The 61,117-nt window shown below is 45.8% G+C and overlaps 4 protein-coding genes across 4 annotated transcripts; 1 reads left to right on the top strand and 3 right to left on the bottom strand.

Moving 5' to 3' along the window:
• Positions 1–3,105: 3,105 nt before the first annotated feature.
• Positions 3,106–12,184, bottom strand: HSDL1 (hydroxysteroid dehydrogenase like 1). The gene is made up of 5 exons (XM_059824686.1): positions 12,156–12,184; positions 10,897–11,129; positions 7,108–7,553; positions 4,929–5,156; positions 3,106–3,999 (listed from the first exon to the last, which is right to left on the bottom strand). The coding sequence occupies exons 2-5, from the start codon at positions 11,123–11,125 to the stop codon at positions 3,898–3,900; spliced, it is 1,005 nt and encodes a 334-aa protein (XP_059680669.1). The 5' UTR covers positions 11,126–11,129; positions 12,156–12,184; the 3' UTR covers positions 3,106–3,897.
• An 876-nt stretch (positions 12,185–13,060) lies between these two features.
• On the top strand, positions 13,061–25,415 carry DNAAF1 (dynein axonemal assembly factor 1). The gene is made up of 13 exons (XM_059825040.1): positions 13,061–13,196; positions 13,531–13,671; positions 14,150–14,285; positions 15,447–15,538; positions 16,383–16,604; positions 17,359–17,525; positions 17,781–17,902; positions 18,464–18,678; positions 19,685–19,945; positions 20,563–20,672; positions 23,403–23,471; positions 24,652–25,022; positions 25,310–25,415. Exons 1-13 carry the CDS (start codon positions 13,061–13,063, stop codon positions 25,413–25,415), a joined length of 2,148 nt encoding a protein of 715 aa, XP_059681023.1.
• A 4,874-nt stretch (positions 25,416–30,289) lies between these two features.
• Positions 30,290–54,015, bottom strand: HSF4 (heat shock transcription factor 4). The gene is made up of 13 exons (XM_059824873.1): positions 53,873–54,015; positions 49,668–49,776; positions 48,361–48,488; positions 46,886–47,010; positions 44,489–44,564; positions 42,959–43,023; positions 39,954–40,053; positions 39,040–39,164; positions 36,942–37,166; positions 34,802–34,907; positions 33,271–33,336; positions 31,732–31,819; positions 30,290–30,507 (listed from the first exon to the last, which is right to left on the bottom strand). The coding sequence occupies exons 1-13, from the start codon at positions 53,993–53,995 to the stop codon at positions 30,311–30,313; spliced, it is 1,533 nt and encodes a 510-aa protein (XP_059680856.1). The 5' UTR covers positions 53,996–54,015; the 3' UTR covers positions 30,290–30,310.
• A 625-nt stretch (positions 54,016–54,640) lies between these two features.
• On the bottom strand, positions 54,641–60,730 carry FBXL8 (F-box and leucine rich repeat protein 8). The gene is made up of 3 exons (XM_059824919.1): positions 60,717–60,730; positions 57,204–57,434; positions 54,641–56,674 (listed from the first exon to the last, which is right to left on the bottom strand). Exons 2-3 carry the CDS (start codon positions 57,365–57,367, stop codon positions 55,699–55,701), a joined length of 1,140 nt encoding a protein of 379 aa, XP_059680902.1. The 5' UTR covers positions 57,368–57,434; positions 60,717–60,730; the 3' UTR covers positions 54,641–55,698.
• Positions 60,731–61,117: the final 387 nt, after the last annotated feature.

The following is a 61,117-nucleotide window of genomic DNA, read 5'->3' as shown; positions in this document are numbered from 1 at the left end:
GGAATGTGCACTACTGCAACATGGGCACCTGAGAAAATAAGGGCTGAGTTTACAGATGTAATAATGTGAAGTTAAAGGAAAGTGGAAGTGTTTTTCACATGGAGGGGAAGCCGCTTCCCTTTATGTTCCAAGGTGCAGGAAGCATTTGAGAGAAATTGCAATGTTAGTATTTTTTTTTTAATTCCATTTAACCAGCCACTGATAGCTAAAAGGCCATTAAGAGGTAAGAGAAGAGAAACATTTATGTCTGGTCTGTCACACCACCTGGAGAAGCAGAATGGAACTATACATTGCTGCAGTGACCAGGACTGAAAAGTAGGAGCCTTATTAGGGGATTCACACTATTTAGGAGAATGATGGGCTGGCCTCATAGCACAACAACAGAATGAATTGAGTCTGCATGTGACAGCTGTTACTCATTTTTATTTAACTTTATTTAGCATTCTCGAGTATTTCCTTGTAACAGAGACAAAAGTAGAGGGGGATTCTATCTGACTGACAACATCATGACAGACTGTGCACTGCTTGTGATCACGAAGTTTCCTCCTCACCCCTAAACTGGACACAGTAGTGTCTAGCCACTAGCACTGCAGTACACTGACTGCTGATCTCGGCTGAGCTCTGCCTACCTTATCACTTCGTTGGCTTATAACCCCTATAGCAATAAAATAAAAAAAATCAATTACACAAATGAGCAAAATAAACATCCTTAAGGCTGATAACAGACTGCATGTGAGTGCGATGCTGAAACATGATAGAAACTAAGAGCAAAGGGACAGCATGCTCACAACTTTATTCTGTTTAATACCCTTACCGCGTGGAGTTGGATAGGGACTTAAACTTGCCAACTTGCCCATCGCCCAGACCAGCTACGCTTGGAATTACTCCCTGGTTTTTCTGAAGTGAGGGTACCCCAGACGGAGCGATGGGAACTCCGCAGCGCTCGCCGGCGGAGAGAGGCTCAGAGAGCATCGGCGTGGAGGCTGCGGGCAGCCGAGGAGCCGTCCCGTTCAGGGGCCGCGCCCCGAGAGCTCGGCCCCGGCCACGGAAGGGGCCGCCGGCCGGTGCTCCCGCCCCCCGCGCCACAGCCAGCGACCGAGTAAACTCATCCACTCCGTGCCCGCGACCGCGGGTCCGTAGCGCCGCCCCAGCGAGGCGAGAGCTCCGCCGAGAGCAGCCGGGTGCCGTGCGGCGCAGCGCCGGCGCTCCCAACCCGCCCCCCGGCCGGGAGAGGCTGAGGGGGAGCGACAGCCGGCCAAGAGCAGACAGGGCCCCGCGCAGCTGCCTCCCGGAGCGCGGCGGCGGACGAGGCAGCCCCAGAGACGAAGGGGAGCGAGCACCGGGAACGGCGACCGGGTGCTGCAGGCCCGGGTGCTGCCCGCCCCGCCCCGCGCCCCCCAAAGCTTGACGAGACAGCGCTCCCCCCAGCCCGCACACAGCAGCGGCGCGGCGGAAGCGGCAGCAGCGCCACCGTCCCGCTCTCCTCCCCCGCCCGCCGCGCTCACCGTGCCGCCGCCTCCTCCCCGCCTGCCGCCGCCATTTTGTGCACTGTTTATCACACAGCTCTCGCGAGAGCCCCATAGCGGCCTGGGGCGGCGGGCGCATGCGCACGGCGCGGAGGTGCTGTGCTGCGCTGCGCATGCGCCGGTGTGTGGCTACGGCGGCGGGGCTGGACGCGGGCCCGGCGGTAACGGACGTGAGCGTGGGACGCGCTTCCCGCTGGAGCCGGCGAGGACGGCGCGCAGCAGCCGCCTTCGGAAGAAGGTGGTTTGAGAAGCTGAGTATTCAAATGGGGCTGAGTGGGGTCTAACTCTTGCCAGGAAAACGTGAGATGTGGACGTTACCGGCGGGGACGGGCCTGCAGCGCCTGACGGGCGTGAGGGAGAGATGGGAGCGGGAGTGTTCTACAGCTTCGCATTTCTCAAGCTTACTGAAAATAAATGTATTTCTTTAAACCCGCTTTGCAAACAAGCGTAAGCCATTATTCGCAACACGGAATACGTACTTTTATAGTGCAGCATTGAAGCAAACAGCTTGCAGGGCCAGCTGGGGGGGGCGGGGGGCCAGCAGCAGGCGAAACCCCTTAATAGTTCCTCAGATACCCCCCCGCAACTGCTCCCTATCTCCTCCCCCCTGAAAGAACTGAGAATGGGGGGCGGCAGCAACAGAACAGTAACAAAGCGTCAAGGGAGGGAGCCCTTCATTATAAAAATCACAGCCTGAATTTCACTCCAGACAATAAATTCAAGCACCAGTATCTTACTACATCGCCCAGCAAATATACTGGGTACCCCAACAGAGCATTCAGTCATGAAGGCTGGGGGCAGTTGCACTCTATTAAACATCTGGAATTTTTGTTTCAGGCTTTTTTTTTTTTCCTCTCAGAGCTCTAACCAGCATTTCGCGTGATAGAACTTGGAACAACTTAGAATTGAGTTATTTACAAACAGATTTGTACCCGGTCTCTTACTGGATGGTTATGAGTACTAAATTATTCTCTACAAAACCTACTTGTAAAGGCCTCGTGGGGAACAGCACTGTTAGAACTCCAGGTTCTAACGTCACAGGTCTGGAGCTGCTGTGGAGGAACAACAGATAGCTACTTTGTAATCACGACTGCATTATTCAGCAACACAACAGAACTGTTGTATGTCCTCCAGTAGGGATTTCGGGGAGCAAGCGAGTGTAGTGTACTGACCTCCCCTTGTCACCATCAGGAAATACAGCACCCTAACATTCAAGTAACAAATACTAGCACAAATGTGGGGAGGATGCTGCTGGAGTCATGGTGCCATGTGTAAGATACTGCACGGCTATTTCACGGGTTTGGTATTTCAGTATAACATTACAGAAGCAGTACTAACAAGCTCATGATAACATAAAACACAAAAAGATTGAGAACATTCTTCCTAAGTCATGTGCCTCTTCCAGGTAGCAATTATGCATACACAGGAAGGACAGCTTTCCTGAGCTGTAGAGCCTGCAACACCTATGAGCAGTATATGATACCAGATGACTTCTAGTAAGTACCTACGCATAAACATATTTATATTTTTAAAAAGCATCAAAATCGTACAACATCAAAATTTCAATTTTTTTTTTTATTATCTTAGGAAACCAATCAGTATTTTTAAATCAAAACATTGTTTCTTCATTATTTTTCTTTAGCTAATGTGTTTTTACATTCCTTATTCAATTCTCCAGCCACATTTCAGATTGCTGAAGCAATATATAAAGTATTATCAAGATAATTCACACTTGGAATAAGAAAGCATACAAGCTTATCTTCAAATTTACAGCTCTGTAAGGCCTTTTCAGTCATTTTCAACAACCTCCAAGTCAATAGTACCTTGCCATACACCCTAATTTTGAGAAGTTCCTTAAATAACATCATTCAAAAGCAACAACATTTGCACTTAAAACATACAAACATCTGCCATTAGAAGACAGAAAACTTAGCAAAACTATGTATGAAAGAAACAATACAGTTAACTGGTATTGTCTTTGAATAGCATGATTTTTGGGGTCCCATTTCTGACAGATTAGGAGAATTCTCAAATTATGTCAACTTTGCGAGTTGATACCATGTAGCACTACGCAAAAGACAGTCATTTACTGTCAGAATTAAAACTATACCTGCTCCTGCCCAACTACCTTGAAGTGAAAGTGAACAGAGATTAACCTCAACAAAATCAGCTCCTTGTCATGGAGGAAAGCAGCGGAGGAGCTATTTAACACAAGGATACAGAGAGGATCCAGACTTCTTATGTCTAGGTTACACGTAGCTTGTTTAGCAAGGTATGGGTAAGTTACAGTAAGTCCACCAAGGTTCACTAAACATTTTTGCAGCATTCCCATCAGAATATAGTACTTGTTGCACAGGTCATCTGGATGCTCCTATTTCACTTTGCCTGTTAAAGCTTTCTTGCGTACAATTCTGTGAAGATACATTGTAAACCATGCCCAGATCCATTCCGGTAGGCGTTCACCCACCGTGAACTGTGGAGAGGCACAGGGAGACAGGAGAAGAGAAAAAGAAGAAAGGAAGGGACAGATTAAGATGTATTCCATTAAAGTAAAGAAACAGTTTCTCAAATTACCACTAAAGCAAGGCAAAACCTGCTTGAACATAAGCAACTAAGCCTTAAATTCAACCCCCTAGAAGTAAACATATTTAGCCATTTTGGAAGTAGTGCCCACAGCTTAACAGTTAGGTTCTGCAAATAAATCCTGAAGTGGTTTGTTCAAGTTCACAACAGCAATACTGTCCACTTCCTTCAATTGCCATATTTTGCCAGAGTCCTTCCCGTCTCTTTTATTCCTTTTGGACTAATCCCCACTTCTTCAATTCCTTCTACTCAAGCTAATACTAGCCACTAGGCAGGACACAAGATATGACCAATGTTCATAAAATTATTCTGGCGCCCACATTCTGCCCCCCAAAATGAAAACCTAACATACGGAAGACCTGCTTCCATGTAGCTTCGGATAAAAATGTGGGGTTTTTTTTCTGCTATTATTCCATCCTCCCTGCCCACTCTTCCCCAAAGCAGAAATACACTCAATAAATTAAGATTGAAAAAAGCTACTTCTGTTGATAGAAGACAGTGAAATGCTTGCCCAGTCAGCAACACCCCGAGTGAAATGAGATACTCTGTGCTTTTGAATAAAAAGTTGTCTCTTCCCCATTTTTGCTGTGCATTTCAAGTGGGAATTGGATCCATTCTCTCATTCTAAAAATAAGCATGCCTGAGCATAATTTTCTAAAGCAGAATTAGTGAGAAAATATGGCACAATGCCTTTAAGTCCTACAATATATATTGCACTTTTTCAGAATACACGCATAGTTTTCACTCAGATTCCTAAGAAAGTAAACAGCTTGTTTACTTCTGTTGACAAACATGCAAAAGTTTAATGAATTCTGTTACCTGTATTGCATGCTTCCAGTAACCAGTAGTCCTTGTGGATAACCCAAGAGTAGAAATAGCATGACTTGCATATTCTTCAGCAGAAGGAAAAAAGAAGGATCTCTTTGATACAGCGCTGCTGCATGTTGCCATTTTTGTAGCAGTTACAGATGGGATTAAACTCTGAACAAAAATTCCTTTTGAGGCATACTCATAATGTAGCGCTCTACTGAAATAGTCCAAGTAGGTCTAGAAAGACAAAAACAGCAAAGACATGTTTTTTCTTTCTTTTTTTTTTTTTTTTTAAAAAAAAGTCTTAGGGCTCAGTTTTATTTAAATGACAGAAAAGTTGTAGCATATTTTACACATCAGCTAAAAAAAACCCACCTTGAATAAATAGTATAAAAATACACATTTCTAAAGCATTACCAACACTTCTGTTTGTTGTTTGTTTGCTAAAAACCTGCAACAGTACAGTAACTTGCAGGACAAAGCAACTGCTTAACTCTCTGATGTGAATTTAACAAACAATCTGACAACTTCTGCTTAAAAACAATACATAAACATTTATTTCATCCAAAACAAACACCTTGTTTACTTTGGGGGCATTGCAAGGGACACTCCAAAGCTAACCATACATACTACTGTCAAAAGGACAAAATTAAGTCCCATTTTTTAATACATTTACAGGTGAATTTCATACTCCACTGATCTTCCCTGGAAGCTAGGTTAATTACTTCCTGCAACTCCCTTGTGCAAAATAAACATGCATTTCTTTATGCATATCTGTATTATCTCCTTTAGTTCATTTTACTTTTACAGCATAACATAAAAAAAGCACAAGCCTGATAACTGGGACTGCTAGAATCAAACAGATGTGAAAATGAGCATGGCTCAGTCTTCTCAAGCCAGCAACACTGATGCCAGCTGAAGCTACTGCTGTGCCGCACAGCCAGTTACCCCCGAGAAAGAGCATTTTAGACTCAACTTGTGAGTGAACAGGTTTCTGCTACCAAACAGCCTTGCAAAAGCTCTGATCCCAGCAAACTGTTGGGACAGCGTCTTCTACAAATGCTCTTACGCCTGCTTTAGGAAAACAAAAACCAAACCAACCACTTCAAACATGATACACTGTTAATGCACCAAGAGGCTTAGGATGCTAGAGCAGCTTGTTCCCACTTCTGTGCCAATGTAACTGTACAGAGGCCAGGCTTTAAACTGGATTGCTGATCTTGGATTTGGATGAATGATGCCAGCTACAGGAATAAACTTTGGTACATTTGGGTTTGTTCTGTTCTTTTTCATTCAGGTCTTTTAATTGTTTTAGTTCAGAGAGCAGTTCTACATACACTTAGCATAACCAAGGGGGGAGATGCTCTGCAACAGAAACAGGAATCTTAAGCCAGTCTCTACACTGAAGAAAATCTGCATGGGGTTTTATACCTTGGGGTAATAAGAGCTGGTTTTGCTCCAGGCAAAAGGAAGTACTCGCAAGAGCTATCCCAGGAGCAAGGCTGCACAGGGCTTAGGCTACAGCAGAGGGCAGCCACCGACAGCTGGGAGCAACAACTACTTATGTTTAGATACCAGATCAAGACGAGATCCTTCTACAATCTTGGTTCCTTTTGTGGATTCAGCAGCAAGTCATCCAGTGTAAATCCGCATCCCTATGTGCATTCATACTTCCAGCATCACCCAGCTGCCCCATCCTATTCATTATTGACTGGATCTCCTCAGGAAGAATAATTATGGGGAGGAAAGTTCTTTTCACACCATTGTCTGTACCATATTTGGGGAGAAGCAAGAAGCCTTCTACCAAATACAAGCGTGTAAGTAGCTTGAGGTATGTCTGCAGAGTTCAGCTGAAGAAGAGAGAGATGAAATTCTTGACCCTTTCAATGGGTCAGAACTGCCACTTTGCTTTGCGCATCATTCCTCTGAGGAAGGTAACATTTTTCCTAGAACTACTGTTACGCTACAGTTCACACATAATCCAAAAAGCACTGACTGGTTCAAAGCCCAGTATTGGTGAGGAAAAAGAATTTCCTGCACGTTACATGCAACATTCACCTCTGATATTTGAACAAATCCCTAGAAAACTTTCAAGTATATTTTGATATTCTTGCTGAATGTGTTTACAACCAACCTATAATGCATCCACTTTTTAGTGCAAACCATTAGACATTACACCACAACTTACTTTAGAGGCTCCATAAATTGTCATCATTGGTGTCGGTTGACAACTGGCTGTAGAAGAAACATTCACAATTGCCCCTTTCTTCTTCTCTACCATGCCCGGCAGCACAATATGCACCATCATGTTAGCAGAAGCAATATTTACGTGGATCATGTCCCACAGCACATCCTCAGACAGGTTGGTAAAATAGTCTGGGTGGGAAGAAAACACTCCTACATTATTCACCAAAATACCAATTTCTCTGTCTTTCAGAGCCTCCTTAATGGCTGGGTAAGGCTCACGCCCCTTGCTGAAGTCAGCTACTATGAAATCTGTTTCCACTTTATAGGTTTCAGTTATGCTTTTAGATACAGCCTCCAGCTTCTCTTTGTTTCGGCTGATTAAGATGATGTTGACACCACGCTTTGCCAGTTCTTCAGCATATGCCTTCCCGATACCATCTGTGCTACCTATAAAAGAAAATAAAAAACAAGGTGAAAAATCAGAGCAGCCCCAGCCTTCTCTTTTGCCAGTTCTTTCAATTATAGCTTTATTCCCATCTCTGACAATTATGTGGCACTGAATATAGCGATCTCAAAACCACAACAAAAAGACAAAGTTGTCATAGAATCATAGAATTGTTTAGATTGGAAAAGACCTTTAAGATCATAAAGTCCAACCATTAACCTAGCACTGCCAAGTCCACCACTAAACCATGTCCCTAAGCGCCTCAGCCACATGTCTTTTAAATACCTCCGGGGATGGCAACTCAACCACCTCCCTGGGCAGCCTGTTCCAGTGTCTGACCACTCTCTCAGTAAAGAAATTTTTCCTAATATCCAATCTAAACCTGCCCCGGCGCAACTTGAGGCCATTTCCTCTCATCCTATCACTTGTGACTTGGGAGAAGAGACCAACACCCACCTCGCTACAACCTCCTTTCAAGGCAGTTGTAGAGAGCGATGAGGTCTCCCCTCAGCCTCCTCTTCTCCAGACTGAACAACCCCAGCCCCCTCAGCCGCTCCTCATCAGACTTGTGCTCCAGACCCCTCACCAGCTCCGTCGCCCTTCTCTGGACACGCTCCAGCACCTCAATGTCCTTCTTGTAGTGAGGGGCCCAAAACTGAACACAGCATTCGAGGTGCGGCCTCACCAGCGCCGAGTACAGGGGCACGATCACCTCCCCACTCCTGCTGGCCACGCTATTTCTGATACAGGCCAAGATGCCATTGGCTTCATTGGCCACCTGGGCACACTGCTGGCTCATATTCAGTCGGCTGTTGACCACCACCCCCAGGTCCTTTTCCACCAGGCAGCTTTCCAGACACTCGTCCCCAAGCCTGTAGCGTCGCATGGGGTTGTTGTGACCCAAGTGCAGGACCCGGCACTTGGCCTTGTTGAACCTCATACAATTGGCCACAGCCCATCGATCCAGCCTGTCCAGATCCCTCTGCAGAGCCTTCCTACCCTCCAGCAGATCAACACTCCTGCCCAACTTGGTGTCACTGCAAACTTACTGAGTGTGCACTCGATCCCCTTGTCCAGGTCATTGATAAAGACACTAACCAGAACTCACCGCAATACTGAGCCTTGGGGAAACACCACTTGTGACCAGCTGCCAACTGCATTTAACTCCATTCAGCACAACTATTTGGGCCCGGCCATCCAGCCAGTTTTTTTACCCAGTGAAGAGTGCACCTGTCCAAGCCATGAGCTGTCAGTTTGTCCAGGAGAATGCTGTGGGAAATGGTGTCAAAGGCTTTACTAAGGTCCAGGTAAACAACATCCACAGCCTTTCCCTCATCCACTAGGCGGGTCACCGTGTCATAGAAGTAGATCAGATTAGTCAAGCAGGACCTGCCTTTTATCAACCCATTCTGACTGGGCCTGATCACCTGGTTGTCCCATACGTGCCGCATGATGGCACTCAACACGATCTGCTCCATAACCTTCCCTGGCACTGAGGTCAGGCTGACAGGCCTGTAGTTCCCCAGATCCTCCTTCCGGCACTTCTTGTAGATGGGCATCACATTTTGCTAACCTCCACTCAAGCAGGACCCCCTCTGGTTAGCCAGGACTGCTGATAAATAATGGAAAGTGGCTTGGTGAGCACTTCGCCAGCTCCCTCAGTACCATTGGGTGGATCCCATCCGTCCCCAGAGACTTGTGTGTGTCTAAATGGTGTACATTTCCCCTTGGATTATAGGGACTTCATTCCGCTCCCCATCCTTGTCTTCCAGCTCAGGGGGCTGGGTACCTGGAGAACACCTGGTCTTACTATTAAAGACTGAGGCAAATAAGGCATTAAGTACCTCAGCCTTTTCCTCATCCTTTATCACTATGTTTCCCCCCGCATCCAATAAAGGATGAAGATTCTCCTTAGCCCTCCTTTTGTTGCTGATGTATTTATAGAAACATTTTTTAACGTCTTTTACGACAGTAGCCAGATTAAGTTCCATTTGGGATTTGGCCCTTCTAATTTTCTCCCTGCAAAACCTCACAGCATCCTTGTAGTCCTCCTGAGTTGCCTGCCCCTTCTTCCAAAGTTCGTAACTCTCCTTTTTTTCCTGAGTTCCAGCCAAAGCTCTCTGTTCAGCCAGGACAGTCTTCTTCCCCACTGGCTCATCTTTCAGCACATGGGGACGACCTGCTCCTGCACCTTTCAGATTTCCTTCTTGAAGAATGTCCAGCCTTCCCGGACTCCTTTGCCCTTCAGGACTGTCTCCCAAGAGATTCTGTCAACGAGTCTCCTAAACAGGCCAAGGTCTGCCCTCCAGAAGTCCAAGGGAGCCGTTCTGATAGCCCCACTCCTTACTTCCCTGAGAATTGAAAACTATCATTTTGTGATCGCTATGCCCAAAATGGCCTCCAACCATCACATCAGCCACAAGTCCTTCTCTGTTCGCAAACAACGCAGGGCACCTTCCCTAGTTGGCTCCCTCATCAGCTGTGGCAGGAAGGTCTCTTCCACACACCCCAGGAACCTCCAAGACTGTTTCCTCTCTGCTCTATTGTATTTCCAGCAGACATCTGGTAAGTTGAAGTCCCCCACGAGAAAAAGGACTAGTGATTGTGAGACTTTTCCCAGCTGGTTACAGAGTATTTCGTCTGCCTCTTCATCCTGGTTGGGTGGTCTACAACAGACTCCCACCATGGTATCTGCCTCGTTGGCCTTCCCCCTGATTCTTACCCATCTTACTCAACCTTATTGTCACCATCATTAAGCTCTAGACAATCAAAACACTCCCTAACATACACGGCTACCCCATCACCTCTCCCTCCTTGCCTATCCCTTCTGGAGAGTTTATAGCCATCCATTACAGCACTCCAGTTGTGTGAGTCATCCCACCGTGTTTCCACAATCCCACCCCATACAAGTTTTATATTTTCTATGACAACAACAGAGAGCTTAGAGTAGAACCTTAATGAAAGGCGAGGATGTCAGAGGCACATGACATGAACCTTGTTGAAGAACTTGGTAAAAAGCCCACAGCAAAACAAGGATCTTGTCTGCATCTCTGTCTACGCTTGTATGCATTTGGGGTGTACCTTGCAATTTTTGGGAAAAAATGCTCTGTGATTCTTTCCCAGCACTCAGTCAACATATTAAGCTTGCCCGTCTCCTGAAGAATTGAATTTAGTAAGGCACTGAACAACTGTCACTGCTCAAGCAGATTAACTTGCAACCTGAGATAATGCAGGCCCCAGCTTGTGACACAAACCTCACCCAGCAATATCAGCTAGCAAGTTTTACAGTACTGGCACAGTATGTTATATAAACATAAGCATATATATACTGCTTCAGTCTCTTACCAGTGACCACGGCCCATTTTCCATACCGCTTGACAAGATCAATCTCGCCACCCAGCTTTGGAATTACATGCAACCTAAGCATGCTGTAAGTGTTAAACGCAAGAGAGACACACTTCCTGACTGTGTACCAAGCTCCAACTATAGCCAGGGCCTCCACGTAAAAATTGCAGGAACGACTGATCTCTCTATACAAGAGGTAGAAACGATCCACTGCAGCCATGGTGATCATAAGCCTGGAAAAAAATAAAAGAGACACAGGCAGTTACAATCGCCTCTCGGGCCACGTAAATTTTTCAGACTGAATGAATAACCTTTGAGATTCAGCACGTTACATTCTGAGCACCGTTTTGACACAGAAAAGCCACAAGTCAGCCTGCTAAAATTTGTGTATCACCTACCATCATCCCCACCGGTTTAGCTACTGTTTAGCCCTTATTCAAGGTTTAGCTACTAGTCAGTTTTACTGCATTAACACCCATCAGTGATACTGCAATAAAACAAGCCCAAGCAGACAAGGGAAGCTCAACATGTAAAAACTAATTGTGGAAGATTAAGATCCACCTACAAAAAAGGCACGGATAACCAGCAGGAGAGAGCTGAGCACGCAAGGAACAACACCCTCTTCCAAACACAGACAGCTACGTGAGAGACAAAGCAAGCTCAAAGACAGAAGCATAACTTCAGGCCCCGGCACTATCACAAAGCACAAACCCCTTCCCAGCGAATGCACCACATCTCCCGCGTCCTTACAGCCTGAAAATCCCTGAACCCCGGGACAGTGCCGTGCCTTAATGTCACATCGCACACCGGCTTTCAATAGAAAGCTTGCAGTGCCTCACAGGGTTGTTGCTAGCGAATAATATTTTCAAACAAGCACAAAACTCAACCGCCGCCTCGCCGGCAGCTCCCGACCCACCGCCGGAGCCGGCAGCTCACCGCCACTTGCTTTAGGGCCGTTCCACACCGCCCTCCCCTCGCCCAGCGAGGCCGAGCGCACTCCGGGCCGCAGGCCTCACCCCTCCCGGGAGGGATAGCGGGCTCCGGACGCGCCCTTGCCGACGAGCCCTAGCGACAAGCGGGCCTGGCCCGGCGCCTCGGCCCCTCGCTCGGCCCCGGCCCTGCCGGACCCTGCCCGGGGCCCTCCCTGGCCCCGGCCGGGCTGTAACGGAGGGAAACGAGGCCCCCAGCCGCGGCCCGCGGGAGGAACCCCACGCAGAGCCGCCGCCCCGAGGGGCTGTTACCCGCCCGGCGCGCCTCACCCGCGGCCGCGGGTCCGGGCCCTCCGGCGGCGGCGCCGCGCCCCCCGCGCCCGCTGCTACCTGCGCCGCTACGCGGGGCCGCCGGGAGCGGCCGCGGGGCCTTGTGGGCCTGTGCGCGGCGTCGCCATGGCGACGGCGGCGGTTGGGGCGGCTGAGGCGGGGAGCGCGGCTGCCCGCGCCTCAGGGCCGCTCCGGCGGGATCGGGCTCGGGGGTCTCTCTGCTCTGCTCCGTCCTGTCCAGTCCCTCGTGGCTGCCGACTCCTGCTGCCTGGGAGGTACCGCGGCGAGGCCAGGAGCGGCCGCCCACCCCGCGCGCCGGGGCCTGGGTCGGAGCCCCCGGCCCAGCCCGGGTCTCGGGTCAGGTAAAGGGAGTTGCAGGTTTAACGGGAGATGTAGCAGCACGCTCTAGGACACGAGTCCTGTCTAGAGGGCTCCCGGGCTGTAACGGCAAAAAGCGCAGGGGTGGACCGTGACAGCATCCGCAGTCCCTGCGAGGAGACTGGAACTCCCCTCAGGAGCCCACCGGGCCGGCGGCGGGGCGGGAGGCACCGTTGGACACGAGCAGGCTGGGCCTCGAAGGAGCACCGTCGCTGCATCCTCAGCCTGCCGCCTTCAAAAGGAAAAAGTGACTCGCTCTGGTTTTGGGAGGCTTCTCGGCCACGGTCCTCTCTGCTCTGAGTGAGATCTGCTGTGGGCAGGATTTAAGATGAACTCTCCCTGCCTTTTGGTATCTCCACAGTGGATAGCCCCAAGTCGCTAGCTCCGTGCAGCCTTCGTGATTTACTCATATGGTCTTTTTATCTGTTACAGGTTCTCCTACTAAGCCTTTACACATTTTGTCTGGAAGTTGGATTGTAAGTCAAATACCGACTTGGCTGATGTTTGTCTAAATCACGTATCTTAAAATGGAATCGCAAAATGGAGACCCGGACAAAGGCCTTGGAGGGGAGGTTACTGCACAAGAGGCGTCAGGGGAGTCTGTGAATGACACCAGAAATGAAGCAACCCAAACAGAAAATGAAGACAATTCTGTCAACACAGGTGAGCCCTTCCAGCCGGCTCACTAGGCTAAATTTAGGGAACTTCAGTGAACATAAAGCCTAGAAATCAAGTTTGTCGTTACTCATCTGGATGCAGTATGAGATTATTCTTTCTCTCCCTGAAGTCACTGAAAATCTTGCCATAACTGAGGCTTACTCAATTGCTATCTTATTGTACTTTATTTTTTTTTCTGTTTCTTTACTTTTCTTCTACCTCGCAAGATACCTTTTCCCGTGTTGCAATCGTACAGCTAGCCTAACCTCTAAATATTTTAATTACAATCATATTTAAATGAGATGGTACAATCATCTTCTTTGCACTGTCTCTTTTTAAGTGTCTGGAATAGAAGTGCAACTAGAAGGTGCAGAGCAAGAATCAGAAAAGAAGAGCATGGAAAATACAATTAATCAATGGCAGTCTAAAGAGAGCTTGAATGAGTATAGCACTGGAGACACCTTCCGGAGAGTGCAAAAGGGTAAGTCTGTAGAAGAGCTAGACTAACAAACAGTGCTTGAGATGACTCAGATACACCATTGCTGTAGTCTCTTTATGCGCAAAGTTAGCAGTCTTGTTAAACTCAAATTTTTGTTGACTAAATGTAATATATAGTAGATGTCTAAGACCGTAAGAATATTGGTGCCAGTACTTTATATTGTCACTGTACATTATAATAATCTTCTCAAGACTAGCAGGTACCACCTGACTTCCAGATCTAAACAAAAAAAAAAAATGCAAATTTCAACAATTTATTTTGCTACTACTTATTTTACTACTTTGCCTTCTAAACGAGTTAAGTTTCCATTCACTAAAAATGTCAGCAAAAATCTTGGTTAGCACACTTCTTTTCTTGACATTCATATTCAAGTGCTCTTCAATGTTTCTCTAAAGTGATTGCCAGCATGACACTTTTTCCCCACTCATGCTGCTAAACTGCAACTTGTTTTCTTGCAAAGGTGTTAAAACTCAAGAGAAAGCCATCAACTGTATGTCCAGAGCAGATCAACAGAATGAACGAATTTCAGATGGTGATCACAAATCGGTAACCGGCTCATTCAGTCAGAAGACAGAAGAAAAGAGGGGCTGTGTAAGGTAATACATGCTTTTTTATTTAAATCTTGGCATCACTGAAGTCAATGGGAGTTTTGCTATTCTACAAATTATTTCAGGAGAGCAATTTTGAAGGTGAATTTGAGATTAATCAATAAATCAGAAATTGTTGATATTTCCAGCATCTGTATGGCTTTTTATGGCCACAGTAGCAAACTTCATTCTAACTACATGATGTAGGCTATTTAATGGATCTGGAGAAAATTGTGCAAACTCTTGTGGGAGTCATTTGTCAGTAGATTTGGCCATTTCTAAGCATCAATTCAGACAATACATTGTATTAATTAATCACAATGTAAATATTACAGTTGTGAAGATAATTTTTAGCAGAGGAAATCCAGAGGTACCTCAGATGGTTAACAATAAGGTACAACTCCTTTGTAAGCTCTGGCTCTAATTTTGATCCAGCCTAAACCAGCATATGCTGTGATGGCTGTTCATTAATAGTTGTGAAATGGGATTATTCTTGTATTATCTCTGATTAAGCACACTGCAAGCAAATAATAAAATTAAGCCCCATATTTGGTACTATTTAATAGTATTGTTGAAAGTCTGGTCACGTGGGCTAGTTATGGAGCAATATATAAGGAACAATGAAGATTTACCCTCTATTCCTGTACCTACTTACATGCTGAAACTTCCCTAAGTATATGTTGCTGCTAACTTTAACATAGCTGTTCTATTAGAGACAGTTACAGTCCTTTAAAGTCAAGGGAAAGATCCTCATAGAGTTATCAGGAGGTAGATTGGACTGTACTTACATAGAAAACTTCATTATCCCAGGCTAATCAGCCTGTCACACTTCAGGAATGGAGGAAAGAATTGGAGAGGAAGAAACAAGGTTCTAACATAGAATCATGCTGCTCTTTTCCAAGAAGATGGACTCTCTAATTCCCTACCCACTTTCCTACATACTCTCTTTTAGCAGAAGAGCCTGGTAACTCACTTCAAACAGGTAGAAATGGAAAGCCACTCTAAAAAGCCTACTGCTTTTTTATTTGGAGTATAGTCTTGAAAGCTGTAGCCGTTTCTCTTGAATAAAAGAACTATTAATTGTGTTGCATTGAAATCTCTTAAAACCCCAAAGATTTCAGAATGTGCACTGAAATACATTTTTTGTTTTGCTTCTGCTTCCCATTTTAGAATGACAAAAAAGATTCTGCAAGACATCTGTAAACAGCAGAAATTATACTTGACCCCATACTTAAATGATACGCTTTACTTGCATTATAAAGGTAAGATGCAGACAGGACTGTTTAGATTTATCATTCTAAGTAGCATTTTAGCAGAGAATCTACTTTATGGCTCACTGAAGTACGGTATCTAATAACTCTTCTAAATTAGAAACATAATTAAATTTTGTATAATAATGAAATTATGAAACAAAATGAGTCAATGCGAAGGTAGAAAAGTGAACTGATTATAGACCTAATTCACTTTGTAGAGTCGTTCAAAGGGTCAATAGGAATCAAGGGACACTTTTGTTTTCCAAAACAGTAGCTTCTGAGAAATGTCTTTAAATACTGGTCTGGATTGCATTCAGAGGAGAAGATACGTATTTCTTCTTAAACGTATTTGTATAAAGAAGCTGTTTTCCAGCTTTGGGGACTTTTGCACTGACAAATAAAAATGGTCAGGAAGAAAACGAACAGTAAACACTTGCTGCATGTTCTCAAATACTACTGAAAGAAAAAGAAATTGCTAGAATGAACACGGATCATCCTTTTGTGATCTTTGAGCAGGTTTTTGCATGATACGGTTAGCTGGTTCAGGTTAGCATAAGAGTTGCTTTAAAGAAATAGGACATGGTAAAGCTACCTTCTACATTTGGCTTTGGTTTTGCTGTTTCTTCAGTATGTATTATTGGAGAACCTAAAGAGCTACATGAAATATAGACCTAAACATTTTTGTCATTTATGGGCCAAGTACTGTACCTTCGATTTAGTGGAAATATTGCCATCAATTTGAATACCAGTGTTCTTACAGGCTGTTTCAGCAGTGCTGGTTTAATGAAATTTACTCTTCCAAAGACTTGTTTTCAGCCAATGAAATTTCATTTTAAAACGTCTTTTTCTGCAGGATTTGACCGCCTGGAGAATCTTGAAGAATATACTGGATTGAAGTGTTTATGGCTGGAATGCAATGGCTTAACAAAAATTGAGAATTTGGAGGCTCTGACAGAGTTGCGTTGCCTCTACTTGCAACTCAATTTAATTAACAAAATTGAAAACCTTGAACCTTTACAAAAGCTGGATTCCCTCAATATCAGTAACAACTACATTAAGACCATTGAAAATCTCTGTAAGAACTGTTGGTGCAACATGTTTTAACCTATAATGAGCCCCTATTCCTAAGCTTTGACTAAGCTAAGCTATTATTAGTGGCACTAGTTTCAAGGGGTTTTTTATTCGTGTTAAAATTTTGCAGAATATCCCATACCAAAGTCCACAAGGCTTCTGTTGAAGAGTCAAACCCATGTATTTTGCAATTTAAATAGATGAGAAAACCAAAGACACATAGCAATTACTTTCACATGGATACCTAGGGCAATTAAGTAGTTTTTTCTCACTTCTTAATACTATCTCAGTACTTATCTGTGTTGCAGACAGGCTGACAATCCAGTTTTCACCATTTACTTTACAGTTAAGATGTGCTTTGGCAGTTGCAGACATGATTACCAAATCTTTTCTGTCTGTTAAAGGATTTATTCCATCTTCAGCAGAAAATAAAAAAGAATTCCTCTACGTTATCATTTGTGTACATTGGGAGTAATTTGAAACACAAGCTCTTGCTTTTGTGTAACTGACTAGTTTGAAATGTGAATTAAAAATAACCACCATCCTAAATCCAAACAACTATTTTTCCTGGGGTGAAGAAAGCAGCTTTGGAGGCCTAGCCAGAAAAGTGCATATAGCAGAATAACGAATTTAGGAAAAAAGCTCCCATTTCGATGTAAACAATTATTTTGCCAATGCAGTTTTCTACTTGCTCTGGAAAACCCTCTGTGAAGCAATGACTCTTCCTTCCCTTTCATTGTACTGTTCTTGTCTGACAGCTTGTCTGAAAGGCCTGCAGACTCTGCAGATTGCTCACAATAAGTTACAAACAGTGGAAGACATACAGCACTTGCAAGAATGCCCAAGTATTTCTGTTCTCGATCTTTCCCACAACAATCTAAGTGATCCAAGTGTTATAACTATTCTGGAGACCATGCCTAATTTGGTAAGCGAATAAAGCTGAGTGTTTGTATCATGTATATGGGTGAATCCCATTAAATGGTTTTGTCGGGTAGTCCAGTGCACAATAGGGCGTGGTCTAAAAGAAATGTTATTCAACATTATTTCTTTTTTGTAGATTACCTGTTACACCCAGAATTTTTTATTCACTTCTTGTTTTTGAAACACTAGAGAAAGCACATATCCAGATTGGGGTTTTTTTGCTACTGAACTTTAAAAATTGTTTCCCTTGTTTCTCTAGCATGTGCTGAATTTGATGGGAAACCACGTGATAAAGAAAATTGCTAATTACAGAAAAACACTTATTGTTCGACTAAAACTACTAACATATCTGGATGACAGACCAGTTTTCCCAAAGGATAGGTAAGAAACAGAGCCATCTTCTTTACACAGCAATAAAGCTCAAATGCCAATGATCACTCATCCATTTTTTGTCAATATTGTCATGGAAGGAAAGGAAGACTGACCGATATAACTCATTGAGGGTGGGTGACTTTGAGTGCAAGAGTATTATACTATGGAGTTCTACATCTAACATACCTAGAAAAAAAAAAGCATGTATTTTTTCACAAGAGAATTAATTCTTGAACGGAATTGGTTTATGCCAAGTTTGTAGACCAGAGGCAAATCTGGATTCCAGCAGAAACAGAACAGTTGTCTGGAAAAGCAGAGCCAAGATCAGCACTGCTGGCAGATCTCTGATGGTGTAATCACCAGCATCTGGATGTCTTTGTTTCTTTTGTTGCATTTCCACATACAAGATAAGGTATACGTGCATCCCTGTTGCATAAGGGATTGGCACTGCTATATGCTTTTTTTCCCTTGCAGCTATTTTATGCTGGTGCAAGCTATTTTAAATTTCTCTTTCATTATAAAGATGGACTTATATAGCTATATTACAGTGAGCTTTTTTGTTTCCATTAGAGCCTGTGCAGAAGCCTGGGCTGTTGGAGGGCTTGAAGCTGAGAAAGCAGAAAGGGAAAAATGGGAAACCAGAGAGAGAAAAAAAATCCAAGATAGCATCGATGCATTAGCAGCAATCAGGCAAAAAGCAGAGGAAAAGAAAAGACGAAAGTATATGGAAGAAAGAGATGCAAGTACAAAATGTGGAAGTGGAGATGCAACAGGTATCCTAGAAGGTTTGTGGTTACTATTTTGGAAGACGTCTGTGTCTGCTTCAGTTTGAACGTTTAAAATAAATGAATAGTTCCTAAACATTCAGAAGCAGGCTGATGCAATTTCGGGAATATATTTATGAATCTTCTTTTCCCATACTAAATACTTTATTAATCTTGGTGCATCTTAGATTAACCACAACAATTTTAAGCAATCATCACCCTTCTCACTGCTGATGAAACAAAAACCCAACAAACCAGTTTCCGTCCCAGCGTTTCAAGCTCTTGTGCTCTTCACCAGAGCAACCAGGAGCTAGTCAGGGCAATAATGGCTCCAGCAGGTGTTCATGGGTGAAGGCAGACAGTTAGACCCCAAGAGCGGTATTTCCCTGAGATGCAGAACAGGGCTGGCTTCAGTAGTCATGTGGGCTCCACTAAGACCCAGTGATAACCGCCTCACCAGTCCCCATCCAGGCACCTCTCCACTGCTGCGTTCACTAACAGTGAACTAACGGCCTAGAGCCTACAGCAGTGGTAATACCGGCAGTACGAGGAAGGTCTCTAATAATTTGCTTCACTTACTGCCCTCTTTCACAGGCTCTGAAATCAAACGTGGTTGACTAACAAGTAAAACTTTTTCTGCAAGCAGGTGGATTGCATAGAGGGGAGGATAACTTCAGCATTTGTTACTGATCCATCAAAATGCTCATGCATATGTTTAAATATGTAATCACTTGTGAGTCTTTTCAAAGTGAACTATAGATACCAGACAATTATTTACTATAGTGTTTTCTCTAGATGAGTTTTTTGCTGGGGAACTGTATTTGCTGGGCAGTTGAGATGGGAAAACCCGCAATACGGCTGCAATCTTGGGAGGACTACTGATCCACGAATAGTTGCTCAAACAAAGTAGGAGCTTTTGATGCATATTTTAGGCCAAACTATTACCACCATGTAGTAAAGTTTGGATATTTAGAATGAGCAATGGTAGATTAACTCAGCAGTTTTAATGAACTTGTTTCTTCTGTAGGAGCACCTACAAATTCAGATGACAGTGATGGAAATTCTAATACACCAGAGACTTCAAATATATCAGAAGAGGAAAAAACTCAAGAAAAGACTGAGAAATTTAGAAATGAAAGTTTTGATGCTCGTGATGAAGTGATAACACTTCTACCAAATAGGGAAGAGAATGCTGATTTCACATCTGGAAATATTCCTGCTGGAATTCAAGAGGATGCACAAGAATCAAAGCCTTACAAATGCTCAGACTTCAACAAGACGACAGACGGTAATGCACACAGTGAAGAATCAAACCAAACTGAGGAAGCAGAGACAATGAGCCAAACTCTGTCTCAGTGTAGCACCGCCTCTGCCGTGATTCAAACCAACTGATTCATAGATAAAAACATCCCATTAGATTTCCATAGTGACTAGTTGAAAATCAAGTAATACTGGATAAAATATTCTTTACATAAAACAATAACAAAAAATTCTGAGGGCTCAACCTGCAACTTCTGCTACATAAAGGTGGAATTCCACTTCTCATATGTGCCAGGTTTAGCGACAGGACAGGAGAGCTCACAGGCTTCCCTTGCTCCCACATAAACTGTGCCGTCTGTCTGCCAGCAGAAGCTGGACATCACTCTAGAGGTGGTTCTGTGCCTTCACACGTGAAAGAATGCTTTTGTAGATTTGTGGAATACATTATTGCAAACTGCAAATATTAATTTCTACAATATAAGGGAGACCAAGAACATGATTGAAAGCCAAAGCGCTGGATTCAGCTGTGAATTCTGCAGTGGTAGTCGGGTCCCTTGCAGTCTGGTATTGCAGTGCTTGCTGTTGCAATACAGAAAATCTTCCATTCAGTTAGTTCTCTGCAGCTGACTATTGTCTATTCTTTAGAGCTACCAAGAGAGAAGGCAGCTACTGAAAAGGCCATGCTTCCTGAACTGGATGAGTATGCTGAAACTGAACAGATCAAACTGGAGACACCGGAGAAACTTTATCTTGATGTATGTATTGAATTCAGATTTTAGGAAGTTCAGATTTGGGTATTGCCTGCTCCCAAATTAATTCTTGTAACATCCTGGCTAATAAAACTATATGGCCAGGTTTCTAAGAAAGGACTAACTATTCGGAAAAGTAAAAGGAAAGAAAGAAAAAGCCCCAAAAAGTAAAGTTGTAGGGATATTCATTCTCTCCAGTGTAGCATGTGTAAAGAATTTACAACCGCTTCCAAAGTTTATTTTGTCCTTTGGCCATAAATCACCTGAAGTTGATCTTCTATCTCTGTGATTTCTCTGGAGAAGTTAATGAGGGCTCTCATTTGAAAAACAGAAATCACAACAAAAAGAATCTAGTGGATACGTGTGTCCTCTTAGGCAAAACTCAAATGAAATACGCAGTTGAAAATGTGAACTATAGCAGAAAAAGCATAAGGAAGAAATAGCTACCCACTCATTGTAAATGTTAGCTAGCAGTATTAGATAATATAAATTAATTATCCAAATATAACTTTTAGGTATATTTCCAAGGAAAGCAGAAAGTGCATTATTCAGGTATATAATAAGCGATAGACTTTTGTAATATGGTCTTCTATTATCTATGATTTCTATCTGATGATGCAATCATTTAAACATGTTTAACCACATTTAACCGTGAGGAGGACATGGATACCACTGAAAAATACAACCTCACTTCAACGGAGAACTATTCAATATGTCCTAATTATGACACTGCTGCTAAACTGACAGTGTCAGATTATGACATAACTAGCAATAACAAACTTCTGAGCTTAGGATTTCCCAGAGCACTTAATGTACTCTTTGACCCCTTATACTGCCACTGTTAACTGAATTCTTACTAGAATGTTTTAAAGAAGTCTCTTATATCTTTTTTGTGCTCTTAATTTCCCCGGAAAAAATTCCATCATGTCACTGAAGGGTTCAACTCACTGCTTCAGTAGATGGCTTACTGCTGCATCCTCCTGTTTGGCTGGTTTTAATAATAGGTTTAACAAGGATAGTGGAGAGAACTGACAGCAATTCCAAGTATATACAATATTATTTTTATAAGCAGATCTTGCAGAGTCTGAAATAAAAGCTTTAAATAAATAGCGAAACTGTAGGTACCCACAATGTGAAGATCTCATAGATTCAGTGTTTCTTTTTCCCGTGGTGCTATATGGCACCATAGCACACTCCTTTTCACAAACTTTAACATAGCATAGAAGGAACTCTTCAGCATACATGCATGGGGTTTCTTTTGACACATAAAAAGCATGACTATTCTAATTCTACAGAAGAAAAAACAAACCCAAATCACATGCTAATACACATTTCAGTGGTCTATGCTACTTCGTTCTCCAACTGATGTTTAGTGATGGAAAGAGCTTCTCACAACAACCTCCAATACTTACGCTATTGCAGATTTTCCAGAGAGAGTTAGCACTGACATAGCAGAGATTAGCTGTGAAGATGCTAGTGGTGAGAAGCTCTGAAGCAGCACTGTCGTCTTTGTTCGTATCCTGGAGTCAGTAGATGGTCTCAGGAGTAATATAAGGGAGAAGAGTGGAGGAGGATTTGTAATGCAGTGGTTATGACATCCCTCTGTCAAGCAGAAACAAGCCCATGTTGCTGCACATGCCTTGGCAGTGTTGAATTATGTTCTGTGTACCTAAACCAGGATAACTTTTAGTAAGCTGTTTTGGTTTGATCTGCAAATGCACTCTGCTGATCGGAACAAGACTAACAGCTATTGCACTTCCTTACTGACGTCAGATTCCACCCACTACCATTAGTCTCAAATCTTAATTTGTACATTTTTAATGATATTCTTATGAAACTATGTGACTTTGGGACATGCTGCACTAGCTACAACCATATCAGAAAACAGAGATTTCCTTTGTTGATTTTAATTCTGTAACAATCTTCACCACACAAGACAGTACAGATTAGATGTTCCTGCTGCTACCATGCCAAGCTGCTTGCTACAAAATCATTACGCTCTAAAACCAAATGGAGATGCTTTTACCAGTATTGAACTACATTAAAGAATTGGCAAAAAGGTGTTACTTTCTACCTGTGAGTTTTATATGCCCACCCTCTCTTTTTGCTTTCATGTCAGCAAGTGGCAGTTGTCTTAGATAGTATTTTCTAACGTTAAGCTGAAATGATTGGACCTGTCTGAGGAAAGCAGTTCTCAGCAAGTTTCCAGTTCTATATCCATAATTATGAGGCATTCACAATAAAACATTGCTTCGCTAGATGTACTTAGGTTAACAGAGTTTACTGATAAACAGTTTCAGGTAGACTGCAGATCTTGGTTTGGCTCTTAGCAGTAAAGATGGGTTGCAGTTGAGATTAAGTCTATTGAATAGACAAGAAACAGCTAATAGACATAAACCACGTTAGCTTTTCAAATCCTGTTAATGCCTTGCTGTTTATCCTTATACCATTTTTTTTCATAATCATACAGTATAGTAGAAAATAGCATTCAGTCTGACATGAAGGTTATTGCCTTTCCATCTGCTACTCCTAGAGACAGATGAATTTTCCTTCTCCCACCTGTGCTTAACAGAGGAAACTATCATCTCGGAGAGGATGACAGCGCAGTGTTCCTGGCTGTGGCCTCTTCCCTGAAAAGCATTGCTTGGAAGAAGATTCCCGATGAGACAGAGATGTCGTATTTTATTGGTTAGAGCAGCTTTTCCCACTAATTAATGATCTTGTGGTTGTCCTCAGGAACTGCCTGATTTAGAAGATATAGATGTAAATGAATTTCCCCCAGAAGAGGAAATCTTTGTTCGAAAGGTAAGATTCTTATTAATGCCAGTGGTGAAGCTTCCCTAAACACATTTACAAATGTTTTGCAAAATGAGGATAATCTAACCTGTGAAATGCTGGTTTTGGGAGATGCAATCAGTTATGCATTTATAAACTAAAATGGATGTTTCAGCAGATTTTCTCTGCCCACTTGTAAATATTTTTTAATTTGATTTTTATATTATTGTGTTACAAAAACAGGAGAATGAGAAACTAAGATCAAGTAATGCAACAGTTAAGTAAGATTAATTTCTTAGTAGCATGTAGTGTTTTAACAAAGTTTACTCTTAAAATATACTTTACCAGTACTAATACGCTGCAAAGGACTGAATAGATAGAACTTATCGCCTGCTACTGAATAAAATCAGACTTTTCAACTGAAAGCCCAAAGAGATGGAAACTCCTCTGCCCCACTGCAGGCTAGTCAGACACAAGGCAGTTCATGCCCACATTAGCATTGTGCTGTGCTCAAACTGATCTTCTAGGCAAAAGCCTAGAAAGAGAAACAGAAGAAACACAGGAAAAAGAAAACAACAACGATCAAAAGCACAGCTTTGATGCCAGTGCTGATGATGGCTCATACTTGCCTTGCTGGAGACAGAGGTGGATGCAGTATGTTTTTACAAGTCCCTCCAAGATAATGCAAACTTTTCCTACAGTCAGTGTAAGGCAGGGAATTTATTTGCTCTTTCGGTCACAGATTCTTAACTGTGTTGCAAAATGTCTTGGCCAACAAAGCCTCCAATTAAGAGAAGATAAGGGAAGGGAACAAAGAAGATTATTGAGGGAGTACGTGGCAGCAGCTCTCACGCTCCAAAGGGTGTTCAGTTCTTAAGTAAAGTCTGATGAAGGTGTTGGTCAGTTCCCTCTGTTTGGAGGTAAAGTAATAGAACTGAGCCCACACATTGCTGAATTGCTGAAATAGGTCTTCTTTTTATGAACTGTTAATAGTTTATGGTCAGTTCATCACTAATGCCTGAGAAAGAGTTAACCCAAGATTCATCCACAAAGAAGCAGAGCTCTGGATGAGAAGCACATCTTCCACACGTTTTGGGAGAGCAGCACATCAAAGCTGACAACTGTTGTGTGGATCCAAGAGGTATTCACCCATCTTCTAGCTTTTACGTCTAGAATAATATATTTTCAATTACATTTTTTACCCTTACAGCAGGAATATCACCCAAAGATTGAAATAATTTCTGAAATGACAAATGACAGCGATTCTGCGTTAGAGGAAAACAATAAAAGCATGTTTGAGAATTCAGTTGGAGAAGACGTTCCAACAGCAATTTTTTCAAATGTGTGTAAGAAACACAAAGGGCATGGAAAGGAGCACTTAAGACCCCTTGTTGAAAGCTTCTTTACAGAGCCTGCTAGTTCAGAAAGATACCTGGAGATCCAAGATAAACAAGCAACCCCCTCAAAACCCTTGATACAAGAGGTTATCACTGAGCCCAGGCTTAATCTACCATCGTCACCAGTCTGCAATCGACCACATGACCCAAGCCCACAGGAAGGGGACGGTAAGATTACAGTGACATAACTAATCACAGAGAAAAAGGTGGGTGGCACATACACACTGAAAGTAAGGATTTGTCCAGCTCTTGTTGAAAAAAATTTCAATCCACTGTTAGTTAACAATCACCTCTTTCTTTTATTTATGTGGGAATCCTAATAAATCAGGAATTAAAATGTTGTTTTCTCTTTTTCTACACAGAAGTTCTTGCTAAGTTTTATTTAAATGGTTTTAAAAAATTGGGCTCTGCATTTCTTTTTCCGGTATTAAAGACCACCAGTGAGTTTCATTTGCCTTTTGCCTTCATGCTTTGCACAGGGAATGGCCGTGATGGAGAAGTACAGTGCCTGGCTGAGGGGGAAGGGTGTCCTCACGAAGCAAAAGATGACAAGGACAGTGACAGTGGATTAGATTAATCACTTTTGAAAAAAACAGACCAAGTCACAGTGCCTGGCTGACAGCATGTGGGTTATTCTCAAAAAGCGGAGCTCAGCGATGGGACCATTAGTTAAAACTGGCATAACACTTATTGTGATATATAAACCACCGCCTTCAACGGGAGGCCTTAGTGTTTCGGTCAGTCGGAGGCTGCTGCACTGTCAGGGCAGGGCTTTTGGTTGTGTCAGCATGAGAAAAGCCCATAATGCTCCGTAACCCGCAGGTAGCAAGTGCCTTGTGCCACTGCCAAAGCTGCTGGAGACCCCTCGGTTCCAAGCTCTTCAGGGCAGTGCTTGCTACTTTGAAAGTGAGGGCACTACTGTTTTAAGGTTAAATTCCACTCTCTTACGTGTTTTTTTCCCTTGCGTTCTTCTAGAAATTACTTAGTTAAATGTTTATAGCTTAGGGTTTTATTACATACGTAGTTTCAATCCATAATGTAACGTGTTTCTGTCATTTGAACTAAATAAAGATTCTACTTGTAACCAAATATATTTTTAACTTGTATCTTCTCCTTACCAGTATCTGTCATACCAGATGGACTTCAATGACAAATGGAGATTGCTTCTTCTCTATGAATACCAGATCTGTAAAATATCATGTTATTATGCTGGTTCATGCAAAAACAGATGCAGAAATAGAGTCCATGCATGGAAAATCTGGTTTTACCTTTTAGGGCAATCTGTGCTGAAGCATATACTTAGATCTGCCACTTTCATAATTTTCCCTTGTGATACACTTCGCAGGATCTGGATTTTGAATCTAACAGAAAAATAACCAGCCAGTCAGTACTGGCAGAAAGACAGCTTTTGTGTAAAAAGCCAATCAAAGGAATTCTTCTTTCATTCGCTTCTCTCTTACATCACAGTAGTAGCCTTGTGCCAAAGTGAAATGGAAGATAACAGCAGTGATGCCTCAGCCAGGTTCTCTCTTATTCCCGTCCCCCCTTTTTTTTTTTAATTCTCCCCCTTCTGAGCTAGAGAATAAAATTCAAAGAAGTGGAGCTTGCTGGAGAGCAGCGCTTCCTCTGGAACATAGCAAAAAAAGAGTTGGGGGAAATGGACAACTCTTGGCCAGTTCTGCTGAGGCGTTAACGGCTCCTATTTTCCTAACACAGAAGCAGCTGTGCTAATCAGTTAAAAAATAGTTGTATACTGTTTAAGCACAACAGAAAAGAGTTGGCCTCATCTTCAAGGGCTGACGTTGGTTTTATGATATAACGAACAAACACAACATCAGGAGTAAGCTAGGCTTTACGTGACCTCACTTCATTAAGCCATGCCCAAGTTTAGGTGGATGTCTTTTTTGGTATTTCTATAAATCTCTAATAATTTGTAATAAATAGAATTGAACAGGTCTTGTAGATGTGCACATTTAAAGAAAAAATATTACTACGGGCTTGTTGAAAAGATTTATTTCCAGTTAGCTGGGCTTAGGTGCCATCTGGTGGTAAGAGAACTGGTCCTAACTATAACGCAAAATAATTGTAAAAGCCCTCAGGGAAGACAACTTTTAAACTTCAGCTGTTTTCCACCTTCCATCAGTCAGTAAAAACATGCTGGTAAAATCCTTGGCCTCCAGGACAGGGCAGGAGGATGAGCAAGGGCCTGTGGAGGACAGGCTGGCCTGAAAGCATCTTTTCAGGAATCTTCTCTTTAGAGAGCTGCAAATGCTGCCAACAACATTCGTGAGCTAAAAAATATCTGCTTCCCTTTTCTGACAGAAAGCTGGATAAGGACTACTTCAGGGGCTTTGGGTTGTGCATTTTTGGTGCTGTGTTTTAGTGCCTGTCCTGGTACCCCCTTATTACACTACGAACAAATAAGCAGGAAGGACCATATTATCACATCATACTTAAAAAAGAAAAAAAAATGTATAAAGAAAAGAGTTTTAAAAGTAATTAATTCCAAGAGTGAAGTTTGAGCTCTATTATCACTGAAAGCAAGGAAAAAAGGCTAAAAGGATAAAAAAATGCAAGTAATTTTGGGAACTATAGATTCTTTTACTCTGATTCTGATTTTATCAGATGCACCCACCCTGACCAGCATTTTCGTTTGAAGAATTCAGCTGCTTTCTGAGCTGTGTTTACTTTGCCACGTTTTACACGCTAGATCTCTCCAACTCCTGTTTTCTCACACAGACAACCACCACCCGTCAGTGGGCCCTACATTATCTCACAGGTGAATCTCCTGAATTCCCGGAAGCTGTTTCCACTTATGGGTGAGGACTTGGGAAGGAGGAAAGGAGTAAGGGGTAGGCGAAAGTAGTGAGAGAAATGCCAGAGCGGGACTAAATGAGAAAAAGGAAACATATTTAATTAGTGTTTTCTGTAAAACTTTACAAATGTACAGCATAGTGCAAAAAACGCAGTCTCAGCACATCACCTTCAAGTAAAATTAACAATGTAAAAAGCCAAGGAACACAAGCTTGCTTCTTCACAGGAGTGGCTCTCAAATTCTGTTCCTGGAGGTCACCATCTCTCACCACCAAGCTCCAATCTCACGTTTATAGTAGAGCAAAAAGCTTAAAGAAAAACCCAAGAACCATCCTGAGCGGCTGCTCACAGCGAGTGCAGTCTGCTGCTTCGCTCCATAAAAAATGCTGCAGCCTGAGATGGTGTCAGGCACCCTTGCTGGTTGAGCTGCACCTTTGTCTACTCGCAGGTAGCTCTCCTAAGACGGTTCCTTTCTCAACCCCAACTAGACAATCCAGCAAGGCACTGAAGGATGTGTCTAACCTCAAGCGCGCGATAGGCTTCATAAAAATACAGGAAAATGACTCAGGAGCTTGAAGTTAAGCACATGCTTAAAGACCTTATTGGATCAATACATTCAGTGTTAACATTAAGGCATCTAGCGTGTGAAGGTTCGGAGAAGGATGTAAACCTTGAACGGGGATAACATATGCTGTCAGGTGATACGAGACACCAGACAGTTTTCAATTACCTAGGAGAAAAGAAGCAAACAGAGTGCAACTCAACGACGTTCCGTCGCTGGAAATGACAAAATACAGCGGCAAATGGGCTGATCTAGGCGAGCTTTGTAAGCACAAGTCTGTCAAAAAGGAAAACCTTGTCCATGATACACTCAAGCACATCATCTAAATACCAGGCCAATGGGGGCTGCCGGAATTTTCCCTTAGTCCTGAACACAAAAACAGTGGCTGGAATTAATTCAGAAGCTCTTACAACCTCGCTCCTGCAAAGACTGCACCACCAAGGTGGTGACAGAGCCCCCAGCACGCAGTAGTTAGCTGGGGAAAAATGTGCTCAAAAGTGAATATTTCTGAACTAAGACATCTGTTCGCATACCGATAAATGGATGGAGGAAAGGGCTGTGACAGGAGGGTCCATCTAAAATATGCTTGTCTTACTCAGGAGAATTTGAGCCTGCATTCATCTGACCGATTGACTACATTTTGGGGTGGATGCTGCTTGACCATTCGAGATGCTCAGAAATATGGTGTAGAACCAAGAATCGTCATGGCAATGGAAGTGGGCAGAGCATTTCTTCAGATGATACTGGCACGGCTCATACCTCCCTGCCTAAGCCCTTAGGAGGCCTGAGTTAGCTGAATTTCCTGCGTCTGTCTTACTGCATTTGGGTAGCTTTCCTAAGGAAAAGCAACTCAATTAGAGGATACCGAGATAAATAATACGTTCTCATTAGAACTACAGCATAAAAAACAAAGCTCTGCTTTGTTGAGAAACTCAGTTGTCAGAAACCACGTGGAAAAGGAAGATTAATTCAACCTTTGGAGGCTGGTCTCAGATGCACAGAGGACAGAAGAAAAGTTAGTGGAACATGGACTAACCCTTCTGCCTCTCTCCTACACTGAGCAGCTGAGAGCCCTTCAGAAAAGGGGATCCAATCAATTAAACTGGTTCATCAGATGTGATACATCAATAAACCAACAGGCACATCTTCAGTGGAAATAGAACAGGTCAAGGCCAAGGAAGAAAAAAGTCATTGGACTGGACATGGAATACTTAGCCAGCACCAAAACCCGGAGTGCGCTCTCTCAGTCCTCTCTGCAAATGAAAAAACTGTGTGTGCAGAAGAGTCTATCTTTTTTATTTTTCTTCCTTTTTTTTTTTTTTTTTTTTTAAAGTATGGGGTGCCCTGCCTTTATGTTAGAGAAAATAAGTTGGGGAAAAATCCTGAAACAAACAACAAACCCTCTCAATTCGGCATGGGACACTGTGGGGTCTGTGATGGTCTGTAGCTCCCCTAGGAGCCAGAGACATGTTCTTGGAGGGGTCACTCAGTAAATGACCTTCTGCACACCCCGAGAGATCTTCATTTTCCTACTCAGCCTAGGAGGATAAGGCAGAGGCACAAGTACATCCCATCAAAACCAGAAAACGGATAAAAGAGTATTTTTCAAGCATTGGACTGGCATATAGAACTATTTTCCTATTTTAAAAACAGCATCCAGAAGGGTCAGGCATCTTAGCTAATCTGTGCTGCCCCAATAAAATCCAACAGTTTGCCATTGCAGACACTAGTCAGGATCACTTTATTTTATGAAGACCCTGATGTATTTTCAAGCTCCTCTTCACTTAAATTTTATTAGAAGAGTTGAAATTTCTAAAAGCATTTGCAAGAAAAAAAAATCCTGCCAAGTTCTCACTCCCCATAGGAGCAAGCACCAGAAGCAGCATTTTGTTTTAAAAATTGCTATCCTGGGCAAACACCGAAATCCAGGTGCAGGGAGGGTAACACAACAGCTACTGACCATTTCCATCTACTCAAAAAGAAAGGGCACAAAAAGAAACTCTCTTGCGGGTTTCTGAGGCACTTTTGTTTCTTTACATTCAAACCTGTGGATGCTTGGGTGGGTGGGAAGGAGATCTTGTTCCTTGGAAGCTAAATCACTGGTTGTTGTCAGTTGAAGAGCTGAGGTTTAATGGGATATCCCCTTGGACACCCACAGAGGACAGGTAGGAAGCCATATTTTCAGATGGAACATAAAGTGAAGAACTTTCAGGCAAGCTGATGAGGTCGTTTCCAAAGATTGACTGACGCTCAATGAGGAACTGCTGGGCGCTTTCAAGAATGACATCTTTCCCTAGGAATGCAAACGGACAACAGAAAACTCAGTTTCTGGAAGGCGAGTTACCAGACTTTACAGATGTAGAACTGAAAAGTGGCAAATCCCCACTGCAACAGGAGGTGAGGGGCCTCACTCCAGGCAAAAAATGCTTGGAAACACTTGAGTCAAACTTGGACTCACTCAAAAGCCCATTAAAACCAATGGGAATCGCTGCAGGTTGCCAAGCTGGGTTCTGCCTGAATGCCAAGATGCCTCACAAGAAGTGGCAGAGGGATGACCAAACGGTTGGAGCCACTGAGAAGTGGACAAAAGCAGCTTCTCCTCTTCACTGAAGAACTGTCTGCTTTTCCTCATCTTTGCAGAAGGAGCCGTTTGCCAGTTGCCCCATTATTCCAGCATCACGCCACTGCGTGGACCAGAAAGGCTTTGCAAACAAGGGATGCTCCTCTGGTGCAGTTCAGCTCCAGCCTGCTTAAGAATTCTCTCCAGCTTAGGTGGGCTTTTAACACCTTTGATGCTCATGCAAGATGCTGAGCTTAAGGTGGAGACTGGAAGTCCTTGAACTACACACAATACATCAAAACTCTGAGGAGGGGTCAGGTGGCTACAGCACCAAACTAAGGCTCATAAAAGCTTCTCTTTCAGGTCTAGCCCAGCTGAATACACATGAAAACAATAACATATCACTATTCCAAGGCCAGAAAAACACTTCTAGATTCATATGTAAGGTCAATGACACACTTTATCGTGAAGGGGAGATCAGCTGGACAGTTCCCTTGAGGTCTACAGAAACTGAGACATAACCTTTGCCTCTGGCTGCTAGCAGCTACCGGGTCACCTCCTCTGCAGCAGGAGCCGGCGGAAACACAGGACTCGTACAGCCCTTACCACCCCTACATCACTTAGATGACCACATTGTTCTTAGGTGGCAATGAACAGGCAGAGAAAACAGCAGAGATGCTGATAGATATGACGTGGACCCAAGCAGGAGCAGAGGCAGTTCAATTACAGTTAAACTTCAGTTTAGCCCCCATGCATTTCCCACTGCTCAGTAACTAGCTTAGCAGTTGTTGTGGAAACATTACTGACTGACAGTCATGAAAGAGAAAAAACAAACGTGTTTTGTTCCTTCAAAGTGGCAAATGGTCAGTGCTGGACGTTGCATGTAGCTTGCTGACGTGTTTAACATCTTAATTACATCCCCGTTCCCCGGTCTGCAAGAGCTGCTAGTGCTCCTACCTGGGCAGGCGTTGTTAAACGGTGGGTTGAACGCTTTAGAGGACAGCTCAGTTGCATTCTTCTCCAGATCCACTGTGAGTCGCTGCATCTTGATGCAAAAATATAAACTACAATGTACAATTATACAAAGACAGGGGAGCTTGTTAGAACTAGGCCATTTCTGAAAATCAGTGCTTCATCAATGCTGCACAACATCCAGAAGTAATGCAAGCTATCCTCCCTGCCCTGCCTCTCCTCCCAGCCTCACCTGCACTTCGATAAAATAGCCAAAAGCGTGTGTTCAAGGGCAGATATGCCTGAAGGAGAGGGCTAAGGGAGATGTAATCCCCTGTTAGCACTGGCTGATACGGTGGGAAGCTCACGTCGCACGAGGAGGCCAGGCTGGCGTCACTGTGGCTGTCCCTGCCTGGCTGCCCTGCAAAGCAAACCCGCACTCCTCTGCAGCCAGCAACAAGTATGAAAGGAATTTTCTTTCCATTTACCTATGACTGTCTTTAAAGTAAAACTAGCTTTTGCTTGCACAGTGCTTCTAGGTGCGCAGTTGCTGCAGGTATTACTTCCAGGCTTCTCTGTGCTCCTGACTTTCTGTAGGATAAGCAAGCCTAAGGGTAGGCTGTGCCAGATGCTAGGAAATTCAGAGGACTCGAGGACTGAACTATTGAACATTGCAGCCTCCCTCTTGGCTTTTCTTGCAATCCTTTTTAAAAGAGACTCTTGCTTCCAAGACTTGCTAATATTATCTACCTCTTCAAAGACTCTCCTTCCTAACACTCAGGAGGTGGTATTACCTAGTAAATTCAAAATTCTTAAATCAAAACCTTGAAAGGATAGCGGTATCATGAAGAAGGCATAGAGGCCTTTCGCACTTCATTAGAATAGATTACACTTTGCTTGCGCATCCGTAGAGACGGCAGAACCATGCAAGTCTCTATCCTACCTGGCTGGCAGTGAGGGCTCGGAAAATTCGCCCTGTATCAAGCAGGAAAAAACCCCAGTCATGAAACTCACATTTCCTTCACTGTTTATTAAATCACCATACGCACTTTAGAAACGTCTGTGCCAATGTCGATTCCAAACAAATACTGCCAAACTGAATTTCCCCTTGTTTCTTCTGCACGGGTATGCATGAACCTCTAGTCTAATTGCATGTGGTTTTACTGCTCCCGAAATGTACAGGGATGGCTGCGCTTTATCAAGGCGTATTGTATAAAGGGCTTTGGCACAAAGACACTTTATGAAGCTATGGTATTAGTAGGACGTGACATTGACACTAAGAGAAAGTTTAGAGCAGCCAGTTTCAATTAAAGGCTCCAGAACACCAATGTGTTTCTAAACAAGCTCTGGCTGAGCAGGAAAGATAGGTCAAGAGTATAAGATAACACTCTCAGCCCACCTGCAGGAGCTGCTTACTTGCTGTGCTTTACCACCCTCTCCCCTCTGCCTATAAAATAACTAAGCATTCTTCAGTTATGCACAAGCTCTGCTTCATAATGACATTATTATTGCTATTATCCTATCTCAGAAACACACGTCTCTTACCGGAGACAGACTGGCTTCCATTTCAGTCAAATTCCACTCACTCAAAGATAAATTGGGATTAAAGACCTGTTGGAAGAAAAATACAATTAGGGCTCTGAAAGAGGTAATGGTTCGAGATACTCGTATCCTCAGCTGCCTGCCGTGCCCGTCTGCTGGAGGTTGTAGCCCCGTCGGCAGAGGTGCCAGAAAGCAACGCCCGCCTGAGCCTCAGCTGTGCTGACACATTCACCAAAGCTACGGGCAAAGGCCCACGCGTGTTGATTTGTAGCAGAGCCAGAACAGCAAGGGCTGAGCCGGGGGTACCCGCGCGGCCCCCCGAGCCTTGCTGCCGGCTGGTGCAGGGGCAGCGCAGACACCCGCTGCCACAGCCACGTCGTAAACCGTCGCAGCTGGTCGTGTCACTGCGCATGCAAGTCAAAGCCCTTTTTTGCTGCGCTTGGGTCCTAGGACACTTCCAGATTCGTATGTTTTTTAAAAGCGTTCCAAAACACGGTAGCAGAGGGCAGATGACTGCTGCATCAGTGCCTCAATGGCAATTTCGTGAGAAGCCTGAGCAATCTGGGAAAAGGAGCTGTTGGTCTGGGGTACAGTTTTATGATTCACTCTCACTCTTGTGACGTTCAGTTGCACAGAGAGAGAAAAGTGCGTCAGTAACAGGAAAACAGAAACCAACAGAGCCAGTGATAGAGCAGGCCACTAGAAAAGCTTTCCGTAAAGTCAGAATCAATCACAGACACTTGGGAACTCACTTTAGGAGAATAAGATTGATTTTTTTTTTTTAAATGATTTTTCATTCCTGTTTATCCATGCAAGTTTACCATGTGCCTGCATCTGAAGCACCTCCTCAAGGGAGCATATCTTTGACGTATAGATTCTTTTGCTACGTACAGAGTTATTTGATTATTGGCAAAAACCTTTATATACTAACTATATGGACAAGGAGAGACAGAGTGAAAGAGAGAAACAAACAAACCTTCCTATTTCGGCACCTATACTTAAGAAAAACGCCACCATCCATTTCTAGAGAAAAGTGACCTGGAGGCAGATAAATATCTCGGCAGAGAGAGAGAGAATTTGGCATCAGCTACACTTCCCAGAATGTGAGGAAAAGGGGAAGGTAGTAGAGCTAAACACAATCTAGGAGTATCTAAGATGCAAAATACGCAAAAAAAACCCCTAACCCACCCAAAGCAATTACCGAACTAGCTAGAGTTGTCTTAAACCGATTTTACCTAAATGTACTAGGTCTCGTGATGGTGTCTTTACCAAACGCACCGTGTTTTGTGCTCCTAGAATCTCAAATATGTATGCTTTCAGAAGAAATATAGAAAAGGCATCATTTAAATTCTGAAATCCTGCCAGTTCCTACGAGCAGGTCAAAACGGAGCTGTGACTCTATTGGCAGCACATGACAGATAAAGTGCCAGACAAGAGCCAGCAGCACCGGCTATCTGATTTACAGCCCAAAGGCAACGCTGTGAACTTCGCAACTGTTGCCCGCAGCCACCCCGGCGCAGGGCCCGACACTCACGTCCAAGAGGCTGGCAGGCTCCAGGCCGTACTGCTGGCTCCTCAGCAGCAGCTGCAGCCCTTCCAAGCTCCAGTCCGTGCCCTCCAACGGGTCTGAAATATCTGTTCTGAGAAAAGACAAGGGGAAATATTGCCACGAATGAGACTTGCATAGATACCTATAGAAAGCAGGACTGAGCAGCCTTCCGACGTCAGGTTTTGTGCTTAAATCTCATTTTGAAAATGAAGAGCCCACTGTCAGCCTGGGTTTATGCCGCTTCACTTGGATTAATCCCGAAAGTACAACCCAGCAGAGCCCCAGGGGACCGGGCTGATGGTAAAACGAGTGAGACTACTCCTCTCCTGGGTGGCACATGCGGTTTGGGGAGGGACAGTCTGTGCACATCTCTTCAAGACTGGGAAAATTAAAGCCTTCCTTAGCAGAAATCCTTCTAGAGAGGCACTTGGGACCCAGAACAGGCTGCATTCCCACCCTCCTGGGCCCAAGAGGGCTGAATTACTATTAACTAATGGCTTTTAAAGGAGTGACTTTTACCTGCAGGCATTCAGCTTGCAGGCTGCATTTACTGGAGACGTTCAGCTAAAGAAGCAACTCTGAGGCCCTGCTGTGTTTAACCCCTCCAAAAAGCTATAAATATTTCTCTTCAAATCCAGAGTCTTTACAAAAGGATGATTTTTCTTCTAATAAAATGGTTTTAAATAGCCAGTGGGGTTCAGAAGGAGGAATTTGGTTCTCTGTAAGGACCCAAAGGAAAACAGAAGCCTTTCTGATGAATCCATTGAGTGTGGGCTTTTTCCCCCCCCTCAGTCGCCCTCACATTGCTGCAGTCACCATGAAGAATGAATTCTGCAGTTAACGTCTACTTCATCCACCAAGCTGCAACCACGCTTTCCTGCTGCTGGTGAAGTCTGCTGTACGCTCACCCATAACGTCGGTGCTGTCGGAATTTCAGTCCCACAGCTCTAAAGGTGGCTGGCCCAGATCTCCCCGTGGCTGAGGACATCATTCCCCCTTGCAAGAGGACATCATTCTCTGCGTGACTGTCACATGCAGGATACTTGCGTGCCCTAGCTTCAAAATAACAAAACCTCCATCCCTTTGTATCAGACTTCTGCACTCGGTGAACGTAAACTCCCAACTTGCCATCCCCTGTGAGTCACCTCACCTGCTATTTCATGACTTTAAGGCACGGTTTTATACCGTTTTATAAAGCCTTCCTTTGGACTGCCCTGCATTTTACTGAGCCCCTCCAGTTCAAGGAGGCAAGCACAGCAATGCTGTGGGTTTTCACTCTTAGTCAGAGATGGGGAAGCCAACATCTCTCGCAGTGCCAGCTCCCCAGCGCTTCCCCAGAAGCATGGCACCGTCACGTGGGCCGCAAAGTGGCGGGCTGCCCCTGAAGACAGAGCAGGCACTGACTCAGGAAAAGGCACCTTGGAAAGGCGACAGGAGGAGATGCAAAGGGAGAAAAGCCTAAAGAGAAAAGTCTATTTGACTTCACAGCACAGGAGAGGAAAAGAAAGGGGGCAAATTATTTCCTTCTCAAGCCCAAGCCTGAGCCTGATAAATGCTTTGATGCCTTATCAAATATATGCCCTACTTCGTGCAGAGGTTACGGGGATGACCGACTGTCATCTTCCACCATTGTCTGCCTATTGGCACACAGGTGACACCTTATGCACTGCAGAGAAGCACCGGTGACAAATATGTCCTTATGACCTTCTGTAACTGAAGACTCAACAAAACAAGTGACAGAGGGCACAGAAGCTACTGGAGGTGTAGTGCGGTCCAGTGGCCTGCAAGTCTGCAGACCTGGACGCTGGTCTGGGCTCCAGCTTCCACTTGGACCTTGGGCAAATCCCTCTCACTGCAGAAAGCCTCTTCCCATTCCTATGCCACTGATGCACATGCTCTGACAGCTCTTCATCTGTTGGATCCTTCAAGCAAGTCATCCACAGACACTCTACCCCTGTGAACTGTCTCCCGGGCTTCAGGGTCCTCTGAGCAGGTGCCACAGGTACAGGATGGAGCTCACCAGGCTGCATTAGGTGACTTAAAATCAGGCTCCCTTTCTCCCCCGCTAACGGGAAGAGAGGGCCACGAAATGCGCATGGCCACAGCTCTCCTTCGCTCCCCTCACCTGTCCAGCAGTGCCCTCCTGCCTCTTCTCTCGGACGGTTGTGAGGTCCCTGGTGGGGCTGCACCACAGCTCCCTTTGCCTTCCAAAACAGACTGCACCATGGCGACCGGGAGCACAGGGGGCTCGGAGCAAGCCCTGCAGCCTGGCAGCGGGACATCAGGCTCAGCGGGGGCTTTCACTCCAGGGCTGACTGGCTCTTCCTTGATCAGCATGAGGCACTTCTCCCTGTATCAGAGACGAGAGTTAGCACCAGACGCGCACACACGTCTGCTCCACGAAGGCGTCATGCTACTGGGAAGGGCAACAGCACAAGGGCTTGCCTCCACTTCCCATCAAAACGGCTCCCCAGATTCTTTCCCTTCCCCTAGATGGGCAAAAGAAACCAGGAACCTTGTTTTCTTTTCAGCGAGCTCCAGAAATGTGCTCAGCTGGAATTATCTTCACTCGCTTCATCAGTCACGGCTATAATGAATTTGCCCCATTCGACCATTTGGCAAATGTGGAAAATACACTTCCATGTGTTGATCATTCCTCAGATGAGTGTTAGGCTTGAGACAAGTTAAAGGGTCACTAGGCTAGAGGGGTTCCCCCTCTAGAAAAAAGAAAAATCTCCACCCTAGAGACAGGAATGGGATCAGTAAGACCTTCCCGTGCTGGAGGTAGGATTGGACCAGCACACACTCTAGAGATCCCAGTGACACAGGTCAGGATCTTGTGGCCCTGCAGGATTTGGAACAGAACGTATTGAGATCTGACAGTCCCAGTCAGATGTTTTACTTGTTTGGAAGCTGAGATTTGCCTTTTTCCAGTGGGAGAGGCACTCCACGTTATTCCTAGATGGACATATGACATCGAAGTTTTGAACCGTAGCATTTTGTACGTAAAAATCTACTCTGTACTACTTATAGGAGACTTTACAGCTCTCTGTGGAAGTGTACAACTGGAGCCAAAGGGACAAAGGCATGTAGATCAACAGGCACAGGGCACGGAAAGCCATACTGAAAAAATATTACCTTATAACGCTTACAGACTAGCTCTGCTGCAAGACAACTCACGAGCCTGTCACACATACGGGACGGTACGTGACACTACAAAGCCTTCCTCGGCACTCCTTTCAGATCACCTTCTCATCTCGTGGATCCTAAACTCCCGCCAGAAGCTGACGTTGATTTAGGAAGTACCACAGTGCTGAACTCATTAGGGCCCTGGCTGGCTCAGATTCCCGTCATGGGGACACGGCACAGATCAGAGGCCACCAGATGGCAGTCAGTAATTAGTAGAAATAAGCAACTTGAAGGTTATATTAAAAATTTTCCGCTTTAGAAATGGTTTCCAGTCGTGGGGATTTTTTTTTTATCTGGAGCTCTTTACATGCTTCTAGCTAATTTTATGGCTATGGTTTTGATTATTAGACAGATTTACAGGCAATTTCTAGAGTATAACTGCCTTGCCTCTATGCCTGAGAAACCGTTTCCATGATTCATCTGTCTACTTACTTTCCACTGACATAGTTGTAGCTGTTCTGCTACTAGCCCTACATACACTGCCTGTCTGTGGCAGGAAGAGATAAGCATTAAAATACCTCTGCATTCAGTTCTTAAGTTACTGGGACCTTTTCACAGAAAAGTTGTCAAACATCGGAAGTTGTTGTGATGCAACCTTTCTGTTCTCATTAGCAGAAAGATGTACAGTTTGATTCTGTTTCTTCTTTGTCAAAGCCAAAAGGAAACTTCCTTTCTCTCTCTCTCTCAACAAACCCAACAAGTGTTACTATCTCATTATTTGATAAAGTCTGAGACGGCCCCTGTCTTGGAACGAAATACAAAGAAACACGGAATACATCCCAAAGAGGTGAGTGGCAGTTCTCAGCATGAAACTCATGACTTTGTTTCGAAAGTTATGCTGTTATTATCCCTCCCTAATTCTGAAAATCTGACCCACATTGCAAACCGGAAAAAAAAAAATCCCAGCCCACCATCTCTATAGAGATTTGCAAATCAGACAGAAACTTTGGTAGAATTACAGCCAGGAAAAACTCTTTTGCAGTTATGCATGTCCATACCCAAGTGTCCCTGTTTTTAATCACAAACATGTTTACCTGTCATTTTCAGGAGGGGATTGCATGTTTATTACGTTGGATGGTGATGCTTCAGTAACATCAGATATGATGGGTCCTCCAGCAATTGCAGGGCTGTTTAAGCAAGAGGCAGGTTCTGTCGGTGGCTAAGAGGAAAGCAAAAATCACATAGATTTATCCTTCTGAGGACCAGAAGAAGTCCAAGGCACTATCTATTTGAGATAGATAGAGTTTACTCACTGCGTCCTTGAGTCCGCCTTGTATGGAAACCAAGAAAGCTTTTACCTGCTGTGCAACATGGTAATTTCCTCTGTTTTTTCCTCCAACCACACAGAGGTGCAGGTGTAAAATAAGCACAGTGACTGCAGTGTCAGCTACTGAGAGGTTTCACCAAGGCTGACATTTTGCCTAGACTACTTAGCTTCCTCTGGAGGGAAGGGTCCAACACAGCCCAAGAGGGGAGGGTGGGTCTCTCCTGCCAGCTCGAGTATTTTAACTGCATGACATGTCACGCGTCTGGTGTCTGCTTCAGGAGGTTAGGGCGGTGGGGATCCCTCAGCCACTGCAAAAATCTGGCTCTGGTCAGAAAGATCACAGTACCCACTTCTAGAACATACTTCTTCCTCTCTGCCCTTGAAGGGAGCCAGGCTGGAGTAACACCACGGACGGCTTGGTGTGCGGGGTCTGCCCTTCCCTCCCACAGCCCACCGCCTCCCACGTGAACACGGCAGCACAAGCGCAGGCAAGCACGCGCCCCTCCCGGGAACGGGGAGCTGAAGGAATAATAAATGTCACTCAGCTTTGCAAACCTCTTCTCTTCTTCACTGCCAAACTCTTGCCAAACTACTTACTCTGTAATCCGTATTATTGCTTCAAACATTTTTCCACCCTGGCCAAAGAAATCCCACAAAGCTCAGAGGCTGGCGCAAACCTACCGACTGTATGAAACAGGGGTCGTGGAGGGGGTCCGTAGACAAATGCCGGCTGAACTTGGATGCTTGCGGAGCTGAGATCCCGTTGTCAAGCATCAGAGGTCTGTGAAGAGAAACAGGTTTGTTTTCCCAGCACATACCGACCGGTTCCTGGTTGCTCATACAAGAAATGTCTCTCAGCCAAGGGTTGTTTTCCCCTGGGCGCTCTGTTTTTCCTCAGCTGTAAGGTTCTGTCTTGCCCAGTGTTGTGGGCAAGGAAGGGAAACAACCGTTTTGGAGGAGGTCACCATTAAAAAAGGGCATCAGCCATATAGAGAAGGGATGATCTGGGTTTTCTAGATCTTCCTTGAAAGATGCAAGTAAAATAACAAATTCAATTTATTCTTTGAATTGAACAAATTCAATTCATATTTTCTTCTAATTGCTGGTGGTTTCAAGCTCTGGGCTGGATCCTCCGCTTGTTTAAGTGGAGGTAGCTACGCTGAAACTATTAGCGCGATACTGGGAATTTGGCTTCGCTACCAGCTCCCTGGCGCTCAGGGCCTCTTTGGCAAAGCTACATCTCGGTATATAGCACTGCATAAAAGGAACCCGTGCCATTCACTAAGGAAGGAATAAAACGAGGGGAGGCACAAAGCAAAGCAGAGCTTAAACTCATTGCATACAGGCTTTTAAAAAAGTGACTGCCAGGCTTTTACAGACAGCCACTGCCAATGAGAAGTGGGTCTACATGCTGGGTCCTGTAGCAAGAGTGCTTTATGTTTAGTAAATTATTGAAACGAAGAGAAAATGAGAAGGAGCCTCAAAATGGCACTGCCTTTCCACCATGAAACTTCCTGGGTGGCAGTCCTTGGTTTTGTGATCCAGTCCCAGAGAAGCGGGGAACTGGTATATTTTGCTACACGCTCACTATTGTTAACGCTGTGACGATCCTATAAAACTGCCCAGCAAATCCCTCTTCTCCTCCCACTGTCCCGTAGTCCGGAAAAGCATCTTCAGTGTTCATTTAGAAGACAGTGATTTGGCTGAGGGCACCAGGGAAAGCCAACGTTTTTTTCCACAGTGATGTCTAACAGGCTTGACAGGAGATAATTCCTAGCTCCCTTCATCCTACAGACACTGGAGCTGGATATGTTGGGAAAAATTATGGGTTTGCTCAGACTCCAGTTAGATCCCACAGTGAAGGGCATTATACAGCAGGACACAGTGACCACAGTACTTGAGATCTCAGTGTTGTCTAACAGCTCGTTTAACAGCCTCTTCCTATTCTACGATATTAACTAAAGAGACAAAATAAATAAAAAAGAACACTTGCATCACCCTGACATGGACCGTGTTATGGCATAAGCTACCCTTCAGTACACACCAAGATATCATAGCTGGCCCTGCCACAATTACGGATTTGTAAGTGTTCAGCTCTCTGCTCCAGGAGCTGAACCTCCCCATCCAACATTTCTTATCCAAGTAACTTTGGCGTCTAACCCATCTAACAGCCTCCCAGGTCAGACGTGCAGGTCTGTGGGACCTACAGACGTGCCCATCCTGTCCAAACTCACCCAGAGCCCCCAGTCAGCACTCGGGTCTGCGCCAACAGTTGCTCCGGGCTGTACACTATGCTTTCCTGCAGTCATTTAAAAGAGAGGCAGGAAAACAAAACTGTGAGAGATAGAAGGGCAGATATGGACACAAGAGCTGAGGTTCCTTGAACACAGACCTTCGTGTTTCCAAGGAAGCAGAAACTCAAATTAACATGCACAATACTGTGCAAACTGCAGCTGGGTTGTATCAGCGTGATCCCTCTTCATAAGGAGGCCAACACAGTTGCTGTGCAGATAGTTCTGTCCTCTTCTGCCCATTTCAGCACAGTTTCTCAGTAATGAATGTTGTTTTCAAAAAGCAGTAGTCTAAGACAATATTTCTTGGGCTGCAAAGCTTTTACAGGGAGGGCATGGCCCTGACCGTGGAACTTAAAGATCAGATCTGGCATCTCATTTCTCTGCTTCCCCACTCCACTAGAGGAAAATTTCCCCACTCGTGAACCTTGGCGACTCAGAGCAGCCGATATCGTCCCCTTGAGCCCTCTTCTTTGCTACCATTCTCCGTGCAGTGTTTATGCCTTCCAAGAGGCTCCGTAGAAGGGTAGGCAGAGGTAAGAGTACCCAGCTTGCTTGTACAGATTACAGGCTCCTTCATTCAATCCTGTATTTCCTTTACAATCCTCACAAGAAGAGTCAGCCAAGAACAAGGAGAGTGACTTAAAGAAAATCAACCCCCTTGAGCAGCCATTCTTGGGAAGTCTGGCTCCTTTCTCTGGGACTTGGAGAAGTTTCTGAGTTGCCAAAGGCCACAAGGTAATAAAGGTGGGAGCTGGAGGCAGGTCCCTGCCCTCAGCCTGAGCCACAAAGGCAAATTCCTCTTAGCAGCCCCTCTCCCCTCTTTAGATCACAAGCACCGCAGAGGAAGAAATGCACCACTGCTCTCCAGGAAGGCACTAAGCTTCCTAATTCAAGCTCCTCTATTCACTTGCCTTGAAGAGCTTGTTTATGGCTCTAAAGGTGCCCCTAGCTAAAATCCTCCTCCGCCTTTCTCCCTGTAAGGCCTGCAGGTTACATGCCACCAAACCTGTGTTGGACACACACCCCGTTCAACGACCGCGGGTCAACCTAAAGGTGTCTGTGGCCCAGCCCTGCTCCCGCTGATGACAAGTGGCAAAACTGGAACCTGTAGGACTAGCAGCGGGGTCCTGCCCTTTACCCTCCCACTAGTTAGTGTTCCCGTCTCGCTCTGTATTCCCCAAATAAAGGTCACGAGCTGACACGGTGCTTCTCTAAAGACCACTGAATGGGGCATGTCAGCAGGTCTGACTCGGCAGTTCAGCCCATTCATTTCCCATCACCATGGTGCCCTGGTCCGGTGACCGCCTGCCTGGGCGAGCTGAGCTTGTGCTTTTAGTGAGGGGGCAGCATTATGCACCCGTGAGCATGTGCGCACCACACAAGGGTACTTACAGCTTCCTCTTTATCCCAGTGCTGCTGGGGCTGGATTGGAGCTGGCCAAACAGAAACTGAATCAGCTGTCAGGAGAGATCAAAATCCGGTGTTAATCAGCAGAGTGATTCAGCACTCCCTGCTCTCGCAGCCGTTCTTATCTCACACATTCCTCCCTCCCCACACCACCCCAAAGCCGGGAGCAGCCATGAAATCCGGGAGCCAAACTGCCTGAGACATCGAAGCCCGAAACGGAACTAAGCTTTCCAAGAACTCCAACGACATGCCTGGCGGTCAAGAAACGCAGCCGGGTGCCTGCTTTGCGCGAAGGCTGCTAGATGCACGTGCTCAGCGCTTTCTCTCTCTGCTTTGTGCATGCAGAACTCCAGCCCTGTTAGACTTGGGGATCTGCCTGTGAAGTACACACGCAAACATTCCTAGGCCTGGAGTTAGACTTGGCCTCCGTAAAAGTCTTTATAGAGCCTCTTATGAAGGGCTCTAAAGTCTGACAAAGACTTTGCCAAGGGAAAGAGGCAACCCCCCAGGGGAGACCCTGGATGGAGGCCTTAGCTCTTCCCGTTGAGTTTTTCAGCCCTGTGAAATTCAGTGCTGATATAACAGGACACTACAAAGGATGCAGAATGGCTTTGGAGAGGAATCACTCAGCAACATACTCCCAGGTCAGCTTGAGCCTAATGCTCCAAACAAAGAGAGCATTACTGTTACATATATCACAGCTGTCTCTTACTCATTGCTCAATATAACAAAATAGAGTTGCATAAATGCCTCGACAATGAGTGGTGTGGCTAGTCCAGCCTCAGAGCCGGAGGAAGGTTTGATAGCCTCGTGCCGTTCTATCCAGCCCTATGACCCTGTGATGCCACGTGAGGGTCAGAACGCGGCTCTCAGGGGGATTGGGAAATGGGACATGCTCAGTCACGTCAGCACCATCTGGGAATCACTGGAGAGGCCTTTTCCAGTACAGGTCATGCTAGATTTTAAGCGAGATGGCTCCGCAGTGCTCCTTCAGTCCAAAAGGTCGTACAGTAATTCCTCAACTATACCAGTGAGACCAGAAAACGTAACAGTCGCTGGAGGTCCCCACTGGGGGAATGGCTAGCCAATTCTGCTGCCTGCGGCTTCAGCGCTGGCAGGAGGGGGAGGATCCTCTCTTGTACGAAGGAAAGAGGAAAGATCTGGGAAGCCCAAAGGCACCGGTACAACCAGAATATAGCCAATACAGGGCAGTTAGTGAGAGTTGTGCTCTTTTGGTCAGGACTTGGACAGAAAAGTGGTTTCTAACATCACAGCGAGGACTGACAGGGAAATTAAGATCTTTTGCATAGATTGCAAATCTGTGCTTTGTTAATGACTGCTTTCCGTAGGACACATAAGAACATCACACAATTTGAAAGAGAGGAAAAACAAATATACTGTGATATCAGAGTGTGGAGAAGATTAGGGGACAGGAAAAAAAAAACAAAGAAAAACCAACAGAGGAGGACATACACCATGCAGTACAGGTGAGTTTGGAGTTTATATGACCACTACCTTGTTGATCACTTTCTGTTGCTGTGAGTGGTTCTGCCGGAGAGAAACAACTTCCCGCCAAAGAACTTCATTTTGCCTGAATGTGAAACAGAAACTTTCCGTGAGCACAGAAACTTCCCAAGAGCCCATAGTGCTGCCATGACGCACAGTAGACCCAACCGTGCAAAATCTGTCTCACTTTGGAGCTCTTGCAGTGCTTGGCTCTTTTCAGGTGTCCCAAACGGGGTCACACAATTGCTTTCCTTATTTTTCCTTGACCTCAGAAGAACTACAGACCAAAGCCTGGAGGAGAAACAAATCAAGAGAAGCCAACATTTCTAGGGGAGGGTAACAGGAGGACACGTGTGTTTAGTTCTCGGGGAACATTTGGGCCAAACTCAGAATTTCAGCAAAGCCTGATTTGTGACTTTGAATGATTTGGATCACCAAGTTCTTTCTGCGGGAGCCAAGAAAGCCCAACGTCTCCACAACTGTCCCCAGCGCCCCCAAAGACCAAGAGATCCTATGGGTAGAGATCCTATGTATTCTGCCTGCTGAAACCTCATGTGTGGTGGTACAAAGGCATGTCTGGGAGTGACTGGAGAAGCTAGAAGGATGCTTCTGCATCCGAGAGCCTTGAACTAGGAGGACTGCAATGATTTTATCAGTGGGAGTCACTGATTTCATCCAGCACAGACCTGTGTCCCGCTTGCAACTGCATAGAGTTTATTTCTTTTCTGTCTGCGAATGCAGCACACAGGGGAGTTACAGGCTTCCTTCAACAGTCAGCCCCAGCAAGTGGGATGGGGAGATGCAGAGTTTATTTGCTGTGCTGCCTCCAAATCTGGAGGCCAACCAAGTCCATGCTGCAAAAAGCTTTGCCAGTCAATTTATCTCAAGAGTATAGGGATGCACCAAAACTGACAGGCCAGCAAAACCTATCGTACAGGTGAAATCTATAAATCCTTTTGCTTTTTAGTCTTTCTAGTGTGGATTGATGCTAGAACCGGGAAGATACGGTCCGGGGCTTGAAAAAGCATGGTAGCTGCCCTAGTAGAGCAGCTCATACAGCAAAAATCTCTGCAGGGAACTCTGTGCCGGTACTGACAGGCCTTTCAGCAAAGCAGCCGTCCCTAGTCTGACAGCTGGCACTGGAGTTAGGTCCTCGTGCTCTTCACCAGTGTAAATTACTTAACATGGTTCCAGCCTGGGATTTCTGGTCCGTCTTAGTTCATAAAAATTGTATTATTTTCATCACTTGAGTGCAATTTTGCCTTTTGACAAATGGATGGAGGGAGCAAGCAAGCAAATCAAAAGGGAGAATAAACTAAAAGCAAGGCCAAATCACCAATACCGGAATTCCTTAAAAATTAAATAAGATACAAGCCTAAAAACATTTTCATTGCCACTGCACCTGGATTTCATGGTCTGATTTCATACGTCTGCTAAGTGTGGGAGTCCTTAAAATTTGAGTGAGGATAAAAACATTTATCTGTTGCACATAAGGGGCTGGGCTGCAATGAAGTTTCCCAGTATCTGCTGTTCTCTCAAGGCCCAGGATGCCAGTGTCGTCTGGTGATGTACTAACATCAGCTTTCATTATAAAAGAAGGTTTTAGGTCTTTTTGATTATTCAAGTGCTTTTTAAACTAAGTTCTCCATAAGGATTAAAATTCTGGAGGCAAATAAAAACCTCTCCAAGTCCATGAATTATAAAACCGTATTCGTTTACTAAATTCCTAGGGACCGTGTCTGACTCAGAAAACCCCAGCGTCTCAGACAGCTTCAGGTCAGGCAGCCACATGCAAGAAGCATTGCATTTGCCTGTTTTGCTTCTATACAACAATTCTGGCCGCGTCAGAAGACACAGTCTTCAGAGAGATGGGTCCATGGACTAAACACTACAGCAGTTCTTGTGTTCTTATATATTTTAGGCCAGTCCTATATTTTGGAGGTGGAGGATGACAAAGAGAGATTTCTGATTTTTTTTTTTAATAACTGGAGCGGACACCACCACGTTCCTGCCAAGCACTCTTCTAGGTGAGAGAAAGAGTTACATCTTTACCGTCATTTCTATCTGGAGGAAATACAGTTATCCGAGTTTAGTCCCCAGGTTATATACGTATTTCCTGCACGGCCTGCTCTGTGCGCTCCTCATCGGTAAAGGCAAAATATAGATGAGGGGAATATGCCTACCTTTCACAGAAGACAGAGGGGCTGAGCATTAATTCGTATTTTGTAGACCATCGGGTCTGCCTAGAAATCCTACACGTTATTGTCTCAACAGATCCAGTCCCTATGATTAGTCCCTGGCTCAGCAGGTGTATAAGGTTCCTCCTTTCAAACATTCCCCAAGATCAACAACTCTCAAGAAGCAAATGCCCGTAAGAAGCAGCCTGAGTAGGAGGATTCAACTCACTGCTTCATGTCCTGCACTTGACACTCCATGTTCTCCTGCTGACTTCTCAGTATCTGTACCTCGTATAGCAACCTGCTGAGGTCCTCCTGGCGCATCTTGGTCTCCTCACTTTTCACTACCGACACCTGAGGAGGAAAAAAAATCAAAGGTGGATTTTACCAACATAAGAAGGGCATGGACAGAGGCGTCGCTGTGGCTCGGGTGCAGGACTTCCACCAGCTGGGCTCTGATGGGCTGAAATACTAGGACAGGCAATGTGCACAAGAGTCTGAACTACCCTTAGGGTATTATTGCAAGGGCCAAAGGGATAAAATAGAGCGAAGAGCAAGACAAATACTTTTGTACAGAGGGTCTGTTGGCAGCAGAACATTCTCCACCCAAGTGGGGACTTATTTCAAATCAGCTTGGGGCGGGGGGAATGGTATTTTGAGGACCAGGGAGGAACTGAACTAGTAACTACAGAGAGATCCAATCCAGCCTCATGCTTTACAGGGATGAGCCTGAGGAAACGCTTCAAATTGACATATTACACTTGGATTCCCAGAAGGCTTTTGCTGAAGTCCCTTTCTGAAGTCAATATGCTAATTTAGTAAGAGAACAGCCCTTTTGGGGCATCAGTAACAGATTAAAAGGTAGCAAACAGAAGGTAGGAGTGGGTAGTCACTTCTGTAATAACAGGAGATGACTGTTGGGAGACCCAGCAAGAGTTATGTTGTATTTATCCAGAAAAGCGGGTAGCGATTCAAAAGCAGAGCGATGCGAAGCAAGCCCGGCCATGCAGCACTACGCGAAGGTCTCGTGATACCAAGCAAAAAAAAAAGACAGACAAAACTCTGATGAAAGCCAAGCCCTGCACACCGAGGACCCCCGCTCCAACCGTACATGTATATATGGGGAGGACAGGAACCAGACCGCAGGGTGATCCTGGAGCTATGCTGAGCTGTGTGTAGCACGGCGGCCCATGGCCTGAAAGCAAGCAAGTGTTTTGGGAGCGACCGAGAGAAGAACGCAGCTGCGGTACATACCCTAGCGATGCCCACGGAGTGCTGTTCTGGTCAATCCGCCCCAAAAAAAGGGACGTGGGAGGGTTAGAAAGGCACGGGGCGGAAAGCCACGGCGGCGGGCAGAGAGGGCCCCTGCTCGGGGAGAAACGAGGCGTTTCTCACTCGAGGTGTCTGAGGGAGAGGAAAGAAGTATTCCCTACCTCTCTCCCAGCAGAAGGCCCAGGGGGAACAAATAAAGAGGCAGCAGGCTTAAAGCAAGCCGAGGGAGCTACCCCTCCACCCAGACGACGTTTTGGGGCATATTGTTGAGGGATGTTTTGAAACAGCACCGCGCAGCCTCTCCGCCGCTCTCCAGTGGTGTGGAACCTTCTGGAAGAGGGGTCTGCCACGCCTCAGCCTTCCCGCCCCAGGGGCTGACCGGGGGCCCGCCGAGGCCTGGCTGGTGTGTGTCCCCCGCCCGTGCCCCCTCACCTTCCTCTTGATGTGCTCCAGGAGGTGCTCGTGGCCCTGCAGGAAGCAGAGGTGCTGGAACTCGGTGTCGTCCCGCTCGGGCTTGACGAGACCCCCCTGCTCGATGTTCACCACCTTCCTGAAGCCGTCTGCGTGGAGAGGGCGCGGGTGAAGGGCCGACAGACCCAGGCCCTCCTCCTCACCTCCCACCCCAGCACTTTTCAGGACATTTCTGTTCACTCTCCCCACTTTTTGAGCTGCGCCGGTGCTCAAGGCACAGCCGTGCCCCCTCCCCGCAGCTGGGCACGTTTTTGGGCCACATCTACAAGAAATCCAGTGCAAGGGAGAGCCCCGTGCACCCCGTTGGACACCCTGCGGCTCTGGGGACACGCTGCCACTGGCCCGCGCCATGAAAGCCTCGCCAGCGATCCCTTGCCGTGTCAGTCTGTCTGCCAGGAGCTGGAATACTTGTCCTTATGAAATCTCTAGTTTGATTTGCAAGCCAAAGGGATTCAGGGGAAGGTTTTTCAAAGGCACAGACCAGCATCAGGTGCCACTTTTGGAAAAAAGGGTCACGTGCACCTTTGAAAATCTACTTTGGGTCCTCCTCTGAAGTCCTAGAAAGGTTTCTCAACCGTATCTAAAGCCTGGCCTAAAAATTACAATAGGGCCACTGTACAGTTAAATAGCAAAGTTAAAACTTTACTGAGGAACCTTGTGAACTAGTCATTGAAAAACTTCCAAAAACTATCCGAAAAGAACCATATTTAATACAGTTGTGGTCTAGATGTGGCTGAAAACTACACCTAAACCTCCGTTAAGGGGTGAAAACGCCCCATCAGCGAGGCAAGGTTTGCAGGGAGAAATACTGTCCGTAATTCGTTCAGCGATACAGCTGGGAAAATGGAAAAGCTCTGGGCACGCCACCCTCAAAAGCAGCAGTTTCTGAGGGAGGTGTCGCAGTATCAGGCTGCTGGAAAAAGCCCCATATAGAATAAAATGGAAAAGAAATAATAATGGGTCATCAAATTGATGCAAGAGAAGCAGAAAAACCTGGTAAGTGAAATTCCTTAGCTCTCACCTTACCATTTAATCTGAGAGAAATGTCATGCTGGAATCTAAGGTCAATACAAGGAAATCGCTCCCCTGGCATCTCAGAGGCAGGTCCTCTTTGGCACAGCCAATAATGCCGCAATAACGCATATATGTGAGCGCTCAACTTTTCTATCCACAGTTCTCTTTCCTGCCTCCTGTCCCACCCCTGCTTTCTGTCGCTCCCCCCGTGTCTGTAGGACCTGCATGGCCCAGGATCTGGAGGTGGAACTTACACATGTTCAGCTGCCGGACGAAACTGGCCATGTTGTTGTGTTTGAAATACTTGGGCAGCACTTCTTTGGCAAAGCGTCCTTGGTCGAACACATGGAAGCTGGTGCCATTCTGCAAAGGAGACAGGGACAAAGGCCAAGTCAGAGGAGCGCCCCTGACCACGAGAGGTGTCCAGGAGGACGTGATTCCCTTGAGTCCTACAGCGGGGAAGTCCTGTTCTCCGAATTGCCACCTTGAAGCTGAGCAGAGTGACAACAGCCTTCAATGACAGATGTGCTCCTTTCAGTTCTGGTACAGTCAGTCCTCTACGATTGCGGTTTTGAGCTACTAAGCTTTGCCACTGCTTAGTTCAGAGCCTTGGATGCAAGAAAGAAACTACAGACTTCTACACACAAGTAGCTGGTAGCTTGTGATCGATCGTCCACCCTTGTGTGGCCCTCACAGAAAGACTCCGGTACCTGAAGAAGGTCCTGGAAGGTGGGAATTGCCATTATAACCCCTTGATCTGCTTGCATAGGTCTAACTCTGACCCATCTGCTCCAGAGCACAGCAGTCCTGGAGGGAGCGCTGCCTGGAGACGTGGTACAAGAAACACAGCAAGGCAAGAAAGCAAATCACCCTGGAGACACCACCCTGATCCAGAAGCTCTATGCGCCTTCTCTTGATTATTTTTCAAAGTACACAGCCACAAGGGCAACCGCAAAACGTTAACAGGCACGCTTTACAGTCCAAGCTAGCAACATGCATGTTAAGCAGATAAAATACCTGTTTCGGAGGTCGCATTGCCAGGATCCGTGACTGCAAAGCAAGGCAAACTGCCCGGGATCCCCGGCAGAGACAGACAGACTGCAGGCCATGTGCTTCCCCTGCCTGGCCTTCTACCTGCTGCCAGACAGTTCAGCTGGGACAGAGAGGGCCTGTGAGACAAACACGCACTGAACCTGCCTTGAGGCATTTTGCAAACGGCAATTCACGTGACCTTTTTAAGGGACAGAAGAATTGACAGTTAATTTTCATCTGTAACCAGCACTTAGAAACAACGTCTTCTACATCTCCAACCTCCGCAGCCTCAGTGTCTCCAGCCCAGGAGGACCACCTTAAATCCTATCTCTGCTCTGGGCGGGGGGGCAGCACCGGGAATTGAATCCTGATTTCAGACATGGAGTTTAGGGCACACGTGGCATTTTTGTAAACTTGCAGTGAACGGTATCTTCCAGGGGCTCCCACTGGCTTTGCTTGTGGAAGAGAAAGAGCTGCAAAGAGCTACCTGGGGAACCACCCAACCATGCAGCCTCAGCTCACCGCAGCTTCATGGAGGGAGAGGCAAGATGCAGAGACCTATGCCAGGGCAGAGACATCAGCAGACATTAGGGACTTACCAACTCAGCTGCGGCCGAGTTTCAAGGGAACAGCTAGCTAAAGACACCAGGGTCTGCAGGATGTTGGCAGGGAGGGGTCTGAGACCAGCACAGCCACAGTCATCCTCCTGCTGCGTTCAGCGCTATTACCGGCAGTCAAGCGGTGTGTCAGCTTGGGGGGTTATTTCACAGCGGACTGGTTTTCGACAGAGGAGGACGGTGTTTTGTAAGAGTGAGCACTCAGGCTCTGCGTGCAGTAAGGGCACACCCGCGGTGTGGGGGTCCTGCCACGCACCCATCGCAGGGTCCGTCGCTGCATGGGTGCTCTCAGGGCTGCCTGGAAGTTTCTAAAACAGGGAGTATAATCAGGACTAGGGGAAAGCTCAGTGACTAAAGAGGGGCCGGTGTGTGCCTGTAGCCTGCCCACGGCCACCGGAAAACAGCCAGCTGGCAAACCCTGCCGCCCTGCTCATTGCCACTACATTTCCATCACCAGACGGTGCCAATTCCCTCTGTGCTCTGGCTCGTTTGTTAGCTCTAACAGTTAACCCTGCACACCCACAACCGTATGACTCTGGCTCAGCTGTACTTCTTGCCCCTTGTTCACTGCTGCAAACACTGAACATGGCTGTTTGTCTCGGCACTGCCCTTTGACCATCACCAGGGTCTTCCCTATCGTTCCTTACCCCAGGCAGCAGAAGCAAAGCCTGGCCAAGTGCTAAAGAGACTCACTTAATAATCTGTACGCTGAAATTATCCTCACAGACTGAGCTTGCAGACGTGACAGCAGGGACCAGGGTTTCCCAACGCTGCAAAGGCTGTTCTGGGGACAGAGCTGGTTTATCCCGCTTCCCTTGTGCTCTTGCCCACTCTCTCCGGGGTACAGCTGTGCATCCCAGGCTGGGCAGGCTGACGTAAAATGAGAAACACAAGGGTTTCGTGTACCCGAACATCTCCTTATGGCCTCTCTCTTGAGAGGTCGTTCCTTTGAATTCAGGGCTGTAATGTTCTCAGAAGCTGGCGCACCCAAAAGGGCTCCTACAGGCACAAGAGACTTTGGAGTTACCGTGTATTCACCGATGAACCGTGCATGCGCCAGCTTGTTCCCACACAGCCCCCGTGCTTTGCTTGTCTTACGTCATGGGAGCACAAGCTGGGAGACACTTCTCTGCCCAAGGTAAAATTCACTCTGCAGCGTGTCAGTCTTGGCTGATGCTTATCTTAACTGTTTTTGACAGACCCATGAGGACAGACCCCCTCTGCCCTGCCCAGGCAAGCTGCTCCAGGAATTTGCTAGGAGTTCTTCCTAACTGCATCTTCCATTTCAAAAATTCATTTAACTACTTCTTGTCCAATCTACCATAGACACAGACAGCAGACTTTTCCTTTTCACCTTATAACAGCCTTTAGTGTATATATAAACCATTACTACGTTTCCTCTCCATCTCTTCTCCTTCATGCTAAGGAACAGTTCATAGGTCCTTATAGGTCCTATTTTCTAAGAGTTCTAATTACATCCAGAAATCTTAGGCATGCCCACAGTTTCTCAGCTCCAACAACACTGACGGACAGAAGAGGAAGAACATGGGAAACACGGGAACATGCAACATGGGAAACTTGGACATCCAAAAGCCTTACCAAAACCTCCCGAGACCGTAGCTGTAGCCTATGTTAGGTCGCAGGAAAGCAGAGGCTGGTGGTGGTGGGCAGTCAAAACCAACAACGTTATAAATGTGACAGAGAGGGGACTACTTATACATGTTAGAAACCCCTTCCTAGTTTGAAAGTCCTTATTTAAAACACACGATGCCAAAACTTGGTGGTTCTCAGAGGTACGGCCATGTAATACCAAAATCAGAAAGCAACCCTTGCCTTGGGTAACAACGCAGCTCAAATCCTATCTCAAGTTTTGAATGAAAACTCTACTGGACACAAGCACATGACCGAAAGGATGCTTTAGAGGGTTCCCCCCCTCCCCCCCCCCCCCTTTGAATCTGCTTTTGTTATAGATTCTTGATTTTGGAGAACAAGTTTACGCACACAACTTATCTGATGACAACTCCCTGCTGAAGAGAAATCCCATTATTTGCAGCAAGGCTTAGGTCAAAAGCACAATGTGGTATCAAAGTGCTGTACGAGGGGGACAAATAAATCATTTTAATTCTCTGATTGCACTTAGTGTATTAATGCCTCAGTGACAAATAAGAAGCCAAAGCAAAGCAATCTATCCCTATGAAGCGGTACAGACAATACATACACGCATCATCGTGATCATCACACAGACTCGTTGAAAAAAATCAAGTAAAGCTCTTCTGAAGCGTGAGTTATTTAGGGTGCTAGCCTGAGATCTGTTTAAACTATAGGTTTTAGCCTGAAGTCTGAATGCTGTTTATCTGCTGCCTTCTCCCAAGGCATTTGTGAAAGGCTGCTAAGAAACACGTGTGAAATAATACAAACAGCAGTGGAATTTTTTAAGGGCTTTTCACCTTTTCTAGAAAATTTTAGGGAACCGCAGGTTGAAGCACGGTGAAAAACCACTCTCTCAAAGAGTCTGGGTTTTTAGAAGATTCAATATTAGACACCCGTGAAGATGCTTCGGGTGAAATGTGTAAATATTGTTATTCAAACACTCCCAAACCGGTTGTCCCTTTGCAACAGAAAAGCCACAATATTGAAAATAAATAATATCAAGTATATCCAAAATGCCCTCTAAGAGTTTTCACTCTCCCAGTCAGCTGGCCAGCACTTGTAAAGCAAAGGGAAGTTGCTGTGATATCGTTTGGACCTCCCACCTCGGTTTCTCCTGGTGCCCCAGGCGTGCGGTGACACCCCATATGCGCTGTACTTACAGTGCTCCAGCAGATGAGATGGTTCGTTTCAGGATCTTCCACCAGCGTCCAGAGTTTGGTTAGGAAGGCTGGCACACTGCTGGAGTATCCATCCATCACCAGAGAGCTGGGTGAATCCTGCATAGTTTTTCAGTGTCCCAGCTACAGTAGCCCCATTGCTCTCGGCGTGCCTGCCTCTCTGCACGCGCGTGCGTCCGACAGCAAATGAACCATCGAATTTTATCCCGGGCCAGTGGAAAGTAGGCTCCCAGGGAGTCACATCAGCAGTGCTGCTCGCACTCTTAAAAACTCAGCACAATGCGATGGCATCACCAGCCCCGGAGAACAATACACAGAATGAAAATGCACTGCAGCCGATCTCACAGAGCTGTGAATAAATACGCAGCGTCATGCAAGGGAACACGTGCTGCGCACCTTATGCTGGGAGGTTAGCAAGTCACCGGAGGGAACCCACCTGCCGAGCGTCTGGGGGATGCCCAGGCGCAGCAACGCCCGCTTTGTGAAGGCACCTGAATTGTTATTTTGGAGTTTTCTTGTCCTAAACATTGACCGGCACAGATGACCAAAGGCTGGCCAGACCTCAGGGCTGCACCTTTGGCAAGGTTTTGAAAAGCCAAATTGTAAGCTGGTTTGGCTACAGATCCCGTGTTGTTTGTCAGGAGAAAAGATTTGGCTCTTGGGTGAGAAGAGAGGGTGATAAAAACAGCTACACATAGAATCTGGATGACAATATGCTTCTATTATTATTATTATTATTATTATCATCGTTGTTGTTGTTATCAATGCTTTAGATAACTTTAAATAGGTGCTCGCTTTCTGCCAGGATCATTTCAACTCAGAAACTGCTCTTCAAATAACATTCACCAAAACCTTTGGTACAACAGACGAACGCACACATATCCTAATTCAGATGAATGGTAACTTGCATGTGAATGCAGATCATCAGATGCAAAAACCTCTTAACACTCTTGATTCTCCTAAGAAACGCTAACAATGTAATGAAAGCAAAGGTCTCTGCAAAAGGCATTCGAATTATAACCTGGAAATCTGCATTCACGAGCAACAGAAAGACAGGATGGAGAAGGGAATTTCCAGGCAACATGCCTTTTATTAACACCTTTTCAGTATTTTTTCTTAAGTGTTTTTTCTCCTGAGTGTATTTCCTAACATAATTCAGCTCCTGTTATACCTCTCCAAGCTGGAAGCTACCTGACAGCTGAATAACGGCTGAGCTCATCATCACTGAAATGCTGAAAGAGGAATTACCAAGGTTAAAGTGGCTATTCCATCAGAGGACCACAGCTGGTAAGTACAGCTCGCTGAATCTGCATGGCGAGGTACTCCGCTGGGCAGAAAATGGCTGCATTGAAGCTGCCACTTTCTTAACTATTTAAGTAGCTGCTGGGCACCCGACACAGTGTGTTTGACTGTGAGGTGCTTTGAAAACGTAAAATCAAAATTAAATTTTGCTGAGGTCCTCAGTAAAAACCCACGAAGGGCAAACGTGGCATTCCTGCTACCGTTAAATAAAAAAGCAGAGAAGACCTGCCCCCCCATAAGCCAATAAAGAAAGAGAGAAAGAAAACGAAAAAAGAGAAAAAAAGGCAATTCTGTTTCTCTGTATAACCCTTTCTCTATCACATTTGAGTACAAATGCTTGGTCTGCAGAACAGGTATGCATCATATGTAACAGCCAGTGCCGGTGAAACAGCATGTTCTCAGTGAGAGCAGAGGGTGTCTTGCAGCGTTTTCCTTATCGCCCCACATCTCCTTTCCCTGTCCTCTTGCAGATCCCCACGATTTCCCCAGAAGTCAGTAGGAGCCGGTCACTGAACTGGTACTGGTTTCCAGGGGTGCCGTTCCTTGGTGACCTTCAGAGTGTATTGTTTCAGACTGGGGCAGTGCGTGAGGAACGCTTCTACCACCTCCTGGCTGACCACACAGTAGCAGTGGATCTCCAACAGATTTCTGCACTGCCTGGCCAGATCTACTAGCGAAGAATTCAAGTCCTCCGAGGACGTGGTTTGCAGCATCAGCTTCTTTAAAGTACTGCTGTAGCTCTGGGTGACAAACCTAATCTGATTTACCATGTAGTTATAGGTATTAAGTTGCAGTGTGCTCACAGGTATATTCAGCTTTAGGATCCCTGGGATTTTGCAGGCAGGGACCGTATGATCAAACTCGAGGTCTACACAGAGTTGAGGATGCTTTTGACTTACAGCAGCCCAGAGCTCTTCTGAGATGACTGGTATGTATTTGTCCAGGCGCTCACAGAAAATGTCTAAATGGGTGAAAGCTGCTCTTTCGGGCTTGAGCAGTTCCTGAAATACATCATCAGACAAACTGGCATAGTAAACCCCCAGCGCTGAGAGTTTGGGACATGCTCTGAGAACTTTCCTTATGGTGTCTGGCGCCACGTTGCACACCAGGGTGCGGTTGTTGATGAACAAACTGTGCAAGTTTGGGTTGGTGGTAGCTAAGAGTTCAACGAGCTCACCATCGAGAGTGAAGGGCATTTTTCGAAAATCAATATGCCGAAGATCTATCTGGTTTTTAGTGTCACATATATTCCGTATGCTCTGTAGGATGTCCTGGCCAGAGTAGAAATAGGGGTTCTCCCCATGGCACACAATGCACAGCCGCTGCAGTTTGTGGTTCTGTTTGGCCAACACATCCAAGATGCGGGTCACATTCTTCCGGTTGACCTCCTTGGACTGGTCAAACACAATCTTCAGGTGTTTGATTTGGCTGAGGAACTGGAGCAGGCTCTGCAGCATGCCTTCCTCATCCTCTGAATCACAGCTGGCAAGGTAAAACTAACTCTTAGTCACAGTGAACACTGAGCCAAGCAACCACAGAGCAGATGCTCTCTTTAACTAGTGTTTCTGCAAACATCAACAGATTCCCCAGACATTTCTTATCACTCCATGCTTGGAGAGTCACTGTAAGGCCAAACACCAAAGGATTCAGGAGGTGAGAAGAGTCGGTCCCCAGAAAGACCCATCAGAGAAGTAAGTGTCGTGAAGAAGCTGACCAGTTAGTAACTGTCTCTTGCCATTTTCAAATGGCAGCTTAGAACAACATACCTAAGAATGTCATGTTTCCCATAAAACCCAAACCAGCAGCAGCAACTGAAAAACCCCAGCATATAACACAATTGTCTCTATTATAAACAACTGCTAGTCATGTATGATAACATCATCACACAGAGAGGTGACAATTAATGCCCGTAATGTCATAGTAGAGCGGTGTAAATGTTTGACACGCACTGGAAACAACGATCTGGTCATGCCTGCAAAGATGCTGGGGCATAGAAACCCACTCCTCTTACCTGATCTCTGTGAAATGCCAAACAGAGCTAGAAGAAACAGCTGTAGCCCACTGTCTGCACACCTGGAAGACTGTGTATCTATCTCGAAGAGAAAGATAATAGAAAATTTGGATGAGGATTTCTTCTGGGATGTAGTTCCACAGTTCTGGAACCGGAGCAGGCATTTTGCTGATTCAGGCAGGTTTAAAAATGGGAAAAACTTCCAAAACTGCAATTAATTCTCAAAAGTCCCTGTTCAGAAAAACAAAACAAGAGAGAGACACACATTAGGATTTATTTAACAAATCAAGCCAATGCAACTGGATCACAGAGGAGGTCAAAATGTTTTCAAACTTGAAATGTCACCAAATTTTGACATTGAACAGAAGAGTGGGGAAAATCTGTTGGCCAATTGTTTTGCACAGTTTTTTCAATCAATCCTAAGAAGCTGGGTGATGCTTTTCAAGAGTTAAAGATGTCAGATCAAAGCTTTTGGGGGGGAGGGAAAAAAGGGCTTTTTTCCTGCAGTGAGATTTTGCAACTCTGAGTAATAAAAATGCAAGGGAATTTTCTAGTACTGCTGCACTGGTATTCAAAAAGCTGAGACAGATTTCTCAATCTGTGGGGAGAGAGAGGGGAAAAACCTCTTTGCAAGCAGAAGCTCTGCACAGAAAACAGCCCCACATATCCATTATTTACTGATAGTGAAACAGAAGGCCTATAGTAGAAGCCGGTAGCTTAATTACGGTGGTCCTTGCCCGTGATGAGACGTGGCAGTTTGAAAAAAAATGTTTTATTACTGTGACTCCAGTTCTCAGAAATTGCATTTACACATGTCTGACTTCGAAAGGAAAAAGCTTATTTTGATGAACCTTTCCTGAGAAGTATAATGCAAAAGAATAAGTGCCTGGGAAGACGACTGAGGTTCATAGTGTCAGACCATTGCCTAACTTTTTCATTCATCATCTTCCAAGATGTGCTTTATCCATCTTCTAGATTTCTGCACAAATAAAACTCCCAACACGGCGTATTTTTTCAAACCTCTCATAAACAAGCGAGGGATTTTTAAAGGCAAACGTTCCCCTTCCTAGGCTAGCACTGGAGCGCGGGCCAAGTCTCACAATCTCCCTCTGAATTTCATGGTGTGCCCTCGTGCTTTCGAAGCCCCAGGTCCCGGAGTCACGGCATTATCTCAGCATCCCAGGTTTCACTTAAATGAAGATCTGTGCTTCTAGACATCCTCGAAGTAGGGAAAGAGTTGAAAAACGTGAAGCAAGTACGGAGTAGCGATGCAAAAAGCACAATGCAGAGAGGAACACAATTACACATTTTTCTAGAATACCCTGCTTTGAAGTGTGACTCATTATTTTGAGTGCGAGGTGGCAGTAGCATAGCAGCTATACTATCTTATCGACCATCATATCAGCAACAACCCCCTTCCACCTACCGCTGAGCTAGAACAGCCAAGTGATACAGTCCTGCTTCCTTCCTGGGAACTCACTATCTTTTGTCATTTTCTCTGACAATCACCTTGACAGCTCGGACCCGGCTCTTCTGCTTTTAGCTGCTTTTAATACTCTCTCTAATACACATTTGCCAAAATGTTAAACTGCTCTTTGCCCTACGTGAAATCTCACATGTTCAGCTCCTTTCATTTTCATTATGATATTTTTCCTTAAAGCCCGAGCCCTTGGAGCCATGTAAAAAGGACCCTGAATCTCTTCGAAAATAAGAGTGCGTTTCTCGCCATCGTGATTGCTCAGGAAAGCTTAAAAACATGGCCTGAGAGCAGGAAGGCAGGCGGAAAGGCAAAATTATCAGTGTTACTTTAAGTAATTGCACGGCTTTGAGTCAGCGAGGAGCACAGTTCACGGTCTGTGAACGCTGCGGGTTGGCTTGGGTCCACCTTGGGTGCCTGCCCCGGTGAGGACAGCCAGGTTCGGACCAGATCTCATGAGCCATCAAGGATCTCCGGGCTTTATTAACCACGTGACGGAGGAGCGCTGCTGGTTGCTGCGCCGAGCTTCGTCAGCTCTCAGCACAGCAGGCCCCAAGGAAGCCAGGCAGAGGCTGGCTGGGAGCGAGCGGCCGGCAGCCCAAACAGGAACAGGCGGTGCTGCACCCGGGCAAGGCGCCCAACGCACCCGGGCCTGGCCGCCTCTCCCTGCGAGCCGAGCGGCGCGGGGAAGCCCCCCGCCATGGCATCCCCTCCACCCCGCGGGGGCCCCGCCGGGCAGCCCGGGAAGGGGCGCAGCGTACCTCTCGGAGCACAGCCCGTTTTCCTCCGCGCTCCCCGCCTGCGGCTCCCAGCGCGGGCTGCGCCCCAGAGGGAGGAGCGGAGGAGGAGATGCCGAAAATAACAGCTGAGCGAGAGGCACCTTCCCTGCCCACGGGGTGGGAGCCGGGACGCTGAGCTATCCTTTATGGGAACGCACAGATTAATAGCCCCGTCTTCCTCCTCCCTCACCACCCGTCCCCCCTCAGTTACCAAACACCCTGCTTCCCTGCGGGGCCCCACCACTGACCCTTCCACGCTGCAGCCGGCCGGCAGCCACCGGGCTCAGAGGGAGCCTGTCCTACCCCAGCCGCGCGTTCCCCAAGCAGACACGCCATTGAATCCCCACACCCAAAATCCTGTGCCGGCTGAGCCCCGCTGAGCCGCAGCCTCTCCCCTCGCTGGCATCTTCACTTCCCCAGCGGGAAACAACAGGGTGAAACTCCAAGTGCTCATCAAGCACTTTGGTTTCGCCACAGGGGATGCTCCCTGAAAGCACGCACTCAGCAAGGGTTGGCGGAAGAGAAACTCAGGTCTCAGCTACCCTTTCCTTTTTCACCCCCTCCATATACACCAAACAGATCAGCTTCAAGGAGAAGATGTTTATGGGACGTGGCTGGGTGAATGTCCCCCCAGCAACTCACCCTGGGGTACCCACCTGGCTCTGGGAGCCGGCACTGCTCCAGGCTTCTTTTTTGTAGGGGAAGCTTGGGATGTCTGGGCTTATTTAACCCCGTTAACCCTTCAATGCATGGATTTGCGAGTTGCTTCTTAAACTGTCAGCAAGTAAACGCCTGGTTTCCAGAAGCGCTGGCACCACCAGGCCACTGACCCTGAAGGTCCCCTGGATGCTGCCTGCCCGCCCAGGGCCTGACCCTGTAAAAGGAAAGCACCCAGGGGAGCCAGTCTGGATTAACCCCTTCAGGGATTTATTTCCATTATGTTTTTCCTCTGGCAAATAAATTAGTTTATAATGTTAAATACTGTTGTTGTAAAATAGCATTAAATATATATGTATTTATATATAGATAGACAGATAGAAAACGTTTTCTAATGCTTTCCACTTTTGTTTGAAGCTCAGTTGCACAAACCGACTGCCGAGCCAGAGTGACGGCAGCTAGCACGTGGGCACAAAACCTGGCCCCAGGCCCACGCCAGCTTCTCGCCAGCTGGGGACAAACAAGGGAGCTGCTGTTACCCCTCCGCTGGCGGGAGGACACCTATGCAAGACAAAGGCAGCCTGGGCAGGAGGCTCCTACCTGAGGTTGAGCGCTGGAGACCGAAATCCAGCTCCTTACTTTGCTTGCCACAGAAACCCCCATGGACTTGGGAAAAGGTGCTTTCCTCTCTCTACCTGTCCGTTCATTCATCAGAAGAGCACGGTGGAGTTAACAGCTTCGCCTGGCTCAGAAAGAGGTGGAAGATCATGCAGGTGTCACTGCAGGAAGGACTAAACCAGAACGCCCAGCAGAATCCAGCGGCTACACTGACACCATCATCCTACCCCTCCCGCAGGGGACGCGAGGACCAGCCCGGGGTTCCTACCTGCTCGCCGGGCTCAGTATCACGCTGCTCTGCTTTTGCTAAGCAGTGTCCCAGAGGTGCCCTCCATCAGCGCCGCTCTCACAAACGGTGCCCGACTCCCTGCTCATTTCTTTGG

This window comes from Gavia stellata, chromosome 15 (genome assembly GCF_030936135.1).
Source record: "Gavia stellata isolate bGavSte3 chromosome 15, bGavSte3.hap2, whole genome shotgun sequence".
In the NCBI taxonomy this organism is placed as follows: Eukaryota; Metazoa; Chordata; class Aves; order Gaviiformes; family Gaviidae; genus Gavia; species Gavia stellata.
Note: the sequence above shows the minus strand (reverse complement) of the source record. Positions and strands in the feature narration are given on the sequence as shown.

Bases quoted from the DNA above. Each gene is read 5' to 3' on its own strand.
- FBXL8 (XM_059824919.1), bottom strand. From the start codon at position 57,367: ATGCCTGCTCCGGTTCCAGAACTGTGGAACTACATCCCAGAAGAAATC. The intron at 56,675-57,203 runs GTAAGAGGAGTG...TTACCTTGCCAG, and splicing joins TGGCATTTCACAGAGATCAG to CTGTGATTCAGAGGATGAGG.
- HSF4 (XM_059824873.1), bottom strand. From the start codon at position 53,995: ATGCAGGATTCACCCAGCTCTCTGGTGATGGATGGATACTCCAGCAGT. The intron at 49,777-53,872 runs GTAAGTACAGCG...TCTCCTTTGCAG, and splicing joins ATCTCATCTGCTGGAGCACT to AATGGCACCAGCTTCCATGT. The intron at 40,054-42,958 runs GTAAGTACCCTT...TTCTCTTCACAG, and splicing joins ACTGGGATAAAGAGGAAGCT to ACCTCTGATGCTTGACAACG.
- DNAAF1 (XM_059825040.1), top strand. From the start codon at position 13,061: ATGGAATCGCAAAATGGAGACCCGGACAAAGGCCTTGGAGGGGAGGTT. The intron at 17,903-18,463 runs GTAAGAAACAGA...TGTTTCCATTAG, and splicing joins CCAGTTTTCCCAAAGGATAG to AGCCTGTGCAGAAGCCTGGG. The intron at 19,946-20,562 runs GTAATGCACACA...TCTATTCTTTAG, and splicing joins CTTCAACAAGACGACAGACG to AGCTACCAAGAGAGAAGGCA.
- HSDL1 (XM_059824686.1), bottom strand. From the start codon at position 11,125: ATGATCACCATGGCTGCAGTGGATCGTTTCTACCTCTTGTATAGAGAG. The intron at 5,157-7,107 runs GTAAGTTGTGGT...TTGTCTTTCTAG, and splicing joins CAATTTATGGAGCCTCTAAA to ACCTACTTGGACTATTTCAG. The intron at 4,000-4,928 runs GTAACAGAATTC...GCCTCTCCACAG, and splicing joins ACTGGAAGCATGCAATACAG to TTCACGGTGGGTGAACGCCT.